This window comes from Phyllobates terribilis, unplaced genomic scaffold (assembly GCF_046119375.1).
Source record: "Phyllobates terribilis strain yellow unplaced genomic scaffold, ASM4611937v1 Scaffold_94__1_contigs__length_6153435, whole genome shotgun sequence".
Lineage (NCBI taxonomy): Eukaryota > Metazoa > Chordata > Amphibia > Anura > Dendrobatidae > Phyllobates > Phyllobates terribilis.
In genome coordinates this window covers 6,008,873-6,080,961 of record NW_027362854.1, presented here as the reverse complement: position 1 = coordinate 6,080,961, position 72,089 = coordinate 6,008,873, and positions in this window count along the sequence as shown.

The following is a 72,089-nucleotide window of genomic DNA, read 5'->3' as shown; positions in this document are numbered from 1 at the left end:
AATTGTTCCTCTGCATGAATGCCTGAGTAGATTTGGAGCGGTGTTTTGGATCATTGTCTTGCTGAAAGATCCATCCCCTGCGTAACTTCAACTTTATCACTGATTCTTGAACATTATTGTCAAGAATCTGCTGATACTGAGTGAAATTCATGCGTCCCTCAACTTTAACAAGATTGCCGGTGCCGGCATTGGCCACACAGCCCCAAAGCATGATGGAACCTCCACCAAATTTTACTGTGGGTAGCAAGTGTTTTTCTTGGAATGCTATGTTTTTTTGCCGCCATGCATAACGCCTTTTTGTATGACCAAACAACTCAATCTTGGTTTCATCAGTCCAAAGGACCTTCTTCCAAAAAGAAATTGGCTTCTCCAAATGTGCTTTTGCATACCTCAGCCGACTGTTTGTGGTGTGCTTGCAGAAATGGCTTCTTTCGCATCACTCTCCCATACAGCTTCTCCTTGTGCAAAGTGCGTTGTATAGTTGACCGATGCACAGTGACACCATCTGCAGCAAGTTGATGCTGCAGCTCTCTGGAGGTGGTCTGAGGATTGTCCTTGACTGATCTCACCATTCTTCTTCTCTGCCTTTCTGATGTTTTTCTTGGCCTGCCACTTCTGGCCTTAACAAGAACTGTCCCTGTGTTCTTCCATTTCCTTACTATGTTCCTCACAGTGGAAACTGACAGGTTAAATCTCTGAGACAGCTTTTTGTATCCTTCCCCTGAACAACTATGTTGAATAATCTTTGTTTTCAGATCATTTGACAGTTGTTTTGAGGAGCCCATGATGCCACTCTTCAGAGGAGATTCAAACAGGAGAACAACTTGCAAGTGGCCACTTTAAGTAGCTTTTCTCATGATTGCAAACACCTGGCTATGAAGTTCAAAGCTCAATAAGGTTACAAAACCAATAAAAGTGCTTTAGTAAGTCAGTAAAAAGTAGGTAGGAGTATTTAAACCAAGAAAATGATAAGGGTGCCCATACTTATGCACCTGTCAAATTTTGTTTGAATGCAGATTGCACATTTTCTGTTAGTATAATAAATCTCATTTCAAGGTAGAAACATTACTGTGTCCAACAGTTATTACATATATCAAACTGAAATAGCTGTTTCAAAAACACCAATTTTTATAAAACATTAAGCTTAAGATTAATAGGGGTGCCCAAACTTTTTCATATAACTGTATTGCTGCACAGTATAATGGCCCCATATAGCATATAATGGGCCCCATATATTGCTCCATACAGTATAATGGCCCCATATAGTGTATAATGTGCCACATATTTTGCTCCATACTGTATATACTAGGCACCATAAATTGCTCAATACAATATAATGGCCCCATATAGTATATAATAGGCCCCATATAGTGCTCCAAACAGTAGAATGGGCCCCATATATTGCTCCACACAGTATATACTGGACCCCATATAATGCTCCATTAAGTATAATGGCCCCATATAGTATATAATGGGCCCCACATATTGCTCCATACAGTATAATGGCCCAATATAGTGCTCCATACAGTATATACTGGACCCCATATATTGCTACATAAAGTATAATGGCCCCATATAGTATATAATGAGCCCCATATATTGTTCCATACAGTATACTGGCCACATATATTTCTCCATACAGTATAATAGCCCCTTATAGTATATAATAGGCCCCACATATTACTCCATACAGTATAATAGCCCCATATATTGCTACATACAGTATATGATGGGCCCCATATATTTCTCCATAGAGTATATAATGGGCCCCATATATTGCTCCACAAAGTATATACTGAGCCCCATTTAATGATCCATACACTATAATGGCCTCATATAGTATATAATACGCACCATATATTGCTCTATACAGTATAATGGCCCCATATAGTATATAATAGGCCCCTTATATTGCTCCATACAGTATAATGGCCCCATATAGTATATAATTGGCCCCATGTATTGCTCCATACAGTATAATGACCTCATATAGTATATAATGGGCCCATATATTGCTCCATACAGTATAATGGCCCCATATAGTATATAATGGGCCCCATATATTGCTCCATACAGTATATAATGGGCCCATATATTGCTCCATACAGTATAATGGCCCCATATAGTATATAATGGGCCCTATATATTGTTCCATACAGTATATACTGGGTCCTCTAAATTGCTCCAAACAATATAAAGGCCCCATGTAGTATATAATGGGCCCAATGTACTGCTCCACACATTATATACTGGGCCCCATAAATTGTTCCATACAATTTAATTGCCCCATATAGTATATAATGGGCTCCATGTTTTGCTCTATGCGGAATATTCTGGGCCCCATAAATTGTTCCATACAGTATAATAGCCCCATATAGTATATAATGGCCTACATATATTGCTCCATACAGTATCATGGCCCCATATACCATATAAGAGGCCCCATATATTGCTCCATACAGTATATACTGAGCCCCATATATTGCTGCACAGTATAATTTCCCCTTATAATATATAAGGGCCACATTTTTTGCTCCATACTGTATATAATGGGCCCCATATATTGCTCCATACAGTACATACTGGACCCCATATATTGCTTCATACAGTATAATGGCCCCATATAGTATATAATGGCCTACATATATTGCTCCATACAGTATCATGGCCCCATATACCATATAAGAGGCCCCATATATTGCTCCACACAGTATATAAAGGGCCCCATATATTGCTCCATACAGTATATACTGAGCCCCATATATTGCTGCACAGTATAATTTCCCCTTATAATATATAAGGGCCACATTTTTTGCTCCATACTGTATATAATGGGCCCCATATATTGCTCCATACAGTATATACTGGGCCCCATATATTGCTCCATACAGTACAAACTGGGCCCCATATATTGCTCTATACTGTATATACTGGGCCCCATATATTGCTCCATACAGTACTTACTGGGCCCCATATATTGCTGCACAGTATAATGGCCCCATATATTGCTCCATACAGTATAATGGCCCCATATAGTGTATACTGTGCCACATATTTTGCTCCAAACTGTATATACTGGGTACCATAAATTGCTCAATACAGTATAATGGCCCCATATAGTGCTCCATACAGTATAATGGGCCCATATATTGATCCATACAGTATATACTGGACCCCATATATTGCTCCATAAAGCATAATGGCCCCATATAGTATATAATGGACCCCATATATTGCTCCATACGGTATAATAGCCCCTTATAGTATATAATTGGACCCCACATATTGCTCCATACAGTATAATGGCCCCATATAGTGCTCTATACAGTATATACTGGACCCCATATATTGCTCTATAAAGTATAAAGGCCGCATATAGTATATAATGAGCCCCATATATTGTTCCATACAGTATAATGGCCACATATATTTCTCCATACAGTATAACCCCCTCATATAGTATATGATAGGCTCCATATATTGCTCCATAGAGTATATACTGGGCCCCATATATTGCTCCATACAGTATAATGGCCCCATATATTATATAATGGGCCCAATATATTGCTCCATAGAGTATATACTAGGCCCATATATTGCTCCATACAGTATAATGGCCCCATATATTATATAAAGGGGCCCAATATATTGCTCCATACAGTATATACTGGGCCCTAGATACTGTTCCATACAGTATAATGGTCACATATAGTATATAATAGGTCCCATATATTGCTCCATACAGTGTAATGGCCATATATAGTATATAATAGGCCCCATATATTGCTCCATACAGTGTAATGGCCACATATAGTATATAATAGGCCCCAAATATTGCTCCATACAGTATATACTGGGCCCCATATATTGCTGCAAAGTATAATGGCCCCATGTAATATATAAAGGGCCACATTTTTTGCTCAATACTGTATATACTGGGCCCCAATATATTGCTAAATACAGTATATACTGGGCCCCATATACAATATAATTGCTCCATATAGTATATAATGGGCTCCATAAATTGCTCCATACAGTATAATGGACCCATATATTATACAATGGGCCCAATATATTGCTCCATACAGTATATACTGGGCCCCATATATTGCTCCATAATGTATATACTGGGCCCAATATATTGCTCCATACACTTCTTACTGTGCCCCTTATATTGCTGCACAGTATTATGGCCCCATATAGTATAAAATAAGCCCGATATATTGTTCCATATAGTATAATGGCCACTTATAGTATATAATGGGCCCCATATATTGCTCCATATAGTATATACTGGGCCCCATATATTGCTGCACAGTATAATGGCCCCATATAGTATATAATAGGCTCCATAAATTGCTAAATACAGTAAAATGGCCCCATATAATATATAATGGGCCCCATATATTGCTCCATACAGCATAATGGCCCCATATAGTGCTCCATATAGTATAATGACCACATATAGTATATAATAGGCCCCATATATTGCTCCATACAGTATAATGGCCACATATAGTATATATTGGGCCCCATATATTGCTCCATACAGTATATAATGGGCCCCATATATTGCTCCATACAGCATAATGGCCACATATAGTGCTCCATACAGTATAATGACCACATATAGTATATAATAGGCCCCATATATTGCTCCAAACAGTATATACTGGGCCCCATATATTGCTCCATACAGTATATACTGGGCCCAGATATTAATCCACAGTATAATGGCCCCATATAGAATATAATGGGCCCCATATATTGATGCATACAGTATAATGGCTCCATATATTATATAATGGGCCCGATATATTGCTCCATACAGTAAAATGGCCACATATAGTATATAATAGGCCCCATTTATTGCTCCATACAGTATAATGGCCCCATATAGTATATAATGGGCCCCATATATTGCTCCATACATTATATACTGAGCCCTATATATTGCTGCACAGTATAATGCCCCATATAGTAAATAATGGCCCCATATATTGCTCCATACAGTGTAATGGCCCCATATAGTGTATAATGTGCCACATATTTTGCTCCATACTGTATATCCTGGGCACCATAAATTACTAAATACAGTATAATGGCCCAATATAGTGCTCCATACAGTATAATGACCACATATAGTATATAATAGGCCCCATATAATGCTCCATACAGTATAATGGGCCCCATATATTGCTCCATACAGCATACACTGGAACTAATATATTGCTCCATAAAGTATAATGGTGCCATATAGTATATAATGGACCCCATATAGTGCTCCATACAGTATATACTGGATCCATATATTGCTCCATAAAGTATAATGGCCCCATATAGTATATAATGATCCCCATATATTGTTCCATACAGTATAATGGCCACATATATCTCTCCATACAGTATAATAGCCCCTTATAGTACATAATAGGCCCCACATATTGCTCCATACAGTATAATGGCCTCATATATTGCTACATACAGTATATAATGGGCCCCATATATTGTTCCATACAGTATATAATGGGCCCCATATATTGCTCCATACAGTATATACTGAGCCCCATTTATTGCTCCATACACTATAATGGCCCCATATAGTATATAATAGGCCCCTTATATTGCTCCATACAGTATATAATTGGCCCCATATCTTGTCCATACAGTATATTGGCCCCATATAGTATATAATGGGCCCTATATAGTATATAATGGGCCCCATGTATTGCTCTATACAGTATAATGGCCCCATATAGTATATAATTGGCCCCATGTATTGCTCCATACAGTATAATGGCCCCATATATTGCTCCATACAGTATAATGGCCCCATATAGTATATAATGGGCCTCATATAATGCTCCATACAGTATATACTGTGTCCCATATATTGCTTCATACAGTACAATGGCCCCATATATAGTATATAATGGCCGACATATATTGCTCCATACAGTATTATGGCCCCATATAGCATATAATAGGCCCCATATATTGCTCCACACAGTATATAATGGGCCCCATATATTGCTCCATACAGAATATACTGAGCCCCATTTATTGCTGCACAGTATAATTTCCCCTTATAATATATAAAGGGACACATTTTTGCCTCCATACTGTATATACTGGGCCCCATAAATTGTTCCATACAGTATATTATCTCCATATAGTATATAATGGGCCCCATATATTGCTCCATACAGTATAATGGCCCCATAGAGTATATAATGGGCCTCATATAATGCTCCATACAGTATATACTGTGTCCCATATATTGCTTCATACAGTACAATGGCCCCATATAGTATATAATGGCCGACATATATTGCTCCATACAGTATTATGGCCCCATATAGCATATAATAGGCCCCATATATTGCTCCACATAGTATATAATGGGCCCCATATATTGCTCCATACAGTATATACTGAGCCCCATTTATTGCTGCACAGTATAATTTCCACTTATAATATTTAAAGGGACACATTTTTGGCTCCATACTGTATATACTGGGTCCCATATTTTGCTCCATACAGTATATACTTGGCCCCATATATTGCTCCATACTGTATATACTGGGCCCCATATATTGCTCCATACAGTACTTACTGGTCCCCATATATTGCTGCACAGTATAATGGCCCCATATAGTATTTAATGGGCTCCATAAATTGTAAAATACAGTATAATGGCCCCATATAATATATAATGGGCCCCATATATTGCTCCTTACAGCATAATAGCCCCATATAGTGTTCCATACGGTATAATGACCACATATAGTATATAATGGGCCCCATATATTGCTCCATACAGTATATAATGGGCCCCATATATTGCACCATACAGTATAATGGCCCCATATATTATATAATAGGCCCCTTATATTGCTCCATACAGTATATAATTGGCCCTATATCTTGTCCATACAGTATATTGGCCCCATATAGTATATAATGGGCCCTATATAGTATATAATGGGCCCCATGTATTGCTCCATACAGTATAATGGCCCCATATAGTATAGAATTGGCCCCATGTATTGCTCCATACAGTATAATGGTCCCATATATTGCTCCATACAGTATAATGGCCCCATGTAGTATATAATGGGCCCAATGTATTGCTCCTCACAGTATATACTGGGCCCAATAAATTGTTCCATACAATATAATTGCCCCATATAGTATATAATGGGCTCCATGTATTGCTCTATACAGTATATACTGGGCCCCATAAATTGTTCCATACAGTATATTATCTCCATATAGTATATAATGGGCCCCATATATTGCTCCATACAGTATAATGGCTCCATATAGTATATACTGGGCCCCATACACAGTATTGCTCCATACAGTATAATGGCCCCATAGAGTATATAATGGGCCTCATATAATGCTCCATACAGTATATACTGTGTCCCATATATTGCTTCATACAGTACAATGGCCCCATATAGTATATAATGGCCAACATATATTGCTCCATACAGTATTATGGCCCCATATAGCATATAATAGGCCCATATATTGCTCCACACAGTATATAATGGGCCCCATATATTGCTCCATACAGTATATACTGGGCCCCATATATTGCTGCGCAGTATAATTTCCCCTTATAATATATAAAGGGACACATTTTTGGCTCCATACTGTATATACTGGGCCCCATAAATTGTTCCATACAGTATATTATCTCCATATAGTATATAATGGGCCCCATATATTGCTCCATACAGTATAATGGCTCCATATAGTATATACTGGGCCCCATATACAGTATTGCTCCATACAGTATAATGGCCCCATAGAGTATATAATGGGCCTCATATAATGCTCCATACAGTATATACTGTGTCCCATATATTGCTTCATACAGTACAATGGCCCCATATAGTATATAATGGCCGACATATATTGCTCCATACAGTATTATGGCCCCATATAGCATATAATAGGCCCCATATATTGCTCCACACAGTATATAATGGGCCCCATATATTGCTCCATACAGTATATACTGAGCCCCATTTATTGCTGCACAGTATAATTTCCCCTTACAATATATAAAGGGACACATTTTTGGCTCCATACTGTATATACTGGTCCCATATTTTGCTCCATACAGTATATACTTGGCCTCATATATTGCTCCATACTGTATATACTGGGCCCCATATATTGCTTCATACAGTACTTACTGGTCCCCATATATTGCTGCACAGTATAATGGCCCCATATAGTATTTAATGGGCTCCATAAATTGTAAAATACAGTATAATGGCCCCATATAATATATAATGGGCCCCATATAATGCTCCATACAGTATATACTGTGTCCCATATATTGCTTCATACAGTACAATGGCCCCATATAGTATATAATGGCTGACATATATTGCTCCATACAGTATTATGGCCCCATATAGCATATAATAGGCCCCATATATTGCTCCACACAGTATATAATGGGCCCCATATATTGCTCCATACAGTATATACTGAGTCCCATTTATTGCTGCACAGTATAATTTCCCCTTATAATATATAAAGGGACACATTTTTGGCTCCATACTGTATATACTGGGCCCCATAAATTGTTCCATACAGTATATTATCTCCATATAGTATATAATGGGCCCCATATATTGCTCCATACAGTATAATGGCTCCATATAGTATATACTGGGCCCCATATACAATATTGCTCCATAAAGTATAATGGCCCCATAGAGTATATAATGGGCCTCATATAATGCTCCATACAGTATATACTGTGTCCCATATATTGCTTCATACAGTACAATGGCCCCATATAGTATATAATGGCCGACATATATTGCTCCATACAGTATTATGGCCCCATATAGCATATAATAGGCCCCATATATTGCTCCACATAGTATGTAATGGGCCCCATATATTGCTCCATACAGTATATACTGAGCCCCATTTATTGCTGCACAGTATAATTTCCCTTTATAATATATAAAGGGACACATTTTTGGCTCCATACTGTATATACTGGGTCCCATATTTTCCTCCATACAGTATATACTTGGCCCCATATATTGCTCCATACTGTATATACTGGGCCCCATATATTGCTCCATACAGTACTTACTGGTCCCCATATATTGCTGCACAGTATAATGGCCCCATATAGTATTTAATGGGCTCCATAAATTGTAAAATACAGTATAATGGCCCCATATATTATATAATGGGCCCCATATATTGCTCCTTACAGCATAATAGCCCCATATAGTGTTCCATACGGTATAATGACCACATATAGTATATAATAGGCCCCATATATTGCTCCATACAGTATAATGACCACATATAGTATATAATGGGCCCCATATATTGCTCCATACAGTATATAATGGACCCCATACATTGCTCCATACAGCATAATGGACCCATATAGTGCTCCAAACAGTATAATGACCACATATAGTATATAATAGGTCCCATATAGTGCTCCATACAGTATATACTGGGCCCCATATATTGCTCCATACAGTATATACTGGACCACATATAGTATATAATAGGCCCTACATAGTGCTCCATACAGTATATACTGGACCCCATATATTGCTCCATACAGTATAATGGCCCCATATAGTATATTATGGGCCCCATATATTGCTCCATACAGTATATACTGAGCCCCAGATATTGCTCCACAGTATAATGGCCCCTTATAATATATAAATGGCCATTTTTTTTGCTCAATACTGTATATACTGGGCCTCATATATTGCTCCATACAGTATATACTGGGCCCCATATATTGCTCCATACAGTATAATGGCCCCATATAGTATATAATAGGCCCCATATATTGCTCCATACAGTATAATGGTCCCATATATTACTTCATACAGTATAATAGGCCCCCATATATTGCTCCATACAGTATAATGGTCCCATATATTGCTTCATACAGTATAATAGGCCCCATATATTGCTCCATACAGTATAATGGTCCCATATATTGCTTCATACAGTATAATAGGCCCCATATATTGCTCCATACAGTATAATGGTCCCATATATTGCTGCACAGTAAAATGGCCCCATATAGTATATAATGTGCCACATATTTTGCTCCATACTGTATATACTGGGCACCATAAATTGCTCAATACAGTATAAGGGCCTCATATAGTATATAATGGGCCCCATATATTGCTCCATACAGTATAATGGCCCCATATATTGCCCAGGGGAGGAAATTGTGCAACCCACCTCGGGGTCCTGGGATCCCCCAGTACCCCTGGAACACTTGTGTGCTGAAGATATAGCGGTAGCAAAACAAATGCTGAGAGAATAGTGTCATGTGTTCTCCAAAGATGACTCTGATATGACTCTGATATAGGCTGTATCCCGTCATTGCATTTGAAAATCAATTTGAAAGACACGACCCCAGTAACCAGAAGTGACATGTCTGTGCTAAAACCATTACATTGTGAAGTGAAAGAATATTCACAAGATCTCATCAAGAGAGGTTGGGTCCAAAAGTCGAAGTCATCTTATTCCTCTCCAATTTTCTGTGTTAGGAAGAAGGATGGTACGTTGTGACTCTGTTGTGATTACTGGGAGCTAAACCGAAAGTCAGTACCTGATCGACACCCGATACCAAAGATCCAAGATATGCTGGATAGCCAATCAAGAAGCACCTGGTTCTCTGTCCTCGATCAGAGTAAGGCATACCACCAAAGGTTTGTCGAAGAGTCCAGTAGACCTTTGACAGCATTCATCACACCGTGGAGATTATATGAGTGGATCTGCATACCGTTTGGACTCAGTTCAGCTCCAGCATAATTTCAGATGAGCATGGAGTCATGTTTAGAAGGATTGAGGGACGATATCTGCCAGCCGTACTTGGATGACAATGTGGTACACAGCAAAACCTTCCGGGAGCATGTTGAACACGTGAGGACCGTATTTCAACGATATCAACAACATGGAGTTAAGTTGACCCCAAAGAAGTGTGAACTGTTCAAAAGACAAGTCCGCTTTCTAGGGAAAATTGTGTCCAGAGAAGGATATACCATGGACCCAGCAGAAATCGCTCCTGTACTAACCTTAAAAGACAGGCAGCCCTCGACCGTCGGGGAGTTGATGCAGATATTAGGATTCCTCTCCTACTATCGTACTTACGTTCGGAACTTCTCCAGGATTGTCGCCGTACTATACCTCCTCTTGTGGGGGATAACAGAGACAACAACACTCACGGAGAAAAAGAAGAACGCGGGTAGGACATGGCTTAAAAGAAAGAACGCTGTTTCATCCCATCAGCCCATTCTCTGGACAGCCGACCACCAGGAGGTATTGGAAAAACTAGTAGACTACCTGGTAAAACCTTGGGATATCCTGATTTCAATTTACCATTTGTTCTTCATTGTAACGCTTCTCAAGTTGGACTGGGAGCTGCCCTGTATCAGCATCAAGATGGAAAAATGAGAGTGATCGGTTACGGTTCTAGAACGTTGACAGATGTCGAGAAGAAATACCATCTACATTCCAGAAAATTGGAGTTCCTGGCATTGAAATGGGCTATCTGAGAACGATTTAGAGATTAGTTCTACTAGAGGAAAGAGTTTGAGGTATGCACTGACAAAAACCCTTTGACCTATGTCCTTACTACAGCCAAACTGATTGCAACGGGTCAGAAATGGGTTGCTGAACTAGCTGACTTCAATTTCAGCATCAAGTACAGGCCAAGAAAATGCAATGTGGATGCTGACGGATTGTCAAGAATGCCACTAGAGCCTGAGGAGTTCATGCAAGAATGCTCGGAGGAAGTCAGTCTGGAAGCAATTGAGATCAGTACCCAAGCAGTACAAGCTTATCAGGAGGAAGACACACAATTATGGTATCCGTTGATGGTGGAAAACACCATAAAAACGAGAGCACAAGATCACCCCCGGTCTATTCAACAATTACCAAAACGGCAGCACAACGGGAAGATTAGATAATTGGTAGAATACTACTTTATGTGGACCAAAATCGGTTTCCAAGTAAACGAGAGAGAGCCAATGAGTCATCAGCAGTATCTGTTTTAATTAAAGAGTGGACGAAGCTCTACCTCACTGAAGACGGTATCCTGTATCGTAAAGGAGGACAAAAACGGCAGTTGGTACTACCCAGAGTATTCCATAGGTTGGTCTTCAAAGCACTCCATGAAAACATGGGACACCTGGGAGTGGAAAGGACAACCAACTTGATCCATGAACGTTTCTTCTGGCCGTACATACAGAGAGGTATTGAGAGGTACGTGACCAGGGAGTGTGCGTGTCTGAAACACATCAACACATCAACCCGGGCACCTATGGGAAACATCCAAACTACATATCCATTTGAGATGGTCTCAATAGACTTTCTACATCTCGAGACGTGCAAGGGTGGTTACTAATACATCTTGGTGGTGATGGACCATTTTACACGATTTGCTCAAGCATATGCCACCACCAATACATCGGGTCGAACAGCGGCAGAGAAGATCTTCAATGATTTTGCTGTGAGGTTTGGGTTCACTACAAGGTTACGCCACGGCCAAGAAAGAGAATTTGAGAACCAGCTCTTTGCCAAGCTCGGAAAGTACTGTAGAATTCAGAGATCCCACAAAACGCCCTATCACTCAGAAGGTAATGGACAAGTGGAATGTTTTAACCAAACATTATTGTCAATGTTGCGCACTTTAACTGCTGATGAGAAGAAAGACTGGAAGAGTTCTCTGTCAAAAGTGGTACATGCCTATAACTGTGCAAAGTCCAACGGGTTGCTCACCCTTTTTCCTATTGTATGGACGGTCGCCAAGACTGCCAATCGACATCATGTTCCATACTCCGGTGTCAGAGACTTACAGATTGTATCAGGAGTACGTTCGGAAATGGAAGGAACGGATGGCAGGGGCATACAATATAGCGCCCAAAGTAGTTACGCAAGGACTGAGCAAGAGTAATGAGTACTATGATCGAAAATGTTATGGAGCAGAATTGGCACCAGGAAGCCAGGTGCTAGTCAAGAAAGTACGTGAGAAAGGCGGTCCAGGAAAACGTTCGTACTGGGAAGACGAGGTGTATGTGGTCGTAAGAAGAAAAGCTGATGACAGCCCAGTGTATGAAATCCGATTGGAAATGGGAGACAAGAAAACCAGAATAGTCCATCGGAATTTACTACTACCCTGTGACTATCTCCCACCACAACAAGACTTCCCAGAAGTAGACTGACATCGTCCGAGATTGACTAAAAGACCACCACAGACTGAAGCTCCGGAGGTGAATAGTGACCTTGAAAGTTCCGATGGAGAAGAACACACCATTGTATCTCTCGGACCAGCAAGGAGAGGGCTGTACCATCCTCAGGAGAGTTAACTAAACCCTGAGGCTCCAGAGTTCGTACCAAAGAGTATAGATGAAGTCCAATTCAGATCTGATGATCGAACACTGGCTCCTGAAGAGACCGATAGAGACTCAGGAGGAGCAAAATTACCAGACTGTGTGGAAACAAGCGACTCAGGAGAAGTACAGGAACTTACAGAGGCAGCTCCATGAGCATTTGAGGATGCACGGGAAATGAGTGCGGCGGAAGAAACTTCTGTGACCGAAGAACCCGTGGTCTCTGAGGAACAACCCACCAGGAGGATGTCGACGCGAGAAGTGAGGAAGCCCATGATGCTGACGTATGAGACACTTGCTGAACCGAGTCAAGTGCCAAGGACTGTCGACTGGAAACAGGTATCTCTGCCTGTGGACTAGGTAAGCCCACTTGAGTGGTATTCACCAACGTGAGGCAGTATTGAAGATGTTGCCTGGTGGAAAGACTTGTTTTCATGCTTTGATTTTCCTTAAAAGACTTTGTAGAAACAAAGAACTGTTAAAGCATAGAGAGAGAGAGCTGGTTGAAGACGTACGAAAAGCTCCAGCTGAAGAGATGCTGAGTGTTTTAATTGTGTTAATTGTTTATTTCTTATAGGCATCCTACAAGAAAAAGGTTATAAGATTAGGTTGTTATCAATGTTTATGAACGTTATACTAATTTCACAATGCCAATTTGCATATAAAGTTATTCAACTTTCACCACTGTCTCAGAATTGGTTAGATTGATCAATTAAGACGAATGTCGAGGACGACATTCAAAAAGGAGGGAAATGTGTGGCATGCAGAAGTAGGGCTGTTGCTTTAAAAGCATTCAGCAACTATTAGAAGTAACACAGGTACATGAGACAGGAAGTGTTGTGCTCCAGAAGCATCCAGCAACTAGAGGGTTTAACACAGTCACAGGAGAAGGGGAGTGTTTTAGCAGAGCCCCAGGGGGATTGTGGGGAAGTTGTGTACTGTCTGGCTGGAGCCAAAGAGAAAGGTGGTGTGTGTGTTCTGTATCTCACAGAAGCACCACTGCAAGTGAAAAGGATTCAAGTCAGGAGTGAAGCTAAGCACAGGTCAGGAAGAGTTCCTGAACTAACAGTGCAGAGTATTGTCAGGCAGACAGATAAGGACTGTAAGAAATGGTGTCACAGGGATCATCTCCCTCAGCAAACCCATCCCCCCTCCTCCATCTCCCTCTGCTGTAAAGAATGCTGTGTTCATTAATGTGCCTTTGCATTAGAACTGTGCTGTTCTGTACTACTGGGAAGACTGTGCACTGCTGTGCTGCTAAGGAAACTGTATTGTTTGTTACTGGAGTCTGTTGCTCATAAGACTTAACTTGCACTGGCTGTGCGGTTTCTTATTAAAAGCTACTGTTCTACCGTTTATAAGGACTCTTGTCAACTGTGTCTGGTCACCAAGTGAAACAACCTACGTGTTTGTGCCTGAGGGTCAATACCCCTGTGTGCCTGAGAGAAGCTGCAGCACATGGTCTATGGTCTCCCTGAGTAACTGTTCCCCCAGGATGTAACCTGTTTCGCCCCTACCTGAACCTAGAGGCGTGCGTGTAACATGTATATGTTAAAGGGTGAGAATTTCCAACAATCCCATGTCTCAAACAATATTTAATACTAAGTTCTATATGGCATGTGATACTGAATATGTTATCTATGTTTTACAATGCCCATGTAAACTGTTATATGTGGGGAAAACAACTTGGGATTTTAAAACTAGAATAAACCACCATCGATATACAATTAGGAAAAAGAAATTAGATTTACCTATGTGAAAGCATTTTGTGGAATTGGGACAAAAATGGAAGGATCTTATGTAAGCACTTTATATATGTAATTTTTATGATGTGCTGGAATGTTTATTTATTGATATCATTGCTGAACCTATTTAATATATCAATATATACCATTGCACTGCTTGAGAAAGTTCCACACTTGGAACGAAACGTTGCCTTTTCACTATACTGTATATATATGTACAGTATATACTGTATATATATATATACACCTATATTAAAAATCAGGATGGTGGGCCATCCAAATCTTGCACCGGGGCCCAACTGCCTCCAATCACACCACTGTTTAGGGCCACACTGGCATCAACTATAAATCACAAGGTGCTTGAACATTATATTGCTTTTTGGGTGGTTTAGTGGAACAATTGTTATGTGGACTGATGGCAATTATATGGAGCCTGGTAACCACAGTATATAATTAATAGGAGGGGAAGGACATCTCATAATGTGAGTCAAATCATTCTGTATTTGCACAAGCTATTAAAATGTAAAAAACACATTAATGTATCTACAAGTGACATGGACGCCAGAACCCATCATATATAAAATTAGATGAAGGCCCACCATACTGGCTCCATTTATGTGGCCTAGCAGAGCTGATTGTGCACAAATCTCTTGGTTTGCTTACAGGAACGTTTTACCTAAAGACAGAGGCAAGCTTGTGAGGAGCCATAGCACTCCGCAAAGGAAGGGCGGCAGCACCTCCTTATAAATTAAGCACCACTAGAATCAAATCAAATGGCACAGTTTAAACTCACCTGAGGGCGATAAAAAGATGTTCCTCTGCCGAAATACAACGCCTAATTGTTGTGTTTAGGAACTAAAGGCCAGGATGAAGCTCCTCCAACAGGCGATCAATGGTTACAAGGTGCATGCGGCAAAATGAGAACAATTTGTCAGGGTTGCGCTGTAGCTCCCCATACAGCCAGTAAGAAGTGGCCTTTAGAGACCCGTTGGCTAAGCAGAGGATAAACCCATAGATTGAAACGCCTCCTTGGATCCACATCACTCTGCGTAGATCTCCAAATCACCTTGACACCACCCAGGTCTGAAGAACCCGCTCACCAGGGGTGAAGGATAAATTAGCCATATTGAGAGCTTGGTCAATACATCAGACCAACAATGAGTATTCACTCTGGGATATCCCAACATAATGGATGTGGTCTAATCCTATGACCTTATTGGGGTTGTTTTTATAGGGTTAGGATCATAGAGGACCTTCATTTTATAGGAAATTGAAGCAAAACAGACTAGAAAATCAGACTAGAAAAATTGCACTCAGGGACACTGGAGGCTGTGACTCTGTTCACTCATGTGTTCAGGTTAATGAGGAAAGGGCTTTACATGACAGTAGATAAAGCTGAAGTCTTTCTGTAAAGCTGAAATCCCCCAGCATTCCCTGCCACTTCAGTGTCTGTGCGGAGCTTACTCTGATCATTTGCATTAATGAGATGTCATCAGCCTCTGTACATTCATCTGATATAGGAATAACAAAATACCTTTCTGCGTTACAAGAGCTCATCTGATTGGGAGCCATCAATCCATCCAGCTTTCTGATTGTTTCCAAAACTTACCAGCAGAATTATAAATGCAGTTATTCACGTTTGAATCATCATCATAATAATAATAGAATGTGCTACAGTGGTTTCTACCTCTATTTCCTTGGTCCATTTTGTCGACCGAAGGACTTGCCAGTTTTTTACAATAGTATCAGCAGGAAATTATCATTAGATGACTAGTAAACCTGTTGCCAGGTAATCCAACATAGCCCCCACCACTGATTGGCAGCTTTCTGCCTATGCACAGTGTAGACAGGAAGCTGCCAATCAGTGGTGTGGGTGGTGATATACAGAGCTCAGCATTCAGAGAACCGCTAGATCTGCCGCAGATAAAACAGTGATGTTATTAAGTAGTAGCAATAAAATACAGCACTCCTGGTAATTGTAGGTCCCCGGATAGGATCCCAATCCGTATCAATCAAATAGTAGAAAGAATCCGTCACTCTGAGGTGAGTAGAGTGAAAAACGTGAATCTTTTATTGCAGTGGTCCATATGGACAGTGTGTATTACATGTAACGTTTCCATCATCAAAGACCTTTGTCAAACATATACTGTAGAGGTAACTGAATCGCCCTCCCTGGGCTATGGGGGATACTCGGAGCCGGGCCTTGCAGATGTCGCGGGGATGCAGTCGTGGCCTTGGCCCGTTCCGTGCCCAGGGCTGTCACATGAAAAATATGGGCAATTGGATGAGTGGTTGTTTGACTTCGCCACCTGTGGTTTCTGGTGAAGGCCACGAGCGCTGCAACAGTCCTCTGAGGCTGATGTTATGGCAGCTCGGTTTGGTACTACTCCCCACAGGCGGAGTAGGCCTCAGGGCAGTGATCAATGAACGATCTGTGTGGAGGTATGGTGGGTGCAGTGCCGCGCAGGAATAAACAAGCGGAGGCGGTGGATGAAGTCATCCTGGTCTTTACTCACTTTAGATGTACTTTCAGCCGCAAAGCTTCTCTCTGCTACACACGGCGTACTGCGGCCACCGGGTAGGGGGTTCAGCACTTCCCAGGTAGATCAAGGGCACCTGTCAAGACCCCGCTGGTGTGTTCCTCTCCTTTTTCTCTCCTCCCGCTTGTGTTCCTCCCTGGGATCCACTAAGCCGCCGGGCTTTTCCAACAGTGATGTGAAGTACACAGTCAGATATCGGGAGCCGGTCACCCCTCTTGCAGAAGGAATCCCTCTGGCTAAGCCAGAGTGAAGAATACAGGTGGCGACTCCGCTCCGTCCGTATTCCCCTGGGATCCTTTTGCCTGTGGAGCCTATCTCCTCTGCTCCCCTCCAAGGCCTTCTTAGAACAGGACCCTGACCGGGCAGAGAAACTGGTTAACCCTGACCCGCTCCTCGTCTCAAGGCCAGAGAACGAGGACCGTGAATCTTCAGCCAGCTGCAGACTCTTGCTGGACCCTGACAGAAGACCACAATCAAAAGACCTTGAACTAAAGATGGCCATTTATTATATATGGTTCTATAAGTGCTTCCTGTAAGTGTTTCCTCCACCCTCACCCACTACTTGGTTCCCCCTATCTTTGGTTACCCCCCATCTCCTCTATCCCGGGCCAGGGCAGCACCCTGGTGCATTTAGGCCCCCTACAGGACAGGAGTGGTGTAGTGTTGAGTGCGAAGTGGGGTTCTGAGTGATGCTCCATCCTTAACTGGGAGAGGAGATACCACATCTCTATCTGACGTGCAGTACCCCTGTGGCGACTGAACCCTCAGGGGCGCCACACAACAAATAAAAAAACAAAAGACTTAACATCAGAAATATAATACAGAACATGAAACTATAAAGATAGATATGACGTAATGCTTAAGTGAGGACCACAAGATCTGGCAGATACAGACACCAAGTCTATGAGCAATGGTGAAAAATATATATGTATTGCAGTTTGTAAGAGCCACCAAACAATATACATGAAGACCAGGGTTGGAGGTAGGCAGGTCCCTAACTCCAAAATATATATAGTGTAGAAGATACTATGTCTCTATGGGGAAATAAATATGCAGGGTACAACGCAAAATAGAAATAAACAATACTTAACATGGGACTATAAAAAATGAAACAGATGGTACATAGAAGGTGGGGGGATTGAATGGTGGTCACAAAGAAGCCCCAAGTCCAAAGTCCACTGGAGAGTCCTGATCTAGAACTAATTTATCCCAAACTGTAAAATAAGATACAAAGCGGAACCTTATCATATACAGTACAGACCAAAAGTTTGGACACACCTTCTCATTGAAAGATTTTTCTGTATTTTACATTCACACTGAAGGCATCAAAACTATGAATTAACACATGTGGAATTATATACTTAACAAAACAGTGTGAAACCACTGAAAATATGTCTTATATTCTAGGTTCTTCAAAGTAGCCACCTTTTGCTTTGATGACTGCTTTGCACATTCTTGGCATTCTCTTGATGAGCTTCAAGAGGTAGTCACCGGAAATGGTCTTAGAATAATCTTGAAGGAGTTCCCAGAGATGCTTAGCACTTGTTGGCCCTTTTGCCTTCACTCTGCGGTCCAGCTCACCCCAAACCATCTCGATTGGGTTCAGGTCTGGTGACTGTGGAGGCCAGGTCATCTGGCGTAGCACGCCTTCACTCTCCTTCTTGGTCAAATAGCCCTTACACAGCCTGGAGGTGTGTTTGGGGTCATTGTCCTGTTGAAAAATAAATGATGGTCCAACTAAGCGCAAACCGGATAGAATAGCATGCCATTGCAAGATGCTGTGGTAGCCATGCTGGTTCAGTATGCCTTCAATTTTGAATAAATCCCCAACAGTGTCACCAGCAAAGCACCCCCACACCATCACACCTCCTCCTTCATGCTTCACGGTGGGAACCAGGCATGTAGAGTCCATCCGTTCACCTTTTCTGCGTCGCACAAAGACACGGTGGTTGGAACCAAAGATCTCAAATTTGGACTCATCAGACCAAAGCACAGATTTCCACTGGTCTAATGTCCGTTCCTTGTGTTCTTTAGCCCAAACAAGTCTCTTCTGCTTGTTGCCTGTCCTTAGCAGTGGTTTCCTAGCAGCTATTTTACCATGAAGGCCTGCTGCACAAAGTCTCCTCTTAACAGTTGTTGAAGAGATGTGTCTGCTGCTAGAACTCTGTGTGGCATTGACCTGGTCTCTAATCTGAGCTGCTGTTAACCTGCGATTTCTGAGGCTGGTGACTCGGATAAACTTATCCTCAGAAGCAGAGGTGACTCTTGGTCTTCCTTTCCTGGGGTGGTCCTCATGTGAGCCAGTTTCTTTGTAGCGTTTGATGGTTTTTGCAACTGCACTTGGGGACACTTTCAAAGTTTTCCCAATTTTTCGCACTGACTGACCTTCATTTCTTAAAGCAATGATGGCCACTCGTTTTTCTTTGCTTAGCTGCTTTTTTCTTGCCATAATACAAATTCTAACAGTCTATTCAGTAGGACTATCAGCTGTGTATCCACCAGACTTCTGCACAACACAACTGATGGTCCCAACGCCATTTAAAAGGCAAGAAATCCCACTTATTAAACCTGACAGGGCACACCTGTGAAGTGAAAACCATTTCCGGTGACTACCTCTTGAAGCTCATCAAGAGAATGCCAAGAGTGTGCAAAGCAGTCATCAAAGCAAAAGGTGGCTACTTTGAAGAACCTAGAATATAAGACATATTTTCAGTTGTTTCACACTTTTTTGTTAAGTATATAATTCCACATGTGTTAATTCAAAGTTTTGATGCCTTCAGTGTGAATGTACAATTTTCATAGTCATGAAAATACAGAAAAATCTTTAAATGAGAAGGTGTGTCCAAACTTGTGGTCTGTACTGTATGTCAGGCCACTAACGGATGGAGCAGAACATGAGGAATGGGTGGGAAAGCAGGAGGGGTAGTTTTATTGTCATAAAAAAACAGAAGAGAGAAAGAGGTGGAAAATGAAACCATGCTAGGAGCAGATAAAAAGTGTAGAGGAAGGGAAAAAAACATAGGAAAAGACTGAATAAGAGGAAAGAAAAATAAAATAAAAATGAAAATGAAAAAAAATAAAGGAAAAAATAAAATTAATAAAAAATAAAATAAAATAAAAAAATAAAGATGAAAAAAGGGGAAAAATAAAGATAAAAGATGAAAAATAAAGAAAAATAATGAAAAATGAACCATAAGGAATAAAAAATAATAGGTTATTCAGAAAGAATAAATAATAATAATCAAAGAAATTAAAAAATATGTAGCAGCCCGATGTGCTCCAGGTTCCTAAATACATGGGATGATGAGATTCCTGATATAAAATGGATCAAGAAGACTGTCCTCCTGTCTTGAATAATAAATACTTTGATCTCTGTAATATTCACATAATTCCGATACTTCAATGTCCTATATATTAATACTAGATGGTGGCCCGATTCTAACGCATCGGGTATTCTACAATATGTACGCGGCCGACCGGGTGCATCCAGCAGAGCGTTGTTTAAATTTGGCGCCAAAATCGCTGATTGGTCGCGGCCGGCAACCGCGACCAATCAGCAAAACGGTGTTTAAATTTGGCGGCAATATCGGTGATTGGTTGCGGGTGGCGGCCGCGACCATTCAGCGAACTGTGTTAGTGAGGACCGGAGAGCTTGTTTAAATTTGGCGCTAAAATCGCTGATTAGTCGCGACCGAGACCAATCAGCAAAACGGTGTTTAAATTTGGCGCCAATATCGCTGACTGGTCGCGGCCAGCGGTCGCGACCAATCAGCAGAGCGGGGTTTAGATTTGGCGCCAATAATGCTGATTGGTGGCGACTGCGACCAATCAGCAGAGCGGTGTTTAAATTTGGCGCCAATCTCCCTGATTGTTCGCTGCTGGCGGCCGCGACCAATCAGCAGAGCGTTGTTTAAATTTGGCGCCAATCTCGCTGATTGGTAGCGGCCGCGACCAATCAGCAGAGCGGTGTTTAAATCAGCGAACCGTATTACTGAGGACCGGGCAGCGTCGCCGTCCCTCCCTTCACACTTGCCGTCGGGAGATCAGCGGCCCAAGCCGCTGATCTCCCGACAGTAGCCGCATGGAGGTCAGCGGCGCCGCCCGTCGGGGTACTTGTGCTGCCAGCAGCGGGGAGATGAGCAGCTAGCGCCGCTCATCTCCCGGCTGCATCGCCGCTGACTTCCGTCCGGCAGATGAGCCGCTAACGGCCGCCATCTTTTTCTGAAATCCCGCGTCGCTGATTGGCCCAATCAGCGACGCGGGATTTCCTGGACAGACAGACAGGATAAGACGATTATATATATTAAATATTTTACTGTATTGCAGTTATCTATTGTTAAACGTGTGATACAATACCTGCAACATTGTTTTAAAATGGATATTTACTGATGTTTATAACAGGATTCGGATTTCTATCTTATTGCTGTATGTTTGTAACATTTATTATAAAGAATTCTTCAAGAAACGAGTTTAAAAAAAACAATAATAATTCTGCACACATAGATATTCTCATAAGAAAGACAAAACCTCACTTTTATTTTCCTAAATATTCAGGGTTCAGGTTTATTAACGTTTTAAATTGACCGACTGCACTGGAGTTGTTCAATATTAAAATGAATAATCAAAAATGCAAATTGAGCACACAGTGCATATATATATATATTTATTTATTTATAAGCAAAAGTTTGGTTCAGCATCCTCCAAATTTGATATCTATCTATCTATCTAATCCAAAAATATGGAGGCAGCACACAGTTGAAGAAATTTTTTTTTTTATTATTTAATAGCCCATGTGGCGACGTTTCGGTCCAGTATTGTGCACCTTTCTGAAGCTACATGGGCTATTACATAATATAAATTTTTCTACTTCATCTGTGTGCTGCCTCCATATTTTTGGATTATATAAGAGGACTGGTATATAACAGGGGGCTTTTCACCTAAACTTTTTGCTTGTGCTGTTTTTTATCTTATTTCTTATCTATCTATCTATCTATCTATCTATCTATCTATCTATCTATCCATCTATCTCATTGTGAGGTGAGATCAGAATGAAAATGATGTCACAAGTGATGTGATGACATCACCGCATTCTATATCCCAGTGTTCCGGCCTAAGGGAAATCACTGCCTTACAGACTCCCAAGGGTGAGGCAGCCCCTTTTGTTTTTCGTCACGAACGAAGCAAAAATTGATTATAAAATGGATAAAGAGAGAAGAAGAGCCCATAGAGATCGGGTTCTCAGTGAGAGGAGAGGATTAAATGAAGAGCAGGTACCATTGTTCGCTATTGGGCGAAAAGGCTTTATACTACCGGACGTGGACACTGACGCCTCAGAAATGGCGTCCAAACGTCAAACTCTGGACAAAATGAGAAAGACCAAAAGACATGAGATCCTTACAGAGAGAAGGAAAATGGAGACCCTCATGGAGTCTCACTCTGCAGCCTCCGCTGAGCTTCAGAGGGCCATACTTATCGCCTTGAAAAAACTCGGAGATCTGGTCCCTGAAATAAGGAGGAGGAACAAAGATGTCATCCTCAATAAGAGGAGAAACATCAGCGCAGAGTTAGAGCTGGAAGAGGTTCTCCAAGAGACACCGAGACAAGTGACATCCTCCAGATCTGAAAGTCTGGAGACACCGAAACTACAAAGAGTGGCAGCCCAGAAGAGGATCAGGAACAGCAGAGACTGGGTTGTCCAATGTAGAAGACGTCTCATCTACGCTAAATCCATTATAAATGGGAATGGTGCATTGCGGAGGTCGAGGTCATCAGCTGAAAACATCTCCATCCCAGAGAACAAACAGCTGAGTGTTTCTCCACCAAACACATCACTGGATACAGATGGACCAGGTAAGATGGATCTGCTCAGTGTAATAAGACTGGGGGTGAGGAGGATTATACTCCTAATATTATGTACTGGCATCAATTATCAAAAGTGCAGAAAAACTGTCCTTGTTGCCCATAGCAACCAATCACAATGCAGCTTTCATTGTTCCATAGAATGTTAAGAGATGGAATCTATGCTGTGATTCATTGCTATGGACAATAGGGACAGTTTTGCTATTGGACAGTTTTGATAAATGAGAGCCCAAATATTAGACATTTCCTGCTCATTTACATAATGCCATTTAAAATTATAATATTTTCTCTGGAGCTACATTTGTTAACCCCTTATTGACCAGGCAACCTTTTTTTTTCTCCCCCTCCTTTGAAAACCCATAACTATTTATTTATTAATTTTTCTGGCAATGTAGCTGTATGTGGACTTGTTTTTTTAGTGGCCGAGCTGTAGTTTTGAACATTATTTATTTTACCATTCAATGTTCTGGAACACGGGGAAAAAGATTTAATCTGTGGTAAAATTGTGGAAAAAAAGTGATTCCAACATTGTTTTTTTCTAGATGTTCATTGAGTGGTAAAAATGACCTGACAAAATGATTCTCCATGTCAGTTACAGCTATGATACTGCTGAACTTGCATAGGGGTTTCTAAAAAATACTTAAGAATTTTATTTAAACAAATGCTTTGTGTGGCCATGTTCTGAGACATTGGAACTGTGTGATTGTGATCGCTGGATGGAGATGTGTGAGGGCTTGATGATTTTTTGCGTGGTGAACTGTAGCTTTTATTGATCCCTTTCCTGGGTAGACAGGACATTGTGATATCTTTTTATTGCAATTTTTTAGGTGGATACAGCGCCCCCCAAAAATGCAATTCTAATGTTTAATTTTTTTATCATGTTAGTGTTCACTGTTTGCAATATTTAATTTTATATTTTTGGAAATCGGACTTATGCGGATGTCGTGATACAAGATGTGCTTATAAATATGATTATAATTATGTCAATTTGGTGATTCAAATATTTTTTACATTTTCCCTTTTTTAAACTATTTTTTTTATTTACTTCACTTTTTAGTTTCCTTGGGGGACTTAAACCTGTGATTTTCTGATCGCTTGTACTATATACTGTGGTAGAACTGTATATAGATAAATTGACATTCTCGTATGAAATTAAGCCAGGCTGGTCTTAACACTAGGCCAAAAGTGACAGACTGGGGCTTTCAGCAGTAGGCCCAGGTAGTCATTTTAAACAATTGACCCCCTGCAATAGTGTCCTGGGGGGTTAATAGGTGCTGGTGCACTCAAATCGGCAATAGCTTCATTTAAATATCACTGTCAGCATTGAAATGGTTAAACTACAGTAATTGGAGTGTGCTCCAGTCGCTGCAGTTATAGGCAAGTGTCAGCTATGTAATACAGCCAGCATCTGCCTGATATGGTGCATGCTCAGCTAATGAGCCCGCTTCATACATTTTATGCACAACATGACAAACATTTCCATTATGTGTTCGCAAAGGGTTTAATAAATCTTGTATTTTCTCAGCAGATGGAGGCCTTATGATACCCCCTGACATAGAAGACATGCCAGCAGAAGACCCCGGTGATGCTAGAATCTGTATTTCACCCCTGAGAGAAGTGGTCAACACTAATAATACTATTGACTTTGACAGCCTTGACTTCCAGAAAGTTCTTGGAAAGGGAGGCTTCGGAAATGTAAGTGTGAATTTATCCTCCACCATGTTCATCAATGTATCCTGCACCAGATGCACAGGAGGGTTGTACATATTCATTACAGGATTCTCATATGTAATGATATATGAGATAAACTAGTGAACTACTACACACTAATAGATGGGAGTTTGGTCTGATCTGTTGTGATTTTTCTCCAGGTCATCTTGGCATTAGATCTGGTTAATGAAGGACTTCAGGCCATTAAAATCATGGACAGAAGTTATTGTAGAGAGGACATATTCTCTACAGAGCTAGAAGTCCTGAGAATGGCAGCAGGATGCCCCTACCTAATGACTATGCGGGCGTTTATGGAATCACCATTGGAGTATGTGATAGCCATGGACTATATGGCCGGAGGAGACCTGTTTGACCACATGGCAGATTCAATGCTGTTTAACACAAGGACAACAAGGTAAACGTCTTATACTGAATATTAATAATCCGTTGCCCTGGCACTGTAGTCCTAGAGCAATGGACAACGACAACAGGAGAAAATAATGACATGAAAAGGACACGTGTGTGATCTCCTCATGTTCTCTGTATGATTGTGCATGTAACCACTGATCCATCCTTTCTACTCCACAGACTCCTTGCGGCAGAGATGGTGTGCGGACTCCAGTTCCTGCATGAACGCGGCGTCATACATCGGTAATCATTTCACCTTCATAAATCTGTCACCTGTGACTCTCTGTTGTCTCCTTACATATCTATTGTAGAAAATTCTTTCCATGAATTGTCCTCACAATCAGTGTCTGCTCCTTCTCCCTGCAGTGACCTGAAGCCAGATAATATCCTCCTCCAAGACACCGGACACATCAAAATCTCCGACTTTGGCTTAGCAGCCATGAATGTATTTGAGGATGGCATAGTGAAGAACAAGGTTGGCACTAAGGGTTACATAGCGCCCGAGGTAATGAACATCTCTGTGTGATTGATGCCAATAGTAGGATTGAGGGATAATCTGATCCCAATGTATCCTGCTGATATCTAATCACAGACCGGTCCTCATAGTCTCTGTGTGTAAATCCCCTTCCCGGTATATTAAGCTCCTCTCCAATCTCATGTTTCCACAGATAATGGACAGTAAAGGCTACAACCATCTGGCAGACTCCTTTTCCTTCGGCGTCATCTTATATATAATGAGTGTAGGTGACCAGCCATTCTATTGCAAAGGCACAATGGATGAATACCACCAGTCTCTGCGTGATGACATCCCTTATTTTCCACCTGGGATCTGCTGTCATACCATGGACATCATAAAAGGGGTGAGTAAGATCAGATGGATAAGTATGATGGGGGGATTACTAAAAGAGATAGAAGATAAGATGGGAATAGTCCATAGACATTGTGTAAAAACTTGTCAGTAATAATACATAATATAATGACTAATGGTCTCTATCATTTTCTAGCTTCTCTGCAAATCTCCATCTGCCCGATCTGCCATTACATCATCCATCAGATCGCATCCGTTTTTCTATTCTATAGACTGGAGCGATGTGGAGTCCGGCAGAGCCGACCCACCATTCCCATATTGCTATGTAAGTACAACACATACAGACATCCATAGTGTTATCACTACCCAGTAACACACTTACCCACTATACACCTTATCGCTATATCCCCCTAGTACTGTATATACTGTATGTGAGGGGCTGATTCTCAGACGTGTATATTTCTCTTCTTCCAGCAGGAGTATTAGGCTGATAAAAATCAGCCCCATTCCAGCAACATCCAGGAATGAAGATTTACATTAATCGGATGAGACAATTACACTGGACTTTCTTATTTACCGGACTGTGACAAACCTACCAAGCTTCCACCACATAACATCCAAGTAGATTTGAGCACCAAACATCCAGGGATTTATTCCGATCGCCATATTTGGGGTCAGGAAGGAATTTTTTTCCCTTGATATGAGGATGATCCAGCAACGAGTCCTCAGGGTTATTTTTCGCCTTCCTCTGGATCAACATAGCAAGTAATTAAAGGCTGAAATTGAAGGACTTCTTTCAGCCATACTTGCTATGTTACCATCTGGACGACTCATCTACAATGTGGTGGTAAGGAGACGACTACAAGATATGGACATAAAGAAGGAAGCGGCTGCTCCTTCTCCTACTTGGCCATGTACAGACACAAGGAAGCGGCTGCTCCTTCTCCTACTTGGCCATGTACAGACACAAGGAAGCGGCTGCTCCTTCTCCTACTTGGCCATGTACAGACAGAAGGAAGCGGCTGCTCCTTCCTCTACCAGGCCATGGTCAGACAGAAGGAAGCGGCTGCTCCTTCACCTTCCTGACCATGGTCAGACAGAAGGCCATATGGCTAATCGCGATGCTGAAGGAATCCAGGAAAACTCCAACTATACAGATCACAAGTCACACATTCCTGCTCTTCTCCTCTCTCATGTGTGATCCAGACCTGGATGTCCAAAAGCGGCAAAAGTGTAAGCCGAGGCCTGAGGAGCAGAATCATCTGCTCCTTTCTATAGAAAGTCACTGTATCTACACACTTTCTTTTATCATCATTGCAAATTTGTAACAACTTTATTGCACAAATATATATATATGTATATATAAAACATCTAAGTGTCTTTTGTGCGTTTGGTTAAATTCTTCTCATATACAGACCTGCTTTTTGTTATTTTTATTAATATCATGATAAGGACAAGGTATTTTGGTGCCTTAGGCAAATGAAGCCTATGGTGACCCCCACCAAAGGAATAGGCAAGAAACTGAGGTAACAGGACCCCTAATACTGCACCTCCTCCCTCCGATCAGTCCGATAATAATCTCTGACGACCACTTCCACTCAAATTATTACTTTTCTCACCAAAAAAATACCAGCACAAGTAAAAAAAATGTGGCGTACTTTAGGGATGAGGCTTAAAAGGGAGCGCAATGTCAAAGTTCTATATAGAATCGTTCATTGTTTGTGGACCAATTACACATTACAAGGGACAAATAGCGTTATTCATCCCTGACATTCTATATTTTAAATGTCCTACCCAAGGATAGTGATGGAAACTAATATAGCTGTTAGTATAATGGAGGCCGTGGGTTTCAATTAAGGTCATGTGACAGATGCAACTTGTAACAAAACTGATGGCGTTTCTAGTGCCGTATTCCAGTGTGGCGCCATCCTGTAACAGAGAACACACCGGAAGTAGCCTGCGTCTTGTTGGAGTTACCGGCAGGGGAGGGAGCTGATTACAGCTCTTTTGCTCCTGTCCTGGGCAGCGCTCAGATTGTCTTAAAGAGGCAAATACAATTCAGTGCAGAGAGGGAGCGACAGGCGGTGAGCGGTGTTAGTGACTCACTGAATGCCTGTGACTGGAGGAAGGGGCCGAAACAATGTCATTTTTTTTTTTAAACTGAGCCCCCTCGGGGAGACAAGGGGTAGCGCCCTAGGCTAGTGCCTACCCTGCCTACCTGTCGAACCAGCCCTTATTATGAATCATGTTTGATAATTTTTTTGTGATCTTTATTAATTCATTCTTCGTTCACTTTTTTCCTAATAAATACTATAATCAATGTAGTCTTGACCTATATTTATATCTGTATATGGGCACTTTGTGGTGGTAACAAATCCACATTGTATCAATTTTTCAAAGACCCCGGTGCTGTCATCTTTTTCATATTTTTTTATTATTTTCAAGGAGCTTTTCCACCCTAATGGCAATGTGCCCAGGGCATTCTGGTTAATACCAGATGAAGGGGAACGCAGTCTCCATTATTTGATTGGACTACACATGATAGGATGAGATACACAGCTCAGCAGACTGTATTATTTGATTGAACTGCACATGATAGGATTAGATACACAGCTTAAAGGGAAACCGTCACCAGAAATAACGCTATTAGCCTGCACATATGGGGTTAATCTGCAGGATAACAGCGTTATTATGCTGCCCGGCGCCTGCACTCAGCCAAATACGTGCAGAATCAAAGCTTTCCTGTATTATAAAAACACATTTAAAATACAGCTTCAACATCTGCACCAAAAACACATCAAATAAGGGAGAAAATTCATAAAAAAGGCAGCGAAAATGCAATAATGAGTATTTACTCTCTGTGTGAACTTGGCCTTAAAGACACCAAAAAAGCCAGATGTCATATAGTGATGCTTATGTAAAAATGAAAGAGTTCTGACTAATGTGGCGTCCCTGCAGGTCCAGTTGCCACAGAGGTACTGCATCTCACCCAGAGGTGTGGTACCCCACTCTTAGGTAAGGATGGAGTACTACCCAGGACCCACACATCTACATCCAACACTACACCACGCCAGACCAGCAGGCGGTGCAATATGCACTTGTTCACTGCGGAGCCCTGTCCCTGGCTGGAAGGGGGGGAACCAAGAGAGGGGGAACCATGTAGTTTATGTGGATGGAGGAAGAAATTCAGTAGAGCACAGACTTGGAGTCAGGAGATAGAGTTGAGTGGAGAGGAGTCTGTGAGAGCTCAGGAGGAGCTCTGCTCAGGAGAGCAAGGAGGAGAGAGAGAGAGAGGAAAGAAGAGAGGAGCAGTGAGGAGGGTTCCAGGAAGACAGAAGGGATCCCAGAGGCACGGCGAGTGCAGAGGCAACCCGTGACCCCGAATTCACGCTGACATGGAGGGATGAGGCTGCAGAAGGGGACCGGCCCCAAACTAGTTGAGAACAACCACTCTCAGCTAGCCAACCGGAGGCAGCAGCATTTTCAAGGTGTTGCAGCCAAAATCCACAATTACATCGCCGAAAAGGTGGCCGCATAGGGTCCAGGGGACTGAGAGCACGTCGCCCGACAAGACCCGAGGCCACTAGCTTGGGACACTGATTGTGAGGTGCAGGGCAGGAGGGTGAGAGCCAGCGCAGTGAGACGACCGAAAAAGGTACATAGAACGGGGTCCCGTGTAAGTGCTCCTGAGATACCTGAGGGTTTGCTGGACCCCTACCCCGGAGGACACAGGACGATGTTACACACCGGTAACTGTAACCTGGAGTCTTGAACAACTGTGAGTAAAACCTGAAGACCCACTGTGTCCTTGAATAATTGATGCGCCATCAACTGCCCTGCACTACACTGCACCGACAACATCTACCTCATAAAATCACCATCTACACTGCCCTGGAGCTAAGCTCTGCCTGTGGAGAACTGAACCAACTTTGCTGCGTCACCATCGGCTCCAGTGGATCTGCACCGCAGCGGTAGCCCTATATAGCCGCATACCACAGGTGGCGTCACAAAATATTATTCTCCAAAAACTTTATTCCCGTTTTACTTTTCCTTTAATTAACCGCTCTGGGTCGCGGACCGGGTCACCGCCACCATGACATCCCCAGCATCGACCGACCCGGCTACCGAGTACCCCACGGCCCAGGGGGCGCTTCAGATACAACTAAAAATGACAAAAATAAATCCAAGTCCCAATTTGAGATGAGCGGATCGATTTGCAAGACTCCGGTTCATGTTCCAGGACAGTGGCACCTGGCAGGTAGACGGGAGGCCTGCGGATCTCTTACATTCGGAGTCTCTAGGACAGCCTTTGATTTGTCATGACTGTTATGACATCATCAGTCTGTGAAAAGTTGACTGTAAAAGTTTGAAGTTGTGAAATAGGACCTGCTGTACTATGAATGTTATGTGTTGTATTTAAGTTGATTTTCTCCCCTAGAATTAATGCAATCTTTTCCACTCTGATTCCTGCAGAATTTTAGAGAAAAACCTCCTTATAAATTGGAGTTGTATATACAGTTGACACCAGAAGTTTACATACACTATATAAAAAGACACATATGCATGTTTTTCTCAATATATAACTTGAAATCAGAATAAACCTTTCCCATTTTAGGTCAATTAGGATTACCATAATTTTTAATATTTGCCAAAATGCCAGAATAATGAGAGAGAGAGAATGTTTTAAGGCATTTTTATTACTTACTACAAAGTCAAAAGTTTACATACATTTCATTAGTATTTGGTGCCATTGCCCTTAAACTGAATGACTTGGGTCTGACTTCCACAAGCTTCTCACAATAGTTGGTCGGAATTCGGGCCCATTCCTCCTGACAAAACTGGTGTAACTGATCCAGGTTTGTAGGTCGCCTTGCTCACACCTGCCTTTTCAGCTTTGCCCATAAATTTTCAATAGGATTGAGATGAGGGTTCTGTAATGGCCACTTCAAAACATTGACTTTGTTATCCTTAAGCCACTTTGTTAGCATTTTGGCAGTATGTTTCTGTAACATACCTGGCGGCGTCCTTGCATAGTGGTCCATCTCTCACTGTGCAAGAGCGCGCACTTGATCTCCAGTCCAGTCTGCTAGCCTGGCTTCCCTCCATGCTGTTTGCTTGCCTCTGTGTCTGCTGCTTAAGGGCGGCGCCCGATCACTTCCTGTTTCTTGTACCTGCTGCAGGCACACCCCTTGTGTGTTCTCAGCCTATTGCTGTCTGTCATCTGCTATTTAACCCAGCTGCTCCAATGAATCCCTGCCTGAGCATTGTGTTTCATTCAGTGTGGTCTTTCACTCTGATTGTGCCAGGTCCCCTTCTGTGTTCTCTTGTCTGCCTATCCTGGAGGCTGTATTTCCAGGCCTGTCTGAACACGCTCCTTGCCTGTTTGTCTCGCCTTCTAGGGGCCGCATACCTAGACCCGCTCCTGTATCTTGTCTGTCCTGTCTGAACACGCTCCTGGCCTGTTCCTCCCACCTTCTAGGGGCTGCATTCCTAGACCCGCTCCTGTATCTTGCTACTGTGTCTGTTCTTGTCTGTATACTCTTCTAGCCTGTTTTCCCGTGTTTCTCTACGTCCGTACCTTTCCTTTTTCTGCACAGTCTGAACTCGTACCTAACTCCTGCTCGTTGTCACTGTACTCCCGGTTGTGAGTTTGTGGTCCACTCGCTACTTCACTGCAAGTACCCTGTGGGTATCTGGTTCTGCCTTTCCCTTCCTGTCTGTTCCGTGTGAACAGTGCCCTGTTCTAGCCTGCTCTGCCTTTGCTCACTGCTCCGGCGGTTCTAGCCTGCTCTGCCTTTGCTCACCGCTCCGGCGGTTCTAGCCTGCTCTGCCTTTGCTCACCGCTCCGGCGGTTCTAGCCTGCTCTGCCTTTGCTCACTGCTCTGGCGGTTCTAGCCTGCTCTGCCTTTGCTCACCGCTCCGGCGGTTCTAGCCTGCTCTGCCTTTGCTCACCGCTCCGGCAGTTCTAGCCTGCTCTGCCTTTGCTCACCGCTCCGGCGGTTCTAGCCTGCTCTGCCTTTGCTCACCGCTCCGGCGGTTCTAGTCTGCTCTGCCTTTGCTCACCGCTCTGGCGGTTCTAGCCTGCTCTGCCTTTGCTCACCGCTCTGGCGGTTCTAGCCTGCTCTGCCTTTGCTCACCGCTCCGGCGGTTCTAGCCTGCTCTGCTCTTGCTCGCCGCTCCTGGCGGTTCTAGCCTGCTCTGCTCTTGCTCGCCGCTCCAGGCGGCCTTGTCCTGCTCTGCTCTTGCTCCGAGCGGCCTTGTCTTGCTCTGCTCTTGCTCGCCGCTCCGGGCGGCCTTGTCTTGCTCTGTTCTTGCTCGCCGCTCCAGGCGGCCTCGTCCTGCTCTGCTCTTGCTCACCGCTCCGGGCGGCCTCGTCCTGCTCTGCTCTTGCTCCGGGCGGCCTTGTCCTGCTCTGCTCTTGCTCGCTGCTCCGGGCGGCCTTGTCCTGCTCTGCTCTTGCTCGCCGCTCCAGGCGGCCTCGTCCTGCTCTGCTCTTGCTCGCCGCTCCGGGCGGCCTCGTCCTGCTCTGCTCTCGCTCGCCGCTTTAGGCGGTCTCGTCCTGCCCTGCTCTCGCTCGCCTCTCTGGGCGGCCTCACTCTGCTGTGTTTGTCCGCCACATCTGTGGTTCTGTTCCTGAGTCCCACTGTGTACTGGGTCCTATCCCGCCTGTGTTCCTACCTGCTAGCGCCTCCCTGTCTGCACTCTAGCCGTGCTTGCCTGTACCCCCCTGCCTGCATACCCGCCTGCCTGCATACCAGTCGTGCCTGCCTATACCCACCAGTCTGTGTGCCAGCCTAACCTGTCTGTTCCTGTATTCCCCTGTGTGGGTCAACAGCTGTGTCCGGGGTCTGTCCTGGAGTAGCACCTGGTCCCTCTGCTCGGTTCCTCCTTGGTGCACTGGCGTCGTATGCCGTCGTGCGACCCTGGTCGGATCGGGTGAATACCTAGTTACGCCCCTCCAGGCATTCACTCTCCGGCATGGTCCAGTGGAATCGCACGCACACGCCGCTCAGCCCGGGCGTGTGCATTACAGTTTCAGGTCATTGTCCATTTGGAAGACCCATTTCTTACCAAGCTTTAACTTCCTGGCTGATGTCTTGAGATGTTGCTTCAGTATGGTCACATGATCTTCTTTTCTCATGATGCCATCTATTTTGTGAAGGGCACCAGACCCTCCTGCAGCAAAACAACCCCACAACATGATGATGCCACCCCCGTATTTCACAGTTGGGATGGTATTCTTAGGCTTCCAAGCTTCTCCCTTTTTCCTCCAAACTTAACGATGGTCATTATGCCCAAAAAGTTCAATTTTAGTTTCTTCAGACCACAGGACAAGTTTCCAAAAATTAAGGTCTTTGTTCCTGTGTACATTTACAAACATTAATCTGGTTTCTTTATGTTTCTTTTGGAGTAATGACTTCTTCCTGGCAGCATGGACTTTCAGCCTATGTTGATACAGTACTCGTTTCACTGTGGATATTGACACAATCTTATCAGCTTCTGCCATCATCTTCACAAGGTCTTTTGCTTTTGTCCTTGGATTTATATTCACATGTTGGACCAAAGCACGTTCATCTCTGGGACACAGAACCCATTACCTTCCTGAGCAGTATGAATGCTGGACATTCCCATCTTGTTTGTACTTATGTATAATTGTTTGTACAGATGAGCGAGGCACCTTCAGGTATCTTGAAATTGTACCCAAGGATGAGCCAGACTTGTGAAAGTCCACATTTCTCTTCCTGATATCTTGGCTGATTTCTTTACACTTTCCCATGATGCTACACAAAAAAGAAGTGTGTTTCAGGTGTGCATTAAAATACATTCACATCCAAATTGTTTTTGCTCTTAATCCTGATTATTTATATCTATAACGCCACTGCTTAAAACCGTGGTCAGACGTGATATGATATTACTTCTGTAATAATCGTGACATTTTTTGGAGCATGCCAAATTTTACCCTCCATTTAAAGTCTGCAAGTTATGTGTTGTTCAACATATTCACACTTGGTCGCTGACCAATGCCACATCTATAAGGCCACTGCCTAAAACCATGGTCATCAGACATTATCCGATATTACTGCTGTAATAATCATGACATTTTTTGGAGCATGCCAAATTTTACCCTCCATTTAAAGTCTGCCAGCTGTGTGTTATTCATGCTATTCACACTTGGTCTATGACCAATACCACATCTATAAGGCCACTGCCTAAAACCGTGGTCATCAGACGTCATCTGATATTACTGCAGTAATCATGACATTTTTTGGGGCGTGCCAAATATTACCCTCCATTTAAAGTCTGCCAGTTGTGTGTTGTTCATCCTATTCACACTTGATCGCTGACCAATACCACATCTATAAGGCCACTGCCTAAAACCGTGGTCATCAGACGTCATCTGATATTACTGCAGTAATCATGACATTTTTTGGAGCGTGCCAAATATTACCCTCCATTTAAAGTCTGCCAGTTGTGTGTTGTTCATCCTATTCACACTTGGTCGCTGACCAATACCACATTTATAAGGCCACTGCCTAAAACCGTAGTCATCAGACGTTATCCGATATTACTGAGGAGATAATCGTGACATTTTTTGGAGCAAGCTACATATTACCCTCCATTTAAAGTCTGCCAGTTGTGTGTTGTTCATCCTATTCACACTTGATCGCTGACCAATACCACATCTATAAGGCCATTGCCTAAAATCCTGGTCATCAGACGTGATCCGATATTACTGCAGTTATAATCGTGACATTTTTTGGAGCGGGCCAAAAATTACACTCCATTTAAAATGGGCAAAACGCTTGGCAAGGGACAGTGAAGTGGACGTAATGGTGATGGTGCACGCAAAGGCCTATGCCGTGGGCAAGCTGAAATTATGTCTGCTGAGTGAGCACAACAAGCACCCACATCATGGTCACCCTATCTTCCTGTCCCACTTTGTAGGGGGCAGCGGAACCCCACTCTTAAAGCCAGAGCAGTGTGAAAAGGTTGTTGGTTGGATAGCATATAATGCTTCCAGTCACTTTGCCACCACCACCACCGTCTTTCACACTGTCCAGTCTCAGTAGCCATGAGTATGGACCACATATTCCTCACCCTGATCCTCCTTACTCCCACTATGCCGAGTGCCCAGAGACAGCTGATCCCACACTTGAACGCTCAGAAGAGCTGTTTACTTTCCCATTTATAGATTTGGGCCTCTCTCCTGGCCCGTTTCAAGTGGGGCAAGAAGAGATCACATGTAGCTATGCCCAAATATTTGAGCAGCCATGGTTACATAAAGGCGACGGTCGAAAAGTGCAATTACTGTCGCAAGAGGTGGATGATGATGATGAGACACAATTGCCAGCGAGTCAGAAGGAGGCCCAGGGTGCATACGGGGAAGACGAGGTGGGACATTAACACGAGGAAAGTTGCCAGTCCAACTGTTAGGTCTTCCAGAGTCTGGCTCTTTTTTAAAAACTGTCCAGTTAACCCAAAAAAAGGCTATTTGCAAAATCTGCCATGCCAGCATCATCAGGGGCAGCAAAACTACCAGCCTGACCACCACCAGCAAGCTCAGGCCCATGACAGCAAAGCACCCGACTAGTAATGTCAGAGTCCAGAAACAGTGTCTAAGGGTGACAATACTGCCTGTACCGCTGTTGTGCGTGCACACCAATCCTCTGTCCATGGTGCAGGCAAAGATGCCTCCCGCCCTGCACCTGTAGTTTGACACTCACAACCACCACCATCAGCAACCACGTGCACATCCTTGTCCCAGGGCTGCATTCATTTGTCCCTGCCCCAGTCCTTTGAACGCAAGCGCAAATATGCAGCCAACCACCCACAGGCCATAGCACTAAACTGCCACATTTCTAAAATGCTTGCACTTTAAATATTGTCTTTTAGGCTCGTGGAGACACAATCTTTCTTCAACCTCATGGTGGCGGCCATCCCTCAGTACTCGGTTTCCAGCTGCCACTATTTCTCCCTGTGTGGTGTCCCTGCCTTACACAAGCACATGTCCCAGATCATTAGCCGTGCCCTCAACAATGCAGTTACAGGGAAGGTCCACCTAACCACGGACACATGGACAAGTGCTTGTGGCCAGGGACGATACATCTCGCTGATGGCACACTGGGTTAATAGGGGAAGCCGGGACCCAGTCGGACGGAACACATCCTCCTGACGCCAAGGATTGTGGGCCCTGGGTCAATCAGGGTTGCCCCTACATTATAAAGCTCCTGCACCTCCTCCTCCTCTTCAGCCTCCATCTCCGAAATTACCACATCAGTAGGAAGCTGGAAGCACTGCAGTACTGCCTCGGCCAAGTGGCAACAGGCTGTGCTGAAGCTGATATGCTTATGGGACAAACCGCACACCTCTATGGTGTTGTTGACAGCTTTAACAGAGCAGGCAGAACTCTGGCTGTCACCGCTGCACCTACAGCCAGGCATGGTGGTGTGTGACAATGGCCAGAACCTGGTGGTGGCTCTGAAGCTTGGCAACCTCGCACAAGTACCATGCCTGGTCCATGTGCTCAACCTAGTGATTCAACGGTTTTTCAAAACTTACCCGGATCTGCCGGAGCTGGTTGTCAAAGTACGCCGTCAGTCTGCCCATTTCGGAAAGTCAGCTACAGCTTCCACCACCCTCGCTGTGCTTCAGCAGCGCTTGCAGCTTCCAGCTCATCAACTGGTGTGTGATGTCACCATACAGTAGAACTCAACCTTGCATATGTTGGGGAGGATTTGTGAGCAGCAGAGGGCAGTCGTTGAGTACCAGCTTCAATACGCCTGTCGGTATTCAAGTCAGCCTCCACACATAAGAGCTGATGAGTGGGCATAAATGTCTGACATCTGTGCCATCCTCCAAAACGTTGAGGACTCCATCAAGATGGTGAGCGGCGATGACGTCACCATCCTTCTTCTCTGTCTAATGAAATGCTTGTTGCTCACAATTAAAGAGGAGGCATTGCAGGCGGAGCATGATATGGAGCAAGGAACTATACAGGTTGATGCTACACAGCCTAGCCTCATCTCATCTCAATGCAGGTTGGGTGATAATGAGGAGAAGGAGGAACAGGAGGAGGAACAGGAGCTGGTTTCATGCGCTACAGATGTTACTACCCACACAACATTCATACCACCTGGTCAGCGTGGATGGCGTGAGGAGAGGGAGAATGAAGAGGTGGAAAGGTGGAGGATGAGGAGGAGGAAAGCATGGACAGTCGTCCTCTTTGTCAGGAAAGGGAAGTCTTGGCTGTTGGCAGTCTGGCTGTTAGAATCTATGTTGTTTTACTATCGGCCATCTTGTTGTGGTTTGCTGGCTTCTAGTCTTTTCCTCTGGTGCTGGGTGTCTTGGTCACGTGATCTCTTCACTCTTTATTACTTAGCACCTGTCTCCCATTCCATGCTGCACATCAGTGTTGTTACGCTTGTGCTCTGGCTAAGTAGCCTTGTTAAGTTCTTTGTGCTTTGGACAATTGATTGCTTGGGACTTCTTGTTCCACCAGTTTTGTTCCCTTTTATCTTCGTTTCTGCAACTAACTTTTCTGTTAGGAGGTCTCCAGTTTTGCTCCCAGTCCTTAGATCTTTTAGGGACCCCTTTTCCCCTTCCTTCATGTCTTCGTTTGAGTTCAGTGCAGGAGTTTAGGTGCGGCTATTCATAATAGGGCACCCACTCCAGCGTAGGGTTAAGCTGAGTCTCAGTGAAGGGACAGCTTTTCCCTCCTATTCCTTAGTTCTAAGTTGCAGTACATAACAGTATGTCCCGCCCTGTTTAAAAAAAAAAAAGTTTTGTTTTTTTTTCTCCTCTCCTCTTCCTAGGTTATCTTCAGTATGTGTACCATCCAGGAGCTTGCTCAATGCTTGAAAGGATTGACTCTGGAGGTTGCCGATCTTCAGCAGTACATGAGTAAATACCCTGCAGAATGCTATGAAGAACTTAAGGTAGGATTACCTGAGTGTTTCTCGGGTAAACAACAGAATTTTTTTTCATTTAAAAACGCTTGTTTGTTGTATTTTCGGCTCAGACCTAAATCTTCTGGGAGTGAACTACAGTGTGTAGGCATTATTATTAGTGATGAGCGAGCACTAAAATGCTTGGGTACTCGTTGCTCGGGTCGAGCACATTGTAATACTCAGGTGCTCGACCCGAGCAACGAGCCCAATGTAAGTCTATGGGAAACTCGAGCATTTTTCAGGCGGCTCCACCCGGCGGTCTGCAGAGGGCCTAAAAATTTCCCGAATCGATGGGAACAGTGCCCAAATGACATTGGAACAGCATGGGGAAGACCACTGGAAGCATTTCTGACTCCCAGGTCACTGCTGTCAACAACGTTGTCAGAGTATTACGCCACTTTTAAGGACTCACAATAAAACATACAAAAACAAAACCAAAATGGATTTTCCTGGGAAATATATTAAGGAACATCGTTTCCAGGGTAATGACTTGTATATATGGCAAAATAAATAACCAAAACCAAAAATACTCCTCCACACCTTGGGCTATGTTCACACGTAGTTTTTGATGCGATTTTGCACTTCTGCATTGCTTTCAGCAAAGACAAATGCATACACTGGGAAATGTCATTTTAACATTTTACAACCTTATCTGGCCATGTGGTGTGTGACACATCGTCAGACACATGCATACAGTGCTGAAAAGACATGGGACCAGCATGGGGAAGACCTCTGGAACCATTTCTGACTCCCAGGTCACTGCCTAAAAGTGTGCCCATCATAAGTGATTCTTGGCGCATGCGAAGATGCCTCCCGCCATGCACCTGTCGTTGCAGACATCACCGTCCACGTCCTTGTCCCAGTGCAGCATTCAGTTTTCCCTACCCCATTCCTTGGAATGCAAGCGCAAGTATGCAGGCAGACACCCACCCACAGGCTGCAATACTATACTGCCAAATTTTTGACAGCTGCTTGCACTTGAAATGTGGCCTTTTAGGCTCGTGGAGGCGGAAGCTTTTCATAACCTCATGCCTGCGGCGGCCGGGTGTCCATACTCGGTCCCCAGCCGCCACTGTTTCTCCCGGTGTCGTCTCCGCCTTCCACAAGCATGGGTCCCACAACATTACCAGTGCCCTCCCCAGTGCACTTACTGGGAAGGACCGCCTAACCACAAACACGTGGACAGGTGAATGTGGCCAGGGACGGTATGGAGCCACTCCACAGCTTTTTTTGCTGAGAGTTGTATTTAGCTCGGCGAAAGGTCTGGCATAGAGGGAAACCATATCTATTCTGGGTGTCATTTCTCCGTCACCAGGTTCCGGACATTGACACACACGACCATGCCTGGCTGTATGTTCAGCGGTGAGAGCCACAGATCAGACTGCTGTGTTACAGCTTTCAACAACTCTGCAGCGCTGGGCGGTTTGTCAATTAAGTATTAAGCATGTTATCTTCAGCACAGCCTGTTGCTGCTTGGCCAAGACAGTGCTGCAGTGCTGTCAGCTTGTGACTGATGTGGTCATTTCGGAGATGGAGGAGGAGGTGCATGAGCTGCACAATGTGATTACATTGTTGCTAAATTGGTGACGCTGTTTTTTATACTAAAGAAAGATCCTATTGTTTTGTTTTTTTATGTATTTTTTTAAGACAAATGCATTCACCGGGAAATGTCATTTTAACATTTTACAACCTTAGCTGGTAATGTGGTGTGTGACACATCATCAGATACTTCCTGTTTTATTTATGATGGAGGGACTCTGAAAGTCATAAAGCCTATTTTTATAGGGACATCAGACGGCCCTTACTATTCTTAAAAGGCCAGCAGTCGGCCCTAGCTATTGTTAGAGAGCCATCAGCCGGCTATGCTTTGTTGTTCCCATTATTAACAAGTGGGTCTCCTATATTGTTATAGCTTATCCAGTGACTGCAAGGGCTGCCAGAAATTTGGATGCAACCCAATACCCCTTTGAAGAGACATAGAGGAGGGTCTCAGTAAAAAAATGTTCCCATTATAAAGGATCGGGTCTCCTATAAGTGGTAATGCCCATGCTGTGACTGCAAGGGCTGCCAAAATTTGGGAAAAACCCCATTAAGAATTTAAAGACACATAGAGCAGGGCCACAGTAACAAGGTACGACATGTTCCCATTAGAAAGGAGAGGGTCTGCTGTACAGTTATAGGGTATGCAATGAGTCCAATGGCTGACAATTTTAGGAAAAAACCCACTAAGAATTTAAAGACACACAGAGCAGGGCCACAGTAACAAGGTACGACTTGTTCCCATTAGAAAGGAGAGAGTCTGCTATACAGTTATAGGGTATGCAGTGAGTCCAACAGCTGACAATTTTAGGAAAAACCCCACTAAGAATTTAAAGACACATGGAGCAGGGCCACAGTAACAAGTACGACATGTTCCCATTAGAAAGGAGAGAGTCTGCTATACAGTTATAGGGTATGCAGTGAGTCCAACGGCTGACAATTTTAGGAAAAACCCCACTAAGAATTTATAGACACATGGCCCCGGAGCTGGGCTCACTGAGTGACAGGACACCGCTCCTGAGCTCAGCTCCGGGGCCTGCTCGCTGGTGCGGCTTATTATCCCTGGCTCCTCAGCATCAGCGGTCAGAGAATTAAAGCTAGGGACACATAGGACATGTGAGTATAAGGATTTTATTATTTTATTCTTATTTTTACAGGTGGACACTGCGGGAGCAGACACTACTACCCTCGTCATTGTCTCCTGCTGGTGCTGATCGCAGCACCGGTAGGAACCATGATGAGGGCAGTGTTCAGCACCCCGCGCATGGGAACAGTGCTAACTGTACAGTGATTCCCAGGCACCGTTTCGTGTGATCTTGATGCTGCTCAGGGGTGGCACATGGTTGCCACATGTGACACACAGGGAAACATGAGACACGGATATATCTGGTACCGGTTTATACCGAAATATACGGACATGTGAAACCGGCCTAAATCGGCTGCGAAAAATCCTCCGAATAAACAAACTGCTCAATCGTCAGGTGAAATGATCTTTTGGCATGCACACAACATTATCATTCTTGGCACAAGACTTGTGCTGCCGAGAACAATGACAGCCAATGAACAATCGTCTAATACAGATCATTCAGAGTGTATCTGAAGCGCAGTATTCCTGTGTAAATTGTCTATTAACCCCTTAGTGACTGAGACAATTTGGACATTAATGACCAGGCCAAATTTTTGAATTCTGACCAGTGTCACTTCATGTGGTAATAACTCTGGAACGCTTCAATGGATCCCGCTGATTCTGAGACTGTTTTTAGTGACATATTGTATTTCATGATAGTGGTAAAAAATTTTGATACGACAATTTGGTGAAAATGTTGAAAATTTTGCAATTTTCAAACTTTTAATTCCTATGCCTTTAAACCAGAGAGTTATGTCACACAAAATAGTTAATAAATAACATTTCCCATATGTTTACTTTACAACAGCACAATTTTTAAAACATATTTTTTTTTTGTTAGGAAGTTAGAAGGTTTAAATGTTGACCAGTGATTTCTAATTTTTCCAACAAAATGTACAAAACTATTTTTATAGGGACCATATCACATTTGAAGTGACTTTGGGAGGCCGATATGACAGAAAATACCCAAAAGTGACACCATTCTAAAACCTGCACCCCTCCAAGTCCTCAAAACCGCATTCAAGAAGTTTATTAACCCTTCAGGTGCTTCACAGGAACTAAAGCAATGTGGAAGCAAAAATGAAAATTTTTTCATAAAAATTTTACTATAGCCCCAAATTTTTTATTTTCACAAGGGTAACAGGATAAAATGGACCACAAAATTTGTTGTGCAATTTCTACTGAGCATGTTGATTCCCCATATGTGGGGGAAAACTATTGTTTGGGCACACAACAAGGCTTGGAAGGGAAGGAGCACCGTTTTGACTTTTTGAACGCAAAAAAGACTGAATCAAGAGTGGATGCCATGTCACATTTGGAGAGCCCCTGACATGAAAAACAGCAGAAACCCCCACAAGTGACAGCATTTTGGAAACTAGCCCCCTCAAGGAATAACACATTTAGATGTGAGAACAAATTTTTTTTTTTTTTTACAAAAACACTGTTTTAGCACCAAATTTGGACCCAACAATTTGTTCTGCAATTTCTCCCGCATGTGGCAGCATTCTATATGTGGATATACACTACTGTTTGAGCACCCGGCAGGGATCAGATGGGAAGGAGCGCTACTTGGCTTTTTGAACGCAGATTTCTTTTGAATAGATTATGGGCTCCATTAGTTTAGCCCCTGAGGTGCCAAAACAGCAGAACCCCCACCCCCAGGTCACTCCATATTGGAAACTCCACTACCTAAGGAATTCATCTAGGGGTGTAGTGAGATTTTGAACCCATGGATGCCTCACAGAATTTTATAACATTGAGACATGGAAATTTGTTCTCAGTAGCGATCTGGGAGTCAGAGATGCTTCCAGGGGTCTTCTCCATGCTCTTCTCCTTCCATTCAGCACTTTTACCATCCATTTCATAATTTTCAGTGCCCCCCAGACCTCCTTGTAGGGTCTTCTGGAAAAATGCTTTGATTTCTCATTGACGCTCATTATACTCGTTACTTGAAATGAGCATCCAAGCATTAGAAATTGTTTAGGTCGAGTAACGAGCATCTGAGCATTTTAGTGCTCACTCATCTCTAATTTTTACCTGTGGATTTTCAGCATTTTATGCAATGCAATGCAATTCTGACTTTAAACTCTGAATGTCCACAAGAAAATTGACATGTTGAGGATTTCAAACACACACGGCTGGTCAGTTTACGCTATGTAAAAAAAAATTAAACAGTGGACCCCAGGATGGGGGACATTATACAAGGAAGGGGCCTAGGATGGGGGTTATTATACCAGCAAGGAGCCCAGGATGGGGGACATTACACCAGGAAGGGGTTAAGGATCGGGATTATTATACCAAGATGGAGGTCATTATACCAGGAATGGGCACAGTATACCATGAAGGGGTCCAGGATGGGAGAAATTATACTAGGAAGGGGCTGGGAATTCTGGGACATGGTTATACAATGGAGGACATTATAACAGGAAAGGGTCCATGATGGTGTCAGGATGGTGTACAATATTACAGTAAGGGGCCCAGTACAGGAGACATTACACCAGGAAGCCCCCATGATGGGGGACATTATACCAGGATGGGTGACATTGTTACACAAAGGTACCAGAATGTGGAACATTATTACAATAAGGGGTCAAGGACAGGGGACATTATACCAGGAAGAGGCTCAGGATGGGGGACATTATTACTGGAAAGGGCTCAGGATGGAGGACATTTTACCAGAAAGAGTACAGGACAGGGGACATTATACAACCCCTGGGAAAAATTATGCTTGGTCTGAAAAAAATTACCCTTACTGAGTACCACATTTTTAATCTTGATTTCTTTTAGTGTTTCTTAAAGCCCTAAAGTTGCCATTTGAAATGACTTTAGTTTTGTGCCATGTCTGTGATCTGCTCTTTTTCAACAACATTAAACAACTGAATGAACATCCTCCGAGCCCGGTGATTCCATAATTTTTTCCAGGGGTTGTAATAGGAAGAGGCAAAGGATGGAGGAAATTATACCAGGAAGAGGTGTAGGTGGAGGTGACGCACCCCCTGGGCCGTGGGGTACCAGGTGCTGGGCCTATGGATGCCGATATGGGGGATATCACGGTGGCTGGCCCGGTCCGTGACCCAGGGTGGTCAGTAAAAGGGGGAATATGTATAGGGGATTTGGAAAGTTCTGGAGCCGTCCTCTGGAGCTGGTGTTACGGCAGCAGGGATGGTGTGGCTCTCCACAGGTAGAGCTAGCTCCAGGGCAGCGTGAGGTGTAATGGATGGTGGTGCAGGGAGAGACGGCAGGATGGTCCCAGAGGAAAGAAGGACACTCACACGGGGGTAAGCTTCTGTACCTTTACTGGTGATGTTGCAGACACGGTCCAGGGTACTCCGGACAAGGGCGCACTTTTGGACTCTCCCTAGTGAGCGGGTATAGGGCCTCCTGATCCGTGGCTTTACTCGCTAAGCTTCTGACCTGCCTGGAGCTAGGCCTAACTTGGTTGCTGTCTCTCTTTTGCACCTGCTGACCTGGTGGTAGGGCCTACTCTTGCAGATCACTCTCCCTGGATGCTGGGGCCTCCGTGACTCCTAGCCCTGGTACTGCAATCAGTATTTGGTGAACCTGGGACCTGTAGTCCTCCAGGGGTTCCGGTGGTTCCTACTGGGTATTGAGGGTCCCTGTAGGCGCGGACCCGGTGTCCGGTATATATCTCGGGGTGAGCCTGGTAAGCTCCTCTGCCCCCTTGGCTACTTCTTCCTTCTCCTCTATCCTTCGGCCACACTCAGGGCCCTCACTAGGCCTTCACACGTGCTGTAGGCCTTGGCTCGCTAAGCACAGCAGCCAGCTTGCTGCCTCTTCGCTGCTCTCTGAGCGTCAGCACGCTCTCTGCTCAACTCTGAGCTCTGTCCCTCTCTGTGTCTGAGAGACTCACTAACTAGACTGAGCTGCCTGGCTCCACCCTCCCTTTATATATCCCTGAAGGACTCCCTCTGGTGGTCTGAGGTGGTAGGGTGGAGGTGTGTGAATGTGTGAGGGCCTCTTGTGGAGAAGTCCATCCATGCACCCTTCTGGGTTCTGTGGCACCAGTGCACAGCAGGGCGCCACAGAGGGACATTATTACAGGATGGTGGTCAAGATGGGGGACAATATTAAAGAAAGCAGCCAGGATGGGGAATATTGCAAAATCATTGCAAAATAAGCAGAAATGCAGACATGCATTGCACACTTAGGTATAGTTGTGAGAAGAACCAAATTTGTTTATATTATGTGATGTATTGGAATTTATGAATGTGTCTATCATAATGCAATGGCAATCTGAACTGTGGGTACAGTATAGAAAGTATAGAGTAGTAAAGGCACAGACAAGTGATGCGAACAAAGGATGATTATTTCCTCCATCAACAGATGACTTATGAAATAATAATAATAATAATGAAACAATTTATATAACATAACCATTATATCCCTAAATGTATTACACTGTAGTAAAACAGATAACCTTTCCTAAGGCTAGGGTCAAACAAGCATATATGTCTCATCCAAGGGAATTTGGTCGATTAGACAAATCACACTCTGATAAAACTCTAATTAGAGTTTTATCAGAGCATGATCATAGTGTGTTCCGATTCTGTTGGATGAGAAGATGGAGAACAAAATTTCTCCATCTTCTCCATTATGTCAGTCCATGAAAATCGGACTGCACTCAAATGTAATCTGAGTGCAGTCCAATATTTTCCTTTGACTCATAGACTTGCATTGCCAAGTGCGCTCCGAATTTTGGATCAAACTAGTACATGCTGCAATTGTTTTCCTCGGACCAGCTCTGTCTGAGAAAAAAATCTGACATTTGCACAGCCCTATACAATAATAATGATCTAAGTGCAATCCTATGTTTTGTTGGATCACACAAGGACTGATAATACGGTTGTCTGCTCAAGCCCTTAGAATAGGTCATCAATGTAAGAGTGATTGGGGTCTGACACACAGAAGCCCCACACAGGGCCAATTGTAGCTTTTCTGCAATCTAAAGGTCCGTTTACATGAACTGGCCAGTGGCACTATATGAACGCTGATCAATAAACTAAGTATCAATGGTTGTTTCAGTGGCAGTTTACGCAGGCAGACCAAAGCAAACGATGAAAACTGAGTGATCGATCATAGTTCTCGGCAGTGTGAGACCTGTTTATCCAGGACGATGCCAAGCTGAGAATGATGATCTTTTGTTTTGCACAAAATATAATTTCCCCCGATGAATGAGTGTTTTACTGATTTATGGAATGATTGGCAGCCTGATTACACGTCAAGAGAACAGTGAAACCAGCGTTTTGAACAATGCTTGCTCATTACTAAGTGGTTTGTCCCTCACTTAGGGGCATCTCCATTTAGAGTGTGATTGATTCTTATAATTGTTATTATTGTTTTTGCCGTTTTCATTTAAGGTATTTATTTCTATCATAATTCTGGATGATTACATCGATATGAAATGTTTTGCTGTAGTTTAATCATGGTTCTTTGAATTTCCCCATCATGTCTGGTGTAAGTAGTGACATTTGTTGTCCTATATTGCAGCCCTGTCTGCCTGTGAGATGGAAGCTGAGAGGAAGCTGCAGACGTGTCAGTTCTAAGCGCACACAGCTCTGCAGTGAGATCAGGAGAGCAGAGAGCGGCCATCACACATCACACTGGGAACTCCCCTTCATGTGAGATAAGGAGGCAGAGTTATCTTCCAGGCAGCGTCGTCCCCAGAGCTAGGAAGAGGTCATTTACATAAAGTGATAAAAGATGATTTATCAGCAACAAGGCATCAGATATGAGGCATACAGGCATCACTCTCCTCTGCAGTCCATAACCTATATGCCCATATTAATAGTTTACAGCAGGCCAGAATTGCTAATCTGGCGCACCGGGCATTTTCCCAGTGGTCCACGGATGTGTGCATTGTAGTAGGCCACGGGGCCCGCTGATCCGGCCACCGGCCTGCTGATCCGGCCACCGACCCGCTTTTCTGGCCACTGGCCCCTTAAATCTGGAGGCACAGCCGGGATTGGGGCGCTCTGCGCCTGCACGCAGGGTTCAGTATTTGAACCGCTGCATGCGTCACATATAAGAACACATCAGCGTTCTCTGTGGGAGGAGAGCGCGATCCTCTCTCCCGCCTTTACAACACCGGCTGCAGCTGTTGGTGCAGCGCAGCCCGGTGCCGTACCGAATCAGGAAGCAGATCTCTGCAGCTCTGCTCCTACCTGGGTGAGTACAGTGGCATGATGATGTATGCTGTTGTTTAGCCAGTAAAAAACATGTTTCTGGTACCCAGGGGTGGGGGGTGGGGGATGACCTCTGGGGCTGGGGGCTTACATATGGGGCTAGGGGCTGACCTCTGGGGCTGGGGGATTACTTATGGGTCTGGGGGCTGACCTCTGAGGCTGGGGGATTACTTATGGGGCTAGGGGCTGACCTCTGGGGCTGGGGGATTACTTATGGGGCTGGAGGCTGACCTCTGAGGCTGGGGGCTTACTTATGGGGCTGGAGGCTTACTTATGGGGCTGGGGGCTGACTACTAACTTCCGGGGCTGACTGATGTGTTTATGGATCTGTGATACATATTCAGCAGTTGCTGTGTGTCCTATGTGATGTATATGTGTCTCCTGTGATGTGTGTTTCATAATATAGTATAATGTGGTCTTAATTATAATGTAAAGTTGTGTATATACAGTACAGACCAAAAGTTTGGACACACCTTCTCATTTAAAGATCTTTCTGTATTTTCATGACTATGAAAATTGTACATTCACACTGAAGACATCAAAACTATGAATTAACACATGTGGAATTATATACTTAACAAAAAAGTGTGAAACAACTGAAAATATGTCTTATATTCTAGGTCCTTCAAAGTAGCCACCTTTTGCTTTGATGACTGCTTTGCACACTCTTGTCATTCTCTTGATGAGCTTCAAGAGGTAGTCACCGGAAATGGTTTTCACTTCACAGGTGTGCCCTGTCAGGTTTAATAAGTGGGATTTCTTGCCTTATAAATGGGATTGGGACCATCAGTTGTGTTGTGCAGAAGTCTGGTGGATATGTGTCACCCTGGCCTGGATGCCACAGGTGTAATTAAAGCTGTGTCTGAGAGCAAGGGGGAGGTTCTTTAGTCAGGGGAACATTAGCATGCAGTACCTCCTGTCTCAGGCCAGTAGGGGGAGCAGGCTGCCCCTATAAAAGCTGTTACTGGGGGCAGGGTTAGAGAGAACTGGATGGCCTGTCTCAGCACTGAGACTTGTCCCAGAGCAGAGCAGGGACAGAAAGTTGTATTGCACCTAAGAGGAAGTGTGGCAGGAGGAGAGCCACAAGCCAGAGACAAGAGGCGAAGAGAGCCTGTCTTGGCAGATAAAAGACTTACTTTACCAGACTTTGGTGTCTGAGGCTGGGAGGATTCTACATCCTCCAGCAGATAACCAGTCCACAAGGGACTGTATATTCCTTGGCCTAAGAAGCCTGGAGGCCCTGCCACAACCGAAGGGACCAGTAAAGCCGTACAAGGCTGGGAGCAGAAAGGAACCCACGTCACAGGCCAAACAGGTGAGAATACACGGAAAGCTCGGAAACGTGGGCTGTTACCCTATAACGAGGAGATAGCCAGAAGGAGCGTAGAAAGCATGGTAGGCCTACACCCTCACCCTGACCAGGGCCAATTTCCCCGTTGCTCTCAGACATCCAGGTCCCCTCCTAGCTGGGACTGTTTATGAGTCAGTTTACCTGTTTCAGTAAAGACCCTGGACTGCAACCTATTGTCTGTGTGCTCCTTCGCGCCTCCAGCACTACCAGTACTGGGACTCTCACCACCATCACTCCCACCATCCACTACACTGCCCTGGGCCGCACTCTTCCCGTGGGGAGTCACACCATCCCAGCTGCACACATCATCAGCCCCAGCGGTCTGCCTTGCAGCGGCGGTTCCTAATGACCGCAAATCCACCGGTGGCGTAGTCGGACATAATCAACAACATATAACGGACTACCACTGGCCTGACCACCCTGAGCCACGGAACCGGGTTGCCACTACTACTCCCATCGTTCCCCCTATTGCCCGGATCCGAGTGCCCCACGGCCCAGGGGGCAAGTCAGATACACAGCTGATAGTCCTACTGAATAGACTGTTAGAATTTGTATTATGGCAAGAAAAAAGCAGCTAAGTAAAGAAAAACGAGTGGCCTTCATTACTTTAAGAAATGAAGGTCAGTCAGTCCGAAAAATTGGGAAAACTTTGAAAGTGTCCCCAAGTGCAGTTGCAAAAAACATCAAGCGCTACAAAGAAACTGGTTCATATGAGGACCGCCCCAGGAAAGGAAGACCAAGAGTCACCTCTGCTTCTGAGGATAAATTTATCCGAGTCACCAGCCTCAGAAATCGCAGGTTAACAGCAGCTCAGATTAGAGACCAGTTCAATGCCACACAGAGTTCTAGCAGCAGACACATCTCTTCAACAACTGTTAAGAGGAGACTTTGTGCAGCAGGCCTTCATGGTAAAATAGCTGCTAGGAAACCACTGCTAATGACAGGCAACAAGCAGAATAGACTTGTTTGGGCTAAAGAACACAAGGAATGGACATTAGACCAGTGGAAATATGTGCTTTGGTCTGATGAGTCCAAATTTGAGATCTACATGCCTGGTTCCCACCGTGAAGCATGGAGGAGGAGGTGTGATGGTGTGGGGGTGCTTTGCTGGTGACACTGTTGGGGATTTATTCAAAATTGAAGGCATACTGAACCAGCATGGCTACCACAGCATCTTGCAGCGGCATGCTATTCCATCCGGTTTGCGTTTAGTTGGACCATCATTTATTTTTCAACAGGGCAATGACCCCAACACACCTCCAGGCTGTGTAAGGGCTATTTGACCAAGAAGGAGAGTGATGGGGTGCTACACCAGATGACCTGGCCTCCACAGTCACCAGACCTGAACCCAATCCAGATGGTTTGGGGTGAGCTGGACCGCAGAGTGAAGGCAAAAGAGCCAACAAGTGCTAAGCATCTCTGGGAACTCCTTCAAGATTGTTGGAAGACCATTTCCGGTGACTTCCTCTTGAAGCTCATCAAGAGAATGCCAAGAGTGTGCAAAGCAGACATCAAAGCAAAAGATGGCTACTTTGAAGAACCTAGAATATAAAACATATTTTCAGTTGTTTCACACTTTTTTGTTAAGTATATAATTCCACATGTGTTAGTTCATAGTTTTGATGCCTTCAGTGTGAATGTACAATTTTCATAGTCATGAAAATACAGAAAAATCTTTAAATGAGGTGTGTCCAAACTTTTGGTCTGTACTGTATAGTGTAGAGATGTTTATATGGTGCTGTGTACATAGTGTAGTATATAGTTTGGAATCCACACTATATACACAGCTACATCCCTACACTATATAATATATATAGTATATAAACAGCTCGACTCTATATTCTTTTGCACAGTATATAGTGTGGAGCTGGGTATATAATTGATTGTAGAATATATTGTGGAGCTGTGTATGATTTGTATACTTCCCCTGCCCTGTATACATGGTGTCATTCTCAGTATCTGCTCTTATTATGTTTGCGTGTGTGTGTACATACATACACGCATAATATAATAATATATATATCTCAACAATCTGATTAATTGTCAAAAAAATGGAGGACTCTTCTTTATTAGCCCATGTGGTTATGTTTCGGATTCATGTTCTGTTATGGAACTGAATTGTCGTCATAGAGGCTGGCATCTGCAGGGTACAAATGTATATATACAATGCACAGCACCACTCCTCCTGTCCTGTATATATACACTGCACAGTACCACTCAGCCTGTCCTGTATATATACAATGCACAGTACCACTCAGCCTGTCCTGTATATATACAATGCACAGTACCACTCCTCCTGTCCTGTATATATACACTGCACAGCACCACTCCTCCTGTCCTGTACATATACACTGCACAGCACCACTCCTCCTGTCCTGTATATATACACAGCACAGCACCACTCCTCCTGTCATGTATATATACACTGCACAGTACCACTCCTCCTGTCCTGTATATATACACTGCACAGCACCACTCCTCCTGTCCTGTATATATACACTGCACAGTACCACTCCTCCTGTCCTGTATATATACACTGCACAGCACCACTCCTCCTGTCATGTATATATACACTGCACAGTACCACTCCTCCTGTCCTGTATATATACACTGCACAGCACCACTCCTCCTGTCCTGTATATATACACTGCACAGTACCACTCCTCCTGTCCTGTATATATACACTGCACAGTACCACTCCTCCTGTCCTGTATATATACAATGCACAGTACCACTCCTCCTGTCCTGTATATATACACTGCAGGTCTTTTTTTTATTGATAGAATAAGTACAGTACATGACAGAACAATAATACATTACAGGACACCGAACATAAGAACAAAACAAGACGACAAATCACAGAAAATAGAAACAAAATAAATCACCGCAGGAAATAAATATTATAAAACCTATAAAACCCCCGGCCCAGCTTCATTCATACTACTATATACAATCCCACACAACACTCACACCGTCCTATATACACATAAAACACCATCCTATATACAAGATTATATACAATAAAACACTAAACCTAATATAACGTATATACAACCGGGAACTAACACTAACCTACTGGTCCCACTGCCTGACCTTAGTCACCCCCTTACCGCACCTCATTCACACCACAGAAAAACAAAAATAACAATATATACAATAGTGACATGAACAATTTTTTTTTTTTTTTTATATTTTATATTTTTTTTGTAATTTTTAATATATATACATAAAACACAGACCTACACTAACTATCCCGCCACCCCTGATCTAGCTCTGGCCACAAAGTTCAGGATTACTCCGAGCTAGGATCAGACCCCAAAGTTTTTCCCCAGGCGGGGCCTGGACCAGGCCAGATCAGTCCTCTTATCACCGCCGATGAAAACCCCCCCAAATCCCCCACCCAACCTAACTAAAACCCCCTATTATACATTATATACAATATATACAGAACACAACCTACACACTCACCATCCAAGGCTCAAGTTCGATGCCGGCAAACCTTCTATTCAGGAGACAGAAATACAAAACAAAAATCTAGGGTGAAAAGACATCGGCCCACCACCAGGATATAGGAGTACTACCGGACTAAGGCACCCTGAAGGAAAAGCCCCTCCAGAGACGGGCCGCCCTCCGGGCACCCAGTCTTTCATACTCCAGAGAACGTACCTTCACCAGGTCACCTAGGATGTTCCTACAGACTTCATCTACATGGAGGATTTTACTCTGCGTCGAGACTAAAACTCGTGCGTTCCACGTGAAATACCTCACCACTGCGCTGACTATGAATAAAGTGTCTCGGTCCCTTCTCCCAAGGTCTCCGAACGCTCCATAGGCCCACCCGGCGTAGGACAGAGTAGCCAGCCGCGGCCAACCAATGGAAGCCCCCACCCTGTTATACACCTCTGTATTAAAGGGACAATGAAGCAGGAAGTGCTCCATGCTTTCCAGCACGTTAGCACAAGCCTCACGGGGGCAATTCCTGTCCTCGGAGCTCCTGTACTTCAAATTGTCCCTCACATACAGCTTACCATGGAAGCAGCGCCAAGTCAAGTCCCAGTACTTCTCGGGGATCCTGGTAGAATTTAACAAACTCAACCCAACCTCCAGATCCCGACTTGGGCAGTCTTTGAGGGCCAATGGACTCTGAAAATGAGAAAGCAAGACCCTCATATCGAGGAGTTTCCTCGGGAGGGACCTCACCTCCCACATTCCCAGACCCCACCGGCGGATCATTTTCAGAACCGGGGTAACATAAGCCGGGAGATGCCCGTGTGGTGTGCGAAGATCCTTCAATCTTCCCCCTGTCTCCCATTCCTGGAAGAAAGGCTGAAACCATCCCTTGCAGGAGAATACCCACGGAGGAGCCCTCTCTTTCCAGAGGTTTGCCACGTTCACCTTCAAGAAAGTGTTCACTAGGAACACCACGGGGTTCACCATATTCAAACCCCCTAGTCTCCTCGTGCGGTAAGTGACCTCCCGCTTGACTAGGTTCAGTCTGTTCCCCCATAACATCTGGAAGAACAGACTGTAGACCCGTGTCCAGAGAGGCTCTGGCAAGACACAGACGCTGCCCAGGTAGATTAGCAAGGGGAGCAGGAAAGCTTTGCACAGGCCAACCCTTTCCCTCAGGGTCAAAGACCAACCCCTCCATTGGTCCACTCTTTGGGCGACACCTTTGATTCTGCCTTCCCAGTTTTTCGTGGGGTAATCACCCTGGCCGAATTCGATGCCCAGGACTTTGGCATGTTCTTGGGGTTCGGGGAGGGTGTCCGGAAGATCAAACCCGGGATCTCCGCCTCCCAGCCAGAGACTCTCACACTTATCCTGGCTGACCTTGGACCCGGATGCCTCCGAGTAGCGCTCCACTTCTGACATCACCGCTGCTGCCTCCTCTTGCGAAGAAACAAAGACGGTGACATCGTCCGCGTAGGCCACCACCCTCAGGATAGTCTCCGGCGCCGCCCCGCCCATCCGCACCCCCGCCAACGGTCTACAATCGATCCTTCTGAGGAAGGGATCGATCGCAAATGCGTAAAGCAAAGGGCTAAGAGGACAGCCCTGACGGACACCGGATCCTACCCCAAAAGGTCGTCCAATCCACCCATTCACCAGAGGGAAAGTCTCAGCCCCTGCATACAAGGTTTTAAGCCAGTCCACAAACCCTCCAGGCAGACCATACCTCAAAAGAGTGGACCAGAGGTACTCGTGGTTAACCCGATCAAAGGCTTTTGCCTGATCCAGGGTCAGCAAGAACCCCTTCCAGAGGCCCGCCCTGCCTTGCTCCATGGCCTCTCGGACACCTAGAACAGCACTAAAAGTGCTACGGCCAGGAACGCAACAGTGCTGAACCTCCGAAAGGAGCCGGGGTGCAAACTTCACCAGCCTGTTGAAAAGTATCTTAGCCAAAATCTTCCTGTCCACATTGAGAAGTGCTATGGGACGCCAGTTCTCAATGCGTGACGGATCCTTACCCTTTGACAAAATGATCAAAGCTGACCTCCTTAATGATCTCGGCAGAGTGCCCGAGGAGAGACACTCGTTAAACACCTGAGTCAAGAGGGGGACCAAAGAGTCCCTAAAGGTCCTAAAGAACTCGGATGTTAAGCCATCCAGACCTGGCGACTTTTTGGGCCTAAGCCCATCGATCACCAGTCTCACTTCCTCTTCTTTGATCGCTTCTGCCAAATCGCCCAGCGAGAGGTCAGCGCCTGGCTCAGGAACAGATTCAGCCAGGAAAGCCGACATCCCGTCACGATCAAGCTCCCTCCTTCCCAAGAGGTGCGAGTAGTAGGAACTGACAACCTCCAAGTTCCCTGATCTGGACCTTCTCAGGGACCCCGTACTGTCCACCAGCCCCGTCACTATCTTACTATTCACTGACATCTTACAGTTTCTGTAAGGGTCGGGCGAGCAGTACTTCCCGTAGTCCCTCTCGAAAACCAAAGATGCGTGCCTATCGTACTGACACCTCTTCAGCAAGGACTTCACTCTGGAGATCTCCTCGCGGCTACCTCCAGTCGAGACAAGATGCTCGAGTTTCCTCCTCAGGCTCTGATACAGGCGATCCCTGTTTAGGCTTCTGAGGTTCGAGAGCTGCCGGAAGAATCTCGCCACCCGATGTTTGAACATCTCCCACCACTCCGACTTAGTGTTACTTAGGCCCAGCAATGGTACCTGGCTCTGAAAGAATTCCTCAAAAGACCGTCTTACAGCTTCTTCCTCAAGGAGTGATGAATTCAGCTTCCAATAGCCTCTTCCCATCCGAGGAGTCTCTGTAACGTTGAGAGAAAACATAATCAAACAGTGATCGGAGAACTCCACCTCCACAACCGACAACGGCGAAGAGACGGCCTCCTCCTTCAAATAAAACCTATCTAGCCTAGACCTGCACTGACTACCTCTAAAAAAGGTGAATCCCGTGTCGCCCGGGTTGTGCCGGATGTGGACATCCACCAGGCGAGCCTCACTCACTATCCTGTTTAACGCGACGCAGTCATAAGCCAGCCGGTCTCCGGAACCTCCTCTATCACAGGATCTCGTGACATTGTTGAAATCCCCTCCGAAGACCACCTGCCGACTCGAAAATAAAAAAGGTTTGATCTTCAGGAAGAGACATTTGCGGTCCCACTTGGACTGGGAACCATAGATGTTAATGAGCCGAAGCTCTTGTCCCCCCATGGAGACATCTAGGATCAAGCATCTCCCCATTTCTAATTCGATCACTCGTCTGCATTCAACCGCTGCGGTCTTAAAAAGGACCGCCACCCCGCTATACGGCTCGGCCGCAAGAGACCAGTAGGAGGGCCCATGCCTCCACTCCCGCCTTGCTTTATGCAAGGTTGATATATCGGTCAACCTGGTCTCCTGCAAAAACAAAATGTCGGCGTCAAGTTGGCCGAGAAAATGAAAGGCCGTGTACCTTGCCGCATCTGACTTTATGCTGCAAACATTAATAGTTGCCAGCGTCAACGGGGTGGGTGCCGCCATCATGATTGATTGAATTAGATAGCCTTTTTCTTCCCACCACTGACAGTCCCAACCTATTCCTCTGATAATGACGGGTTTTTAGTGCGCTTAAGACAAACAGATTCATCCATTCTCTCCTTACATAGATTCTTGCCCTCGTCTGGTGGTCCTGGGTTAGTCATCCCCCCAGAGGGCTTTGTATTTGCCCCCCGAGAGGAAGACCCAGCCATCTCCTGAGCCCCAACCACCTTGTCCGCAACCTCCGGCCCCGGGTCCCCACTTCCCCCCTCCAGAGGGAGGTCCTGGAGAGCCCCGAACCGGTTGGAGAGATCCACCAGAGGGGGGGCGGCTGAACCCTCCAATGGCGCTTGGATCATGGCCAGAGAGTCAGAGGGGTCGCACTCCAAAGAGGCAGCTCGAGACCTGGTCCCCCTCCTACCTCTGGCCGTTTTCCTGTTACCCTTTTTCTTTTTCTGTGACCACTCCCCCTCTCCCTCATCTAGACTGTCACCAGAAGAGGGTTCCTGGGAAGACGTGGCGTCCTCTCGCTCTTCCCTTTCAAGTCTCTTGACTTCCTCGCTCAATTCACTGTCTTTAGGATCCTCAGCTGCAAGTGAAGTACCTGGGTCAGAGTTTAGGGACATTACTCCCTGCCCCCTGTCCCCACGGCGCTTCTCCTGCCACCTGATGGTGGATGGCGGCAGCTTGCTCCTCACCGGATCCCTGCCTCCCCCGCCCCTACTGGTCCCTTCACCGGCAAGATTAGTCCCGGCTTGCGCCTGTCCCACACTCGCCGCTTTCAGGACCGCATTGGCGAAGGAACGTGGACAGCGACTGAACGGGTGACCGAGGTCACCACACAAGTTACACCTAATCCTGCGACAGGCAGCAGCAAGATGACCGAGGTCCCCACACAGTGCGCATTTCTGGGTGGTACACTGCGCACTGAAGTGTGTGGGGCTACCGCACCTGTGACAGACCTTAGGCTGCCCCCGGTAGAAAATCAAGATCCTATCCCTCCCCAAAAAGGTTGAGGAGGGGATATGGGTAACAGTGTTTCCCGAAACCTTCAATCTCACCATGAAGGTCCAGGCCCCTGACCAGATACCATGGTCATCCAGATTCTTTTCGGGAATATTGGTGACCTCTCCGTATCTACTCACCCAGGTGGTAATGTCCATACAGGAAAGCGACTCGTTACTAGTCAGAACGGTCACTTTCCTGACTGAATCTTGGCGAGTTATTGCCAGGGGAAAGAGACCATGCCATTCGGAGCGACTCCGAGCCAGCTCATGGCGAGACCAGAAAAGCTCAAGGCCCTCCGGTCTCACGAAGCTGACATCGAAGTAGGAGGTCCCATAGGGATGGATCAAGGCAAAGATGTCATATGCCGCAAAGCCCATCCCCAGCAGGAGCTCAACCACCTTCGACCTATCAGGACAGGCATCCTTGCTTACCCACTGGAGACGGACCACGTTCCTACGGTTACTCCTCTGCCCCGTTGTCGGCAGAGACCAGACAGTCTCTGCCCCTCTATCTCGGAAGGCTGAAAGACCATGTCTCTCTATCCAGAAAGACAGATCAACCTCCCTCCCCTCTACAGTGATGGAGCTCTCCCCTCTCCTCAGGGCGTCCAGGAGCTGCTGTTGCAAGTCACCATCCCCAGGGCCACCAGACGAGGGCGCACTACTACCCCCAGCACTGACAGCTTCTGAATAGCTTTGGGCTGAAGCCCCCGCCAATGCTGGGGGGGCAGCGGGACCAGCACCTACTTCCCCCCCACCAACACCAGTGCTGCTCCCACCATTCACTCCAGTACTATTCACACCATTCGCAGGACCATTACTCCCATCGTTCACGCCACTACTACTCACACCATTCGCAGGACCATTACTCCCACCATTCATTACACCACTACCCCCAACATTTGCTACACCACAACTCCCACCATTCCCACAACTCCCAGCATTCATTCCACCACTACCCCCACCATTTGCTACATCATCATTCACTGCACCACTACCCCCACCATTTGCTGCATCATCATTCACTGTACCACTAATTCCACCATTCCTACTACTCTCATCATCTGCTCCACCATTACTCTCACCATCTGCTCCACCATTACTCCCATCATTCACTACACCACTATTTCTATTCTCTTTACTTGTCACCCCATTACCTCTGCTGTTCTCTGCACCTTCCACAGTCACCTCCATTCCTTCCTCCCTTGTGTCTGGTGTCTCTGCACTCACACCTGCTGGGCCGGGGGAGGGGAGCACTTCCAGAGACTCCTTTCCCTGCAGCACCACACCCGTTTCCCTTTGGTTGCTGCTGGCTTTCTGCAGGTCGTCTGCTGGAGCGCCCCGCCCCCCTACTGCAGCATTTTGGTCCTTGTTCTGGCCAGACTGTTTTCTCGGCACCTCTGCCCGCCCTGCACCCACAGACTTTGGGGTCTTAGTGTCCTTTTTGGGCGCTGGGGCACACTGCCCCCCTGTCGCAGCAGTGTGCCCAGTGTTCTTTGCTGATGTGTTTTTCACATCCTTCCCTGCCCCCCCAGCCCCGGTGATAACCGGCTTAGCCGCAGAGGGCAGGGTGGGAAACTCCACAGAACTCCCTATGTCCGGCGCTGTGAGTACCTCCACAGCCTCGCCCCCTGCACTGTTCCCCGCACAGATGGCAGCATCGCCGGACGTCCGCCTCCTCTCCCCACCTTGCCTCTGCCTCGAGCCCACTGCAGAGCCCGTGCCTTTAGGTTTGGTGGGGTTTAAACAGAAGGTGGCAGGTGCAACATCAGACATTGGTACATACTTATAACTCACCACCTCCTGTGCAGCTCCTCCGGTCTTCTTCTTCTTCCTCTTCCCTGTCTCCTCCACTGGTTTGTCCTCACCGAAGGAAAACCGCGTCAGGTCCACTGGAGACTCCAGCAGTCGGATCTCCCTCAGCAGTCCTCCTTCCACCTCCTCCCCCGACACTCCAGCCTCTGCTGTGGGAGTCCTCTGCCCTGCAGGGAGACCACTTGAGCTCCGGCTCTGCCCCTCACTGGCTCCAGCAACTGAGACTCCAGTCACCTCTTCATCCTCCTCCTTCTCTTCACTAAGGACGCCGGCTGGCGGTTCTCCTGAGGTGTTTAACCCCTTCATTTCTGAGAACCGCCGCTGGTTCTTAAACCTCTCCAGGAAGAGACCTGCGCTTTTCTCAATCCCCTCCCGGAGGAGAACTAACCTGACCACCTCGTCTCTGAGGGCTTTAACCCTCTGGGAGGTCGCGGGTCTCTCCTTGTTGGACGCCCGGGTGTTCAGGACCCGGGCCTCCCTCAGCTCCTCTTTCAGCTGGGTTAGTGCTTTGCCGGCGTCCTCGTACTCTCGCAACGTGGCGACCACTCGGGAGGAGAAGGAACTTGTGGACTCGCTGGAGCTCATCTCCCCCCAGGATCTTGCTGGGCTCTTGTTCCTGGGGCCTGGAGTGCCCCGGTCTCCCTCTCTGGGCTGGCGGTGAACAGTCTCGGGGTTGGAGCAGGTGGATGTATTCTTCCTCACCCTTCCCGATCTCCTCACTCCCTCCTGGGCCAGTTGTTGAGGCTCCTTCTCCCCCGCCGGCATAGACCGGGGGATAGGAGGCTGGGAAGCCATGCCGGCCTCCCAGTAAGCCTGCCTCTCCCTGGGGAGAAGAGAGGCAGACGACAACCCTCCTCCTGGAAGTGCTTGAGCTCCACAGACAGCTGCTACTCTCAGCACCACTCCTCCTGTCCTGTATATATACACTGCACAGTACCACTCCTCCTGTCCTGTATATATACACTGCACAGTACCACTCCTCCTGTCCTGTATATATACACTGCACAGCACCACTCCTCCTGTCCTGTATATATACACTGCACAGTACCACTCCTCCTGTCCTGTACATATACACTGCACAGTACCACTTCTCCTGTCCTGTATATATACACTGCACAGTACTACTTCTCCTGTCCTGTATATATACACTGCATAGTACCACTCCTCCTGTCCTGTACATATACACTGCACAGTACCTCTCCTCCTGTCCTGTATATATACACTGCACAGTACCACTCCTCCTGTCCTGTATATATACAGTGCACAGTACCACTCCTCCTGTCCTGTATATATACACTGCACAGCACCACTCCTCCTGTCCTGTATATATACACTGCACAGTACCACTCCTCCTGTCCTGTACATATACACTGCACAGTACCACTCCTCCTGTCCTGTATATATACACAGCACCACTCCTCCTGTCCTGTATATATACACTGCACAGTACCACTCCTCCTGTCCTGTATATATACACTGCACAGTGCTACTCCTCCTGTCCTCTATATATACACTGCACAGTACCGCTCCTCCTGTCCTGTATATATACACTGCACAGCACCACTCCTCCTGTCCTGTATATATACACTGCACAGTACCACTCCTCCTGTCCTGTATATATACACTGCACAGTACTACTCCTCCTGTCCTCTATATATACACTGCACAGTACCGCTCCTCCTGTCCTGTATATATACACTGCACAGCACCACTCCTCCTGTCATGTATATATACACTGCACAGTACCACTACTCCTGTCCTGTATATATACAATGCACAGTACCACTTCTCATGTCCTGTATATATACAATGCACAGTACCACTCCTCCTGTCCTGTATATATACACTGCACAGCACCACTCCTCCTGTCCTGTACATATACACTGCACAGTACCGCTCCTCCTGTCCTGTATATATACACTGCACAGCACCACTCCTCCTGTCATGTATATATACACTGCACAGTACCACTTCTCCTGTCCTGTATATATACACTGCACAGCACCACTCCTCCTGTCCTGTATATATACACTGCACAGTACCACTTCTCCTGTCCTGTATATATACAATGCACAGTACCACTTCTCATGTCCTGTATATATACAATGCACAGTACCACTCCTCCTGTCCTGTATATATACACTGCACAGCACCACTCCTCCTGTCCTGTATATATACACTGCACAGCACCACTCCTCCTGTCCTGTATATATACACTGCACAGCACCACTCCTCCTGTCCTGTATATATACACTGCACAGCACCACTCCTCCTGTCCTGTATATATACACTGCACAGTAACACTCCTCCTGTCCTGTACATATACACTGCACAGTACCGCTCCTCCTGTCCTGTATATATACACTGCACAGCACCACTCCTCCTGTCCTGTATATATACACTGCACAGCACCACTCCTCCTGTCCTGTATATATACACTGCACAGCACCACTCCTCCTGTCCTGTATATATACACTGCACAGTAACACTCCTCCTGTCCTGTACATATACACTGCACAGTACCGCTCCTCCTGTCCTGTATATATACACTGCACAGCACCACTCCTCCTGTCATGTATATATACACTGCACAGTACCACTTCTCCTGTCCTGTATATATACACTGCACAGCAACACTCCTCCTGTCCTGTATATATACACTGCACAGCACCATTTCTCCTGTCCTGTATATATACAGTGCACAGTACCACTCCTCCTGTCCTGTATATATACACTGCACAGCACCACTCCTCCTGTCCTGTATATACACTGCACAGTACCACTCCTCCTGTCCTGTATATATACACTGCACAGCACCACTCCTCCTGTCCTGTATATATACACTGCACAGCACCACTCCTCCTGTCCTGTATATATACACTGCACAGCACCACTCCTCCTGTCCTGTATATATACACTGCACAGCACCACTCCTCCTGTCCTGTATATATACACTGCACAGCACCACTCCTCCTGTCCTGTATATATACACTGCACAGTACCACTCCTCCTGTCCTGTATATATACACTGCACAGCACCACTCCTCCTGTCCTGTATATACACTGCACAGTACCACTCCTCCTGTCCTGTATATATACACTGCACAGCACCACTCCTCCTGTCCTGTATATATACACTGCAGGTCTTTTTTTTATTGATAGAATAAGTACAGTACATGACAGAACAATAATACATTACAGGACACCGAACATAAGAACAAAACAAGACGACAGATCACAGAAAATAGAAACAAAATAAATCACCGCAGGAATATATATATATATATACAGGAAATAAATATTATAAAACCTATAAAACCCCCGGCCCAGCTTCATTCATACTACTATATACAATCCCACACAACACTCACACCGTCCTATATACACATAAAACACCGTCCTATATACAAGATTATATACAATAAAACACTAAACCTAATATAACGTATATACAACCGGGAACTAACACTAACCTACTGGTCCCACTGCCTGACCTTAGTCACCCCCTTACCGCACCTCATTCACACCACAGAAAAACAAAAATAACAATATAATAGTGACATGAACAATTTTTTTTTTTTTTTTTTTTTTTATATTTTATATTTTTTTTGTAATTTTTAATATATATACATAAAACACAGACCTACACTAACTATCCCGCCACCCCTGATCCAGCTCTGGCCACAAAGTTCAGGATTACTCCGAGCTAGGATCAGGCCCCAAAGTTTTTCCCCAGGCGGGGCCTGGACCAGGCCAGATCAGTCCTCTTATCACCGCTGATGAAGAACCCCCCCAAATCCCCCACCCAACCTAACTAAAAACCCCTATTATACATTATATACAATATATACAGAACACAACCTACACACTCACCATCCAAGGCTCAAGTTCGATGCCGGCAAACCTTCTATTCAGGAGACAGAAATACAAAACAAAAATCTAGGGTGGAAAGACATCAGCCCACCACCAGGATATAGGAGTACTACCGGACTAAGGCACCCTGAAGGAAAAGCCCCTCCAGAGACGGGCCGCCCTCCGGGCACCCAGTCTTTCATACTCCAGAGAACGTACCTTCACCAGGTCACCTAGGATGTTCCTACAGACTTCATCTACATGGAGGATTTTACTCTGCGTCGAGACTAAAACTCGTGCGTTCCACGTGAAATACCTCACCACTGCGCTGACTATGAATAAAGTGTCTCGGTCCCTTCTCCCAAGGTCTCCGAACGCTCCATAGGCCCACCCGGCGTAGGACAGAGTAGCCAGCCGCGGCCAACCAATGGAAGCCCCCACCCTGTTGTACACCTCTGTATTAAAGGGACAATGAAGCAGGAAGTGCTCCATGCTTTCCAGCACGTTAGCACAAGCCTCACGGGGGCAATTCCTGTCCTCGGAGCTCCTGTACTTCAAATTGTCCCTCACATACAGCTTACCATGGAAGCAGCGCCAAGTCAAGTCCCAGTACTTCTCGGGGATCCTGGTAGAATTTAACAAACTCAACCCAACCTCCAGATCCCGACTTGGGCAGTCTTTGAGGGCCAATGGACTCTGAAAATGAGAAAGCAAGACCCTCATATCGAGGAGTTTCCTCGGGAGGGACCTCACCTCGCACATTCCCAGACCCCACCGGCGGATCATTTTCAGAACCGGGTTAACATAAGCCGGGAGATGCCCGTGTGGTGTGCGGAGATCCTTCACTCTTCCCCCTGTCTCCCATTCCTGGAAGAAAGGCTGAAACCATCCCTTGCAGGAGAATACCCACGGAGGAGCCCTCTCTTTCCAGAGGTTTGCCACGTTCACCTTCAAGAAAGTGTTCACTAGGAACACCACAGGGTTCACCATATTCAAACCCCCTAGTCTCCTCGTGCGGTAAGTGACCTCCCGCTTGACTAGGTTCAGTCTGTTCCCCCATAACATCTGGAAGAACAGACTGTAGACCCGTGTCCAGAGAGGCTCTGGCAAGACACAGACGCTGCCCAGGTAGATTAGCAAGGGGAGCAGGAAAGCTTTGCACAGGCCAACCCTTTCCCTCAGGGTCAAAGACCAACCCCTCCATTGGTCCACTCTTTGGGCGACACCTTTGATTCTGCCTTCCCAGTTTTTCGTGGGGTAATCACCCTGGCCGAATTCGATGCCCAGGACTTTGGCATGTTCTTGGGGTTCGGGGAGGGTGTCCGGAAGATCAAACCCGGGATCTCCGCCTCCCAGCCAGAGACTCTCACACTTATCCTGGCTGACCTTGGACCCGGATGCCTCCGAGTAGCGCTCCACTTCTGACATCACCGCTGCTGCCTCCTCTTGCGAAGAAACAAAGACGGTGACATCGTCCGCGTAGGCCATCACCCTCAGGATAGTCTCCGGCGCCGCCCCGCCCATCCGCACCCCCGCCAACGGTCTACAATCGATCCTTCTGAGGAAGGGATCGATCGCAAACGCGTAAAGCAAAGGGCTAAGAGGACAGCCCTGACGGACACCGGATCCTACCCCAAAAGGTCGTCCAATCCACCCATTCACCAGAGGGAAAGTCTCAGCCCCTGCATACAAGGTCTTAAGCCAGTCCACAAACCCTCCAGGCAGACCATACCTCAAAAGAGTGGACCAGAGGTACTCGTGGTTAACCCGATCAAAGGCTTTTGCCTGATCCAGGGTCAGCAAGAACCCCTTCCAGAGGCCCGCCCTGCCTTGCTCCACGGCCTCTCGGACACCTAGAACAGCACTGAAAGTGCTACGGCCAGGAACGCAACAGTGCTGAACCTCCGAAAGGAGCCGGGGTGCAAACTTCACCAGCCTGTTGAAAAGTATCTTAGCCAAAATCTTCCTGTCCACATTGAGAAGTGCTATGGGACGCCAGTTCTCAATGCGTGACGGATCCTTACCCTTTGACAAAATGATCAAAGCTGACCTCCTTAATGATCTCGGCAGAGTGCCCGAGGAGAGACACTCGTTAAACACCTGAGTCAAGAGGGGGACCAAAGAGTCCCTAAAGGTCCTAAAGAACTCGGATGTTAAGCCATCCGGACCTGGCGACTTTTTGGGCCTAAGCCCATCGATCGCCAGTCTCACTTCCTCTTCTTTGATCGCTTCTGCCAAATCGCCCAGCGAGAGGTCAGCCCCTGGCTCAGGAACAGATTCAGCCAGGAAAGCCGACATCCCGTCACGATCAAGCTCCCTCCTTCCCAAGAGGTGCGAGTAGTAGGAACTGACAACCTCCAAGATCCCTGATCTGGACCTTCTCAGGGACCCCGTACTGTCCACCAGCCCCGTCACTATCTTACTATTCACTGACATCTTACAGTTTCTGTAAGGGTCGGGCGAGCAGTACTTCCCGTAGTCCCTCTCGAAAACCAAAGATGCGTGCCTATCGTACTGACACCTCTTCAGCAAGGACTTCACTCTGGAGATCTCCTCGCGGCTACCTCCAGTCGAGACAAGATGCTCGAGTTTCCTCCTCAGGCTCTGATACAGGCGATCCCTGTTCAGGCTTCTGAGGTTCGAGAGCTGCCGGAAGAATCTCGCCACCCGATGTTTGAACATCTCCCACCACTCCGACTTAGTGTTACTTAGGCCCAGCAATGGTACCTGGCTCTGAAAGAATTCCTCAAAAGACCGTCTTACAGCTTCTTCCTCAAGGAGTGATGAATTCAGCTTCCAATAGCCTCTTCCCATCCGAGGAGTCTCTGTAACGTTGAGAGAAAACATAATCAAACAGTGATCGGAGAACTCCACCTCCACAACCGACAACGGCGAAGAGACGGCCTCCTCCTTCAAATAAAACCTATCTAGCCTAGACCTGCACTGACTACCTCTAAAAAAGGTGAATCCCGTGTCGCCCGGGTTGTGCCGGATGTGGACATCCACCAGGCGAGCCTCACTCACTATCCTGTTTAACGCGACGCAGTCATAAGCCAGCCGGTCTCCGGAACCTCCTCTATCACAGGATCTCGTGACATTGTTGAAATCCCCTCCGAAGACCACCTGCCGACTCGAAAATAAAAAAGGTTTGATCTTCAGGAAGAGACATTTGCGGTCCCACTTGGACTGGGAACCATAGATGTTAATGAGCCGAAGCTCTTGTCCCCCCATGCAGACATCTAGGATCAAGCATCTCCCCATTTCTAATTCGATCACTCGTCTGCATTCAACCGCTGCGGTCTTAAAAAGGACCGCCACCCCGCTATACGGCTCGGCCGCAAGAGACCAGTAGGAGGGCCCATGCCTCCACTCCCGCCTTGCTTTATGCAAGGTTGATATATCGGTCAACCTGGTCTCCTGCAAAAACAAAATGTCGGCGTCAAGTTGGCCGAGAAAATGAAAGGCCGTGTACCTTGCCGCATCTGACTTTATGCTGCAAACATTAATAGTTGCCAGCGTCAACGGGGTGGGTGCCGCCATCATGATTGATTGAATTAGATAGCCTTTTTCTTCCCACCACTGACAGTCCCAACCTCTTCCTCTGATAATGACGGGTTTTTAGTGCGCTTAAGACAAACAGATTCATCCATTCTCTCCTTACATAGATTCTTGCCCTCGTCTGGTGGTCCTGGGTTAGTCATCCCCCAGAGGGCTTTGTATTTGCCCCCCGAGAGGAAGACCCAGCCATCTCCTGAGCCCCAACCACCTTGTCCGCAACCTCCGGCCCCGGGTCCCCACTTCCCCCCTCCAGAGGGAGGTCCTGGAGAGCCCCGAACCGGTTGGAGAGATCCACCAGAGGGGGGGCGGCTGAACCCTCCAATGGCGCTTGGATCATGGCCAGAGAGTCAGAGGGGTCGCACTCCAAAGAGGCAGCTCGAGACCTGGTCCCCCTCCTACCTCTGGCCGTTTTCCTGTTACCCTTTTTCTTTTTCTGTGACCACTCCCCCTCTCCCTCATCTAGACTGTCACCAGAAGAGGGTTCCTGGGAAGACGTGGCGTCCTCTCGCTCTTCCCTTTCAAGTCTCTTGACTTCCTCGCTCAATTCACTGTCTTTAGGATCCTCAGCTGCAAGTGAAGTACCTGGGTCAGAGTTTAGGGACATTACTCCCTGCCCCCTGTCCCCACGGCGCTTCTCCTGCCGCCTGATGGTGGATGGCGGCAGCTTGCTCCTCACCGGATCCCTGCCTCCCCCGCCCCTACTGGTCCCTTCACCGGCAAGATTAGTCCCGGCTTGCGCCTGTCCCACACTCGCCGCTTTCAGGACCGCATTGGCGAAGGAACGCGGACAGCGACTGAACGGGTGACCGAGGTCACCACACAAGTTACACCTAATCCTGCGACAGGCAGCAGCAAGATGACCGAGGTCCCCACACAGTGCGCATTTCTGGGTGGTACACTGCGCACTGAAGTGTGTGGGACTACCGCACCTGTGACAGACCTTAGGCTGCCCCCGGTAGAAAATCAAGATCCTATCCCTCCCCAAAAAGGTTGAGGAGGGGATATGGGTAACAGTGTTTCCCGAAACCTTCAATCTCACCATGAAGGTCCAGGCCCCTGACCAGATACCATGGTCATCCAGATTCTTTTCGGGAATATTGGTGACCTCTCCGTATCTACTCACCCAGGTGGTAATGTCCATACAGGAAAGCGACTCGTTACTAGTCAGAACGGTCACTTTCCTGACTGAATCTTGGCGAGTTATTGCCAGGGGAAAGAGACCATGCCATTCGGGGCGACTCCGAGCCAGCTCATGGCGAGACCAGAAAAGCTCAAGGCCCTCCGGTCTCACGAAGCTGACATCGAAGTAGGAGGTCCCATAGGGATGGATCAAGGCAAAGATGTCATATGCCGCAAAGCCCATCCCCAGCAGGAGCTCAACCACCTTCGACCTATCAGGACAGGCATCCTTGCTTACCCACTGGAGACGGACCACGTTCCTACGGTTACTCCTCTGCCCCGTTGTCGGCAGAGACCAGACAGTCTCTGCCCCTCTATCTCGGAAGGCTGAAAGACCATGTCTCTCTATCCAGAAAGACAGATCAACCTCCCTCCCCTCTACAGTGATGGAGCTCTCCCCTCTCCTCAGGGCGTCCAGGAGCTGCTGTTGCAAGTCACCATCCCCAGGGCCACCAGACGAGGGTGCACTACTACCCCCAGCACTGACAGCTCCTGAATAGCTTTGGGCTGAAGCCCCCGCCAATGCTGGGGGGGCAGCGGGACCAGCACCTACTTCCCCCCCACCAACACCAGTGCTGCTCCCACCATTCACTCCAGTACTATTCACACCATTCGCAGGACCATTACTCCCATCGTTCACTCCACTACTACTCACACCATTCGCAGGACCATTACTCCCACCATTCATTACACCACTACCCCCAACATTTGCTACACCACAACTCCCACCATTCCCACAACTCCCAGCATTCATTCCACCACTACCCCCACCATTTGCTACATCATCATTCACTGCACCACTACCCCCACCATTTGCTGCATCATCATTCACTGTACCACTAATTCCACCATTCCTACTACTCTCATCATCTGCTCCACCATTACTCTCACCATCTGCTCCACCATTACTCCCATCATTCACTACACCACTATTTCTATTCTCTTTACTTGTCACCCCATTACCTCTGCTGTTCTCTGCACCTTCCACAGTCACCTCCATTCCTTCCTCCCTTGTGTCTGGTGTCTCTGCACTCACACCTGCTGGGCCGGGGGAGGGGAGCACTTCCAGAGACTCCTTTCCCTGCAGCACCACACCCGTTTCCCTTTGGTTGCTGCTGGCTTTCTGCAGGTTGTCTGCTGGAGCGCCCCGCCCCCCTACTGCAGCATTTTGGTCCTTGTTCTGGCCAGACTGTTTTCTCGGCACCTCTGCCCGCCCTGCACCCACAGACTTTGGGGTCTTAGTGTCCTTTTTGGGCGCTGGGGCACACTGCCCCCCTGTCGCAGCAGTGTGCCCAGTGTTCTTTGCTGATGTGTTTTTCACATCCTTCCCTGCCCCCCCAGCCCCGGTGATAACCGGCTTAGCCGCAGAGGGCAGGGTGGGAAACTCCACAGAACTCCCTATGTCCGGCGCTGTGAGTACCTCCACAGCCTCGCCCCCTGCACTGTTCCCCGCACAGATGGCAGCATCGCCGGACGTCCGCCTCCTCTCCCCACCTTGCCTCTGCCTCGAGCCCACTGCAGAGCCCGTGCCTTTAGGTTTGGTGGGGTTTAAACAGAAGGTGGCAGGCGCAACATCAGACATTGGTACATACTTATAACTCACCACCTCCTGTGCAGCTCCTCCGGTCTTCTTCTTCTTCCTCTTCCCTGTCTCCTCCACTGGTTTGTCCTCACCGAAGGAAAACCGCGTCAGGTTCACTGGAGACTCCAGCAGTCGGATCTCCCTCAGCAGTCCTCCTTCCTCCTCCTCCCCCGACACTCCAGCCTCTGCTGTGGGAGTCCTCTGCCCTGCAGGGAGACCACTTGAGCTCCGGCTCTGCCCCTCACTGGCTCCAGCAACTGAGACTCCAGTCACCTCTTCATCCTCCTCCTCCTCTTCACTAAGGACGCCGGCTGGCGGTTCTCCTGAGGTGTTTAACCCCTTCATTTCTGAGAACCGCCGCTGGTTCTTAAACCTCTCCAGGAAGGGACCTGCGCTTTTCTCAATCCCCTCCCGGAGGAGCACTAACCTGACCACCTCGTCTCTGAGGGCTTTAACCCTCTGGGAGGTCGCGGGTCTCTCCTTGTTGGACGCCCGGGTGTTCAGGACCCGGGCCTCCCTCAGCTCCTCTTTCAGCTGGGTTAGTGCTTTGCCGGCGTCCTCGTACTCTCGCAACGTGGCGACCACTCGGGAGGAGAAGGAACTTGTGGACTCGCTGGAGCTCATCTCCCCCCAGGATCTTGCTGGGCTCTTGTTCCTGGGGCCTGGGGTGCCCCGGTCTCCCTCTCTGGGCTGGCGGTGAACAGTCTCGGGGTTGGAGCAGGTGGATGTATTCTTCCTCACCCTTCCCGATCTCCTCACTCCCTCCTGGGCCGGTTGTTGAGGCTCCTTCTCCCCCGCCGGCATAGACCGGGGGATAGGAGGCTGGGAAGCCATGCCGGCCTCCCAGTAAGCCTGCCTCTCCCTGGGGAGAAGAGAGGCAGACGACAACCCTCCTCCTGGAAGTGCTTGAGCTCCACAGACAGCTGCTACTCTCAGCACCACTCCTCCTGTTCTGTGTATATACACTGCACAGCACCACTCCTCCTGTCCTGTATATATACACTGCACAGTACCACTCCTCCTGTCCTGTACATATACACTGCACAGTACCACTTCTACTGTCCTGTATATATACACTGCACAGTACTACTTCTCCTGTCCTGTATATATACACTGCATAGTACCACTCCTCCTGTCCTGTACATATACACTGCACAGTACCACTCCTCCTGTCCTGTATATATACACTGCACAGTACCACTCCTCCTGTCCTGTATATATACAGTGCACAGTACCACTCCTCCTGTCCTGTATATATACACTGCACAGCACCACTCCTCCTGTCCTGTATATATACACTGCACAGTACCACTCCTCCTGTCCTGTACATATACACTGCACAGTACCACTCCTCCTGTCCTGTATATATACACAGCACAGCACCACTCCTCCTGTCCTGTATATATACACTGCACAGTACCACTCCTCCTGTCCTGTATATATACACTGCACAGTACTACTCCTCCTGTCCTCTATATATACACTGCACAGTACCGCTCCTCCTGTCCTGTATATATACACTGCACAGCACCACTCCTCCTGTCATGTATATATACACTGCACAGTACCACTTCTCCTGTCCTGTATATATACAATGCACAGTACCACTTCTCATGTCCTGTATATATACAATGCACAGTACCACTCCTCCTGTCCTGTATATATACACTGCACAGCACCACTCCTCCTGTCCTGTATATATACACTGCACAGCACCACTCCTCCTGTCCTGTATATATACACTGCACAGTACCACTCCTCCTGTCCTGTACATATATACTGCACAGTACCGCTCCTCCTGTCCTGTATATATACACTGCACAGCACCACTCCTCCTGTCATGTATATATACACTGCACAGTACCACTTCTCCTGTCCTGTATATATACACTGCACAGCACCACTCCTCCTGTCCTGTATATATACACTGCACAGCACCACTCCTCCTGTCCTGTATATATACACTGCACAGCACCATTTCTCCTGTCCTGTATATATACACTGCACAGTACCACTTCTCCTGTCCTGTATATATACACTGCACAGAACCACTCCTCCTGTCCTGTATATATACACTGCACAGTACCACTCCTCCTGTCCTGTACATATACACTGCACAGTACCACTCCTCCTGTCCTGTATATATACAGTGCACAGTACCACTCCTCCTGCCCTGTATATATACACTGCACAGCACCACTCCTCCTGTCCTGTATATACACTGCACAGTACCACTACTCCTGTCCTGTATATATACACTGCACAGCACCACTCCTCCTGTCCTGTATATATACACTGCACAGCACCACTCCTCCTGTCCTGTATATATACACTGCACAGCACCACTCCTCCTGTCCTGTATATATACACTGCACAGCACCACTCCTCCTGTCCTGTATATATACACTGCACAGTACCACTCCTCCTGTCCTATATATATACACTGCACATCACCACTCCTCCTGTCCTGTATATATACACAGCACAGCACCACTCCTCCTGTCCTGTGCATATACACTGCACAGTACCGCTCCTCCTGTCCTGTATATATACACTGCACAGCACCACTCCTCCTGTCCTGTATATATACACTGCACAGCACCACTCCTCCTGTCCTGTATATATACACTGCACAGCACCACTCCTCCTGTCCTGTATATATACACAGCACAGCACCACTCCTCCTGTCCTGTGCATATACACTGCACAGCACCACTCCTCCTGTCCTGTATATATACACTGCACAGCACCACTCCTCCTGTCCTGTATATATACACTGCACAGCACCACTCCTCCTGTCCTGTGCATATACACTGCACAGCTCCACTTCTCCTGTCCTGTATATATACACTGCAGGTCTTTTTTTTATTGATAGAATAAGTACAGTACACGACAGAACAATAATACATTACAGGACACCAAACATATGAACAAAACAAGACGACAAATCACAGAAAATAGAAACAAAATAAATCCCCCCAGGAATATATACATATACAAGAAATAAATATTATAAAACCTATAAAACCTCCGGCCCAGCTTCATTCATACTACTATATACAATCCCACACAACGCTCACACTGTCCTATATACACATAAAACAACGTCCTATATACAAGATTATATACAATAAAACGCTAGAAACACAAAACACTAAACCTAATATAATGTATATACAACCGGAAACTAACACTAACCTACTGGTCCCACTGCCTGACCTTACAGTCACACCCTTACCGCACCTCATTCACACCACAGAAAACCAAAAATAACAATATATACAATAGTGACATGAACCATTTTAAACCTTTTTTTGTTTTGTATATTTTTTTTTTTTGTATTTTTTTTTTTATATTTTTTTTGTAATTTTTTAATATATATATAAAACACACACCTACACTAACTATCCCGCCACCCCTGATCCAGCTCTGGCCACAAAGTTCAGGA